The sequence below is a fragment of the Acomys minous genome, assembly GCF_964271855.1.
Source record: "Acomys minous genome assembly, chromosome: 2".
Taxonomy (NCBI): domain Eukaryota; kingdom Metazoa; phylum Chordata; class Mammalia; order Rodentia; family Muridae; genus Acomys; species Acomys minous.
In genome coordinates, this window is record NC_140484.1 from 16534295 (window position 1) to 16597211 (window position 62917).

General features: G+C 47.4%; 2 protein-coding genes across 2 annotated transcripts in view; both read right to left on the reverse strand.

The window, feature by feature from the left end:
• Nucleotides 1-424, reverse strand: part of LOC311587071 (stearoyl-CoA desaturase 2) — a 12555-nt gene extending 12131 nt beyond the window's left edge. The window contains exon 1 of the mRNA XM_084763523.1: nucleotides 65-424. Within this exon, the coding sequence (XP_084619649.1) occupies nucleotides 65-88 (24 nt within the window). The 5' untranslated portion in view covers nucleotides 89-424. The remainder of the gene's footprint in view (nucleotides 1-64) is intronic.
• A 42636-nt stretch (nucleotides 425-43060) lies between these two features.
• Nucleotides 43061-60304, reverse strand: LOC311587076 (stearoyl-CoA desaturase 2-like). Its single transcript, XM_084763535.1, has 6 exons — nucleotides 60149-60304; nucleotides 58104-58392; nucleotides 53985-54115; nucleotides 52399-52604; nucleotides 50977-51209; nucleotides 43061-47413 (listed from the first exon to the last, which is right to left on the reverse strand). The coding sequence occupies exons 2-6, from the start codon at nucleotides 58375-58377 to the stop codon at nucleotides 47214-47216; spliced, it is 1044 nt and encodes a 347-aa protein (XP_084619661.1). The 5' UTR covers nucleotides 58378-58392; nucleotides 60149-60304; the 3' UTR covers nucleotides 43061-47213.
• Nucleotides 60305-62917: the final 2613 nt, after the last annotated feature.

Sequence of the window (62917 nt, forward strand, 5' to 3'; positions counted from 1 at the left end):
CCCATCTACAAGTCCAATCTGCACCCGCCAACCTGAGAGGGAGGGGCCATTTGGGGGAGCTCACCTCTTGCAGTATGTGGGCCGGCATCTTGGCGTCGGATGCTGGGATCACGTTCCCAAGGATGAGAACGTGCAACGAGCTTCAGATCTCAGGGACTGAGGGTGCAGTGACTAAGTTTCTGCAGCCCGCTGGGCTGTACAAGCCCCGGGCCAGTGCTGGCAGTGGGGTAATCGTGTCCTGTACTTCCTTAGGTTCGGTTTATTGATCAGTGACCAGATTAAAAATCAAAAACTGGCTAGCCAAGGCAGCCGCAGGCGGAGACAAGGATAGGAAGTGTGAGAGGACGCCAAAAACGCAGCTTGCAGCCACCAGTGTCCAAGAGTCGGAATACTGCAGACACTAACACCGCATTGTCCCATCCCTAGCCAGGCGGAGGGGGGCGATGCTAATGAGGCTTTCGTAAACTCTGGCTAGTCATTGGCCGATGGGAATTTGGTACCACCTCGTCCTGCTGTTCTCATTGGCTCTGTACAATCTGCTGTTCCCTCTGCCCCCGGCTCCTCCTCCCCCTCCTCCCTTCTTTTTCTGCCTCTTGGCTTCTCACCCATCCCCCGCTGGTCCTCCACCCAGCCCCCACCCTGCCACAGGGGCGCTTCGGCGCTTTCTCTGGAAGAGAAAACCCAATCCAGCAGTGGGGGTTGCCTACCAGGTCAGGAAGACTCGGTGAGGCACGTAGAGGTTGCATGGTTGGGAAAGCCACGACAGCACCGACCACTGGCAACTCCATCCGGTCTTTGCATTTCCAGAGGCGCGCGGGAGGGGAAATGGCTACCACCAACGGAGAGCAAAGCTGAGAGGGGCCTACAGCCCGCCTCCCTCCTCAACAGGCGCCTCTGTAGTCCCTGTTGGAACAATGGCTCAGCGTAGCCCACCAGCTCCAGGATGTTTACCAGATAATACCCGGAGCTCTGGTGCCATAATCAAGTTTTCATAGATCTGTGGCTTGCCCATTCACACTAGGCTCAGTCACAATGGTCACTGTGCACACTCCAAGGGCACAGCTGCCATCAGTCAGCTTTATCCATTCCCACTGCCCATTCACGCCTGCCTTCGGAATGCACGTGGCACCTTTGGGAGACTCTGTTAGGTTGGAAGTTTGCAGTTTTCTACGTGGAAAAAAAAAACCGGGAAGCATCAGGCCGAGGGACGAAATAGAGAGAGAGAGAGAGAGAGAGAGAGAGAGAGAGAGAGAGAGGGTGTTGAATTATTATTATTACTGGAAGCCTCACTGTAGCTGCGCAGTGGGTACTCACTCCATCTTTCCACTTTAAACAGGAGGAACGTGACATAAGCAGGTGAGATAGCTTGCCAGAGGTCTCCTCAGCCCGCAAGTGATGCCGTTATGTCAGCACAGCCAAGGTGAAGCTGGTGGCCAAGCTTTCAGAGCCTGCTGGGAGGACTTTTAGGTGTTCTGACCTCACACGCCTTCCCTCTCACTCCCGTCTTCTCTGGGCCTGTGTTAACTCTCTCATGAGAACTTGTAGCCTAGCAGGCTATGCGTTCACAGTCGGCTTCCGTGTCCAGCTCACCCCATCACTGCATTGCCCACCTCTAGGAAAAGGGTTGATAAGTGAGATTCCAGGAATTTCTTGAGACCAAGACGTGCCTTCTGGTCTCAGGGGCTTGCCGACTCTCTGGCTAGTGACCAGATAACCTCCATTCCAGGCCTGGCTCACTAGCCAGTGCCAGAAATGCTAAATGGGGCCAGGTGCTCTCAGCAAAGGGCAGTTGGGCTAGTGGCTGCTCAGAAGTGCTGGGTGGTTATCTCTAGGGGCTGCTCTCCCCAGTGAGTTGTCTATGTGATGTCTCATCTGCTTGATTCTTTTTTGCCGGCTGTAGGTTTGATTTTCTTTGTCCTTGGCTGCTAAAACAAACTCCTTTAGACTGTGAGGCCTGGACAACAGAAAATGGTTTTCTCACAGTTCTGGAGGCTGGGCATCTATATCAAAGCACCAGCCATTTGATTCTGCCAAGAATGAGCCTCTGATTTCTAGGAGACCATCTCTTCTCTGTCTTCAATGGGGAAGGGGTGAGCTTGGTCTCTAGGATTTCTCTTTGAGAAAAAAAAAAGATTTATTGTTATTTCAAATTATGTGGATATCTGTGTGCATGTGATTACGTACGTGTGAGTGTGGGTGCTTGAGAACACCAGAGGCAGTGGATCCCCTGGAGTTGGAGTTGAGCAGTCTAATGTGGGTGCTGAGAATCAAACTTCGGTCCTCTGGAAGAACAGCAAATGCTCTCAACTGCTGAGCCAAGCCACATCTCCAGCCCCTTGGAGTCTCTTTTATTAGGACACACATATCATCCATGAAGGTGAGGAACCACCTTCCAAGCTACTGATGACGTTTCACCAGATGAGGTCAGATTTCAAAAGCATCGCGCTCTTTTGGGATGAAGATGCAAGGGGTCCTTTGGGATGCTTTAACTGCTGCTGAAGACAGCTCTGCATCTGCTACCTGCCCTTGCATTTACTCAGCCTGCAGTCCACAGCGCTGCTGGCATCAGTGCCCAGGGCTGGTTGGCGATGTTACTTAAGCCAGCTGCCATTGCATTCTATCAGAGAAAGCCAGGGAGGTCTCCCAAGACATCCATGTAGAACAGGAGTTCCACATTATTCTCCAAGACAGGTTACTGCCCTGGGGAGGAAGCTCTGGGAGCCTAGAAAAGGGCTATGTTAGGGAGAATGAGTTCCAGGAAGAAAAAGGTGGGAGACAATGTAACTGTTGCTGAGCAAGCTAGGATGCCGCCTGGCTCCTCCCATGTGCGCCTGGCTCCTCCCATGTGTGCCAACGTAAGAAGATCCTGACAGTGCGCAAAACAAAGCTTTGGAAACTTGGCATGGAGAAGTATTAAGTGACCATCAAGCCAAAAGCTTAGGCAACGTGATAAATGTCTACAGTTGAGTGTGCAGTGAGGCAGCAGAGAGCTATTTTGGCACAGCGATGCACAGTGTCTGCTTTGAGGATGGAGATGGGAACTCTCCTGTATGGAAAAGGACACAAGGTTATATGGCAGCTTTTACTTTTGACCCTTCAACTCAAGAGAGTAAGAATAAAATAGCCCCCACTTAGGCATCTTAAATGAGTTAATTGTCCGGAGTTCCTCTTGGCCACGGCATGAAGCCTGCACGTCTTCCCATGCCTGTGGAGGCCCCAGATCCTGGTCCTTCCCCATTATGTCTCCTTTAAATGTCCTCATTTCTCTTCAGTCCCTTGATATTTCACTATAAAAACCTAAAAATATGCCTTTGCCTTTGCCTTTGCCTAGAGCCTTCTGCCCCTCCAAACTTAACCCACTGGTGACCTCACTGGTTCCTGGTCTGTCTGTCTGTCTGGTTTTAAATCACCCACTGGTTTACCAGGCTGGCTCCCTGTGTCAAATACTCTTTTTAAGCCCTATGTGGTTTCTGCTTTCTGCTTTTCTGGCATTTGTACTGAGATTTACTAAGAAGATAGGACTTGAGTGCCTGACCCAAGAGGAGCTTTAAGTGAGTCTTTGTTCATTGAACTTGTTACATAAATCACAAATAAGAGATTTTTTTTCTTTTCTTTCTTTCTTTCTTTTTTTTTTTCTGTTGTTGTTTTGTTTTGTTTTTTGAGACAAGGTTTCTCCGTGTAACAGCTCTGGCTGTCCTGGAACTCTCTCTGTAGACCAGGCTGGCCTCAAACTCACAGAGATCTACCTGCCTCTGTCTCCTGAGTGCTGGGATTAAAGGCCTGCGCCACCACACCAGGCTTCAGGACATTTTTTTTCCAGACAGGGTTTCTCTGTGTAGCCTTGGTTGTCCTGGACTCGCTTTGTAAAATAGGCTGGCCTACCTCTGCTTCTCAACTCCTGGGGTTAAAAGTGTGTGCCACTAACCCCAGCTAGCACTATTCTCTTTTAAGCAATAGATGAACATATAGTAAAGGTGTTTTTGAAAAGATGCATCTTGGGGTGGGTATTTTTTTTTTTAATTTCTTAGCCAGGGTGGCAAGTCATAGGAATTTCAAGGTATGCAGAAGTGGGGAGTGGAGACGTGGCAGCTGGATGGGGACGCTCTTGTCTTAGCCTCACTTTGGGACCTTACAGTAAGTCCTAAACAGAGGCATGTTTTTCTAGCTCTCATTTCTAAGCCCAAGGCAGGAGCTAGCCAGGCAAAGAGAACAGAGTGGGGAGGGCCACATACCTGACCCTGAGCTTGTGTCAACCTGGCTCAGCAAAGACCTTGCTAGAGAAATGCCCTTCTCGGTTTTTCCGTGTTAAATGACGGTCACAGTGTGAACTCATCTTCCCAGTGAGAGAGAAGACTCAGCATTACTGTGAGCAGTTTTCTTCCCCATCGTGTTCAGATACAAAGTAAGCATTTTCTAATGTGGAATTAGGCCAGGCTATTCCTATAAGCTCCATAAGGAAAGTAAATTAATAATGATCTTTGAATTTACTCTTCTACCCATTTCACTCCCCTCCCCTTTCCTTCTTTCTTCCCATTCCCCTCCCCCTTCTCCCCCCCCCCCCCCTCCATTCCTTTCCCTGCCCTTTCTTTCCTTCACAAATAATTCCAGTCCTTGTTCAGGATACTGTTTGGCACTTGGTGCCAGAGCCTGAGTGGGGGAAGCACACTTCATTCCCGCCCATCCCACCCCCACCCCCACCTTCTGGAGGAGAAGCCTGGTGCTTGGCATTGAACCCCAAGGACTGTGAGGAAGCTGAGTGGCTGCTGAAGGAGGGGATGTTTTCCCGGTCTCTGGGTATCCTCCTTCTGAAAGGGGCTAGAGCGAGGGGCTGAAGGTCAGCTTTCTGCTGTAAAGCTCTGAACCATTTGAGAAACCTTACTCAAGAACACTTAGCCTTCAAGTTTAGGAAGGTGTGCGTGTTAAGGTAAAAGAACATTCTATTCTAATTTCATTGAAAAGTTCGATAGCTTGCTTTAGAAACCCTTCTATGTTAGTTAGGATTCTGCCTCAGTCGGCCTAACCGCCTACCTGTGATGTCATTGCCTACCTCCCACTGGGCATGGCCTTACCCAAGATTATAAAAGGCAAATCCTCTTCATGGCGCTCTCTGTCTCTCACCTCTCTCCCGCCTTCTCTCTCTTCCTCTCTTCCTCTGTCTCTGTCTCTGTCTCTCTCTGGGGTACCCTTCCCCCCCTTTCCTTCTCTCCCCATGCTCATTTAATAAACCTCTATATAATATCTGTTGCCTGGTATCTTATTTTCTTATTTTTTAAAATTGGTGGCCCCCATGCTGGGAAGGCTCTTCCAGAATTGTCTAAGTCTGGAATCCTTTCTACCGACCTCGTTTTATCTAACACACTTCCCACAATTTCCTTCTGTTACAAACTTCACTCTAAATCTCCATTCTGAACCCATCACCTTCAGGCCGCGATTCTAAGCTGCGGTAAATTTCTGCTACTCTGCTCTCCCCTGGGGCCCAGTGCAGCGCGGAGGGGGGCGTTTCTTACCTTGCTATGGCCCTGACATCTTTTGTTTTCTGCTTCATTATTCTAAAAAGAGAAATTAAGAATGTATAACTTAATAAGCTGTCTGTGGGCTGGGGATATAGCTCAGTGTTAGTTTACTTGCCTAGCATGTGCAAGACGCCTTTTCTACCAATAGCGCTGCAAAAAAAAAAAAGAAAAGAAAAGAAAAGGAAAAAGAAAAGAGTTGGTGCTGTTGTTCACCCCTGTAATTTCTGTAGGAGGAAATTGGACTCAAAACAAGCCTAGGCTACATTGTAAAACGTAGTCTAAAATAAGTAAATTGCCCCTGTGCCATTCACATCACCATGAATCGCTATTAAGTATTTCATAAACCAGTCGGCACAGGGATAATTTAGGTAAGGGAAAACATGTGCTCAGCAGTCATTTAGAGCCACATGTCACAAGTGGAGATGGCCAGACCTGGGTAGTGTGACATCCCTTCAGCATATTGGAATAGACATGTCCCTGTATTGGCTCTGTCTAGAATGCCCCTCGCTGCTTTTTGGGGGTATGGTCTTCCATGTGACTCATTTTGCTCTACAAAAGCCAAGATGTCACAGTCAACTTATTCAAAGTTCATATTTTCATAATGGCCAAAATTTGTATTTTTCTGACAAGTGAATTTAAAACCACTCTTGCCTCCTCTCCCCTTTTCTCCTTTTCCTCTCTCTTTTCATTTTATAGGCACGATTCTCAGATAAAGTTAATGAGAATTTTTTGGTTCTGGCAAGAAGCATGTTATAGAGAGAAAGTTGATTAATTTATGCACTTAGGGGTTTTTTTTTCTTGTCAAATCCATCTCTAAGAAGACTTCAAAAGTTCAAATAAAGCCAAGTTCAAAAGAAGAGATGAAAGAATTTTTATTTTACTTGTTGGAATTTATTGAGGGAAAGTTTCCACAGACTTAAGTACAAGTAGAGAGAGAGACGGGCAGGGGAGAGGAAGAATGTGAGAGCAGAAAGAGATAGAGAGAGAAAAAGAGAGAGTAAGAAAATTAAAAGAGCATTAGCACCAGACAGTGTGTGCAAATGGCCATTTAATGCCAACACTGGGAGGAAGAGGTGGGCGGATCTCTGAGTTCGAAGACTGCCTGGTCTACAGAGTGAGTTCCAGGACAGCCAAGACAAATCGTCTCCAAACACAAAACCAAACAAAATGCTCTGAAGAACAAACATCTCTGAGTAGGAAGGACCCAGTGAACGTCCTCGACGATAGAATAGCAAACTTGGAAGAACACAGCGCATCTTGAAAACAGTTTCTCCCATGACTAACAGAGATCGTGCGTCTTCAAAAACAACAAAATAAACGACTAAGAAAGAATCAGGGGCAGAGGATCCTAAGGAGGGAAAATGATCACTGCGCAGGCGCGGGAGGCAAGGTCTGCGCAACGTGCTCAGAGGGACCTGTCTTTGCTGGAGCTTTTTGTGGGGGCTGCAGGCTTTAGGGAACTGAGATCAAAGGATGCTTCACAAGTGAGGAGGCAGAAGGGGTTGAGTGGCATGAGAAGAGTGTGTAGAGAAGCAGGAGAGGAAAAAAAAAAGCAGTGACTGGATCCAGAACAAAGAACGTTGTGCAATAGTGAAGCCACTGTGTGAACGATGTTTACCCAGTCGCTGTAGTACAAACACCAGTTACCGATTCAACTAAAATTATGACACACACTGTATTAAGAGGATGGAGAGCCGGGCGGTGGTGGCGCACGCCTTCAATCCCAGCACTCGGGAGGCAGAGGCAGGAGGATCACTGTGAGTTCAGGGCCAGCCTGGTCTACAAAGTGAGTCCAGGACAGCCAAGGCTACACAGGGAGACCCTGTCTCGAAAAGGCAAAAAACAAAAAAAGGATGGAGAAGATGAAATGCACATGTTCCTATCTGAATGTGAGTATATGGTGCTCATCACGGTGGCTGTTCCAAGGGGAGAGGTCAGAAATGAAATTCTTAAGTAAAGTAAGCATGTATATAGAGATACAAAGAGGAATGTCAGGAGTCAGCTGAAAATAATCCAAAGGTGTTCATCTGAGGAATAAAATGGGGAGGAAGAGGGGCGCTGCTACCATTTCCAAAACAAGCCCTAATGAATTTATTTCATCTTTTAAGTCATGTACAGCTTTAACTGGGCCATAACACAAGACCAAATGTATTTGGGGGGGAGATGTAACATAGTTGGTAGAGGGCTCACCTGGCTGCACAAAATCCGAACTTTGATCCTCAGGGCTGCATAAAACCCAGTGTGGTAGCATGTGTCTGTTACCCCAATACTCAAGAGGTTATGTAAAAACCATATCTCAAGAAAAACAGAACTGGAAGAGACTTTTGGGTTGTTTTTCCCTAACGTGGGCCCTGCTGGCCTGGAAGTTGCTGTGCAGACCCTTCTTGCCTTGAACTTAAAGAAATCCCTCTGCCTCTGCCTTCTGAGAGCTAACATCAAAGGTGCATGCTACCACACTTGGTTTCAAGAGTTTTTTTTTAGTGTGAACAATGTCCACTGGACACCTGTCCCTTAATCTCTCCATGTCGGTCTCTCTGTCAGGTCTGCTAGTCTCTGTATAAACTTATAATGCATTCTGGTCAAATGCAGCCTTTACCTCTTGATCCTTCTGCCTTAGTCTCCCGAGTTTACAGCTGTGTGACACTATGCCTGGTGTCCCCCAAATCGTTTAAGACAATTTAGTTCGTATTTCTTCAACTCTCCACCCACAGTGGCCCATACACCCCAACACCCAAACAAGGATACCATAGGACTGACTGGAAGGCACTGGGTGGTTCTGGGTGTCTTTATTGTCAGCTGTCTCCCACTGTCCCTTCATGATTTCTCCCCGGGGCTATTTAAATGGTTGAGTATCAAAACTAGGCCGACCCTGTCCTCTTCTACTTTATCAGTTCCGGATCCTTGACTTTCTCCTAGCATCCTCTCTTCCTTCCTGTTGGCGCAAGGAGGGTTAAGATTATTTTCACATGGAATATCACCATCTCTCCCAGATTCCAGAATAGTTTCTTTCCTCTTTGCTGTGAGGTTCCAGGCCAGCCTGGTCTACAGAGTGAGTTCCAGGCTTGCCGGGGCTACAGTTTTTTTGTTTCAAAACCAAGTGTGTGTGTTGGGGGGGGCACTCCTGAGAATGGGGGTTGCCTAGTGAGCCAAGGGAGAAGCGAACACTCAAAAAGCTTCATTCAGGCCATGGATGGTGCTCAGGCCCCTTCACAGAACATTCACACAGCACTCCACTTACAGCATGCTGTTTGCTGTACAAATTCCAGGAATGACTCTTTTAGTCAACAGGCTTGTGCCCAGGCTGGGTTCCTCGTGCTCTTTAGCATAAAAATACATTGGTAGGGTACTGGGCAGTGGTGGCGCACACCTTTAATCCCAGCACTTGGGAGGGAGGCAGAGGCAGGCAGATTGCTGTGAGTTCAAGGCCAGCCTGGTCTACAGAGCGAGTCCAGGACACTCAAGGCTACACAGAGAAACCTTGTCTCAAAAAAAAAAAAATTATGACAGTTATCATACGTTGTTTCCTTGAAATGATAACATTACCTTACCAATATCTGAGAAAATATGCCCAATATTAAAGTGATTAACAATTGATTGGTCATCATAGTTTGAAATAAAAATGTTACATTAAAAAAAAAAAAGCCATGTGTGGTGGAGCATACCTTTAATCCCAGTACTTGGGAGGCAGAAGCTATCGGATCTCTGAGTTCAAGGCCAACGTGGTCTGCATTCTGAGACCAAAAAAGCGAAATAAAATTAACCAAAACCATACACCCCAAAACCAGTTAATCCATCTCACAGATAAACAAGTAAAAGTCTGTTCTTGGAGATACTCAGACCTAAAGTCCTCTCCATGTCAGCCACCCAGCACGGATCTCATGAACAGAATGCATTAATTCTCCTCCTAAATGTCTCACATGTCTTTTGCCATCCTCGTCACTGGAGTCCTAACAAAGCCTGGGTCTGCCTTTCCAGCCCTAATCTGGTTCCTCTCTGCTCTGCTGTGGTCACCACAGTTACTTTTCTCAAACAGGGATTTTCCTGTCCTGCTTGAGGACATCTCATGACCCCTTATCACTAAGCAATCTAGACTCTGCGTGCCTGGCTGGCATTCACAGCCCCACCCCACCCCCCACCCCGCGCACATTCTCCTCTCCACACCCTTTCTGGCCCAGTAACCTCTGCCTGAATCAGTTTAAATACTTTGGTCTGTTTTCTGTACCCTCTTCTGCTACCAGGACATACAACGGGTCTTTCTTTGAACTGGCGCCCTGCCTCCCTCCTACGTGACAGATGTTCGCACGAAGCTGTAGGACCGTGCTCTACTTAGCCAGGTTCCCCCACGAAGGAGGCAGTCGGGGGGCTGGAGCCCATACTCAAGGTCACCCGTGGGGCAAAGCTGGCCATGTGGGGCCCACAGCTCTGCGTTTCTCCTCCTTGGCGAAGGAGACCAATAGTGGGTGGGGGTGGGGGGTATCCCTAGGAAGCTCTCTATCAGATCCACCTGGGATGATGACTACGTGGTGCGCTCTCACCCTCCCCCCCACCCCAACATTAGCGGAGCCAAGCAGGGGGGTGCTGAAGAGGAACCACAGCCGCCCCTTCCCCCCACCCCTATCCCCCCGCGCGCAGCAAAGCTGCAGGGGCGGGGCCTCCTGGTTGGAGCCGGCGCCGGCAGAGTCGCAGCGCGGCTGCTGATTGGCTCCGCGGGGTCAGGCGCTATGGGCCGAGTGAACGCGAGTAACCCCGGGGCGGATGCTGACCGAGAGTAACCCCGGGGAAGGGCCGCCTCTCCCTGGATCTCTCGAGGCGTCTGGGCTCCCAGGCCCGCCCCCTACAGAGAGGCTGGGCGGAAGGAGGCTGATGGTTGGGACGTGTGCACCTCAGAACTTAGGTTTCCACACCGATGTCCTTCTGCCCCGAGCTTCCTTATGTGGGAGTTTAATGGGAAGTTTAGAGAGACCACAGAGGTGTTGGGACATAGTAGGAGTCACACAAATGACTGTAGTGTGTAGCTTAATTGATCCAGGGAATTGACGGCCTGTCCTACTGTAGAAAAGACAAGGCTAGATGCTACCAGAGTCCTTCAACTAGAGGCGCGTTTCCCCCACGCAGTTCCCCCAGAGCAAGAGGGCATCGGAGGATCTGCCGGGGCTGGCTTTTGTGGAGGAAGGGAGGAGGAAAGGCACAGCTGTATGGACACATGAATACTCAAGGGGGACAGTCATTGCTGGTGGGAGTATAAAACGGTGCAGCCACTGGGAAAGAGAGTTGGATGTCCCACAAGAATTACCATATGAGCAATGGCATCCCGTCTTGGTTACATACAAAGACTATTGACGGCAGGTTCTCAAATATTTGCCCAGAAATATTCATTGCAACACATTTCACACTTCCTGAAAGACGGAGACAGCTGTACACCAACAAAGAGTACTTCAGCTGGGGTACACAGTACAACCCAAGAGTCGTCGGCAGATGGTAACGAGGTATTGATAGACATCACAGTATGAATGGGTGCCCAAAAAGTCATGCTGAGAGAGGAGAGCCACAGAATACGGCAAGCTGTACAATTCCGTTTCTGTGAAATATCACCAACTAGGTAAATCCTAGAGACAGAGTGTTAGTTGTTACAAGGCACGAGGAGCTGGGTGGAGCTGAAGTTGGGGGAGGGGACCACTGTTCACTGGGTATGGGTTTTCTCTGGGGGGGAGATGAAAATGGTTTAGAACTAAAGGTGGTGTTTGCCCGTTATTATGAATGCACTAAATGTCACAGCAGTGCTTGATTTAATATAGCTAATTTTATGCTGTGAAATCCACTTCACTTTAAGTATGTGTATGGGTCAGAAATCACAGGCTATAGCGGAATCCTGCTGCCCTCCAAATTTTTCTAAGAAAGGAGTAAGTGTCCTGAGTACTTCTGGGCACTTCTCTGCCCTTCCCCTTAGTTTCCTTCCTTTCTTCTTTTTCACGGGTCTTATATCCTGGGCCTGGTTACTCACTGTTTGTTCCCTGTGCAAAGTGGGCCAGAAAAAGATGACCCTATGGTTCTCCCAATATTCTTACTTGGGCCTAAATTGGTGAGCTGACACAGCACAGGATGGCCGTTGCTATTGTGTTGTTTTGTTCTGGTCTTGAGTTGAGCCCAGGGCCTGTGCTTGCTGTGCCCGGATTTTAGCACCGAGCACTGACTCCCCTTTGTGAGGGCTCTGTGACACACATGGCTTTGTGACACACAGCTTTGAAAGGGTGACCCAGGAACAGATCTGAGTTTTGCGAGGAGGAGTGGGGCTTTGTTTGTGTCTTCAAGATAGTCTCAGCTCCTTGGAGCCTCAAACACAGCCTGACGCGTTTGCCCCTGTGAGCATACCGAGCAGATAGTTGCCTGTGTCACAGAGATTAGCTACAGTTACAGCACACTCCCACTTCGGTGACATTTCCCCCAGTTTTAGCATGAAGGGAGCTAAAAACACATGATAGCATCTCATTCCATTGAGCATTGACTGTTTAGGTTCAGGGAAGATATTTCTGTAAGAGAAAATGCAACGGGGTAATGTAGCTCACTGCTGGAGCCCTTCCGTGTGCAACAATTATCCTAGGTTCAACCTCCACCATCTTCCCTGCTCCCCAAAGCAAGAAAGCTAGCCATGAGGAGCAAAGATTTTACATGACAGTGGGCTTCGGTGTCAGAAAGGCAGAGAAGTACCTGGTTTTTCTGATTTCAGAGTCCAGCCTAAGACTTAGGTGCAACTGGATATTAAGATGGTCATGTGGTTAGGGTGAGTTGGGTTCCTGAAGAGCAGAGAGAGCGTGTGCAGAGTGATTGTGTAAATTCGGCCTCCCACCATTCCCCAGTGGAGAGCAAGGCCACTCCACGAGGCTTCCGGCTGGTAATGGGTATAACGAGAGGCTTGCACAAGTCCTCTGTGCTCCGCTCAACACAGGAGGAGGCAAAGCCAGGCTTCTGGAGACACGACCCTTCTGCTGCTTTTCTCCAGGGGGACTCACCTATATCAGTACCTGGTGCTGATGCGGGAAACATGGTGCCTCCTCTAGCCGCGTCTGAGTAAACACATGTCACTGCTGTATCACGGCATCCTCCGGGCTACTAGACTCAGAACATAGACTTTTTTTGAAGTCTAAAGAAAGTTGTATTGAGATCTGTGCTGTGCCCTGCACTTTCTTTGCCAATGACGAACGCGCTATCGGAATTTTCCATGAACTCAACTGCTTTCTTGGGCTCCAGGTTAAAGCAACTGCCGTTGGCATTTCGTTACTCTGCCTCCTTTGACCTTTAACCAAAGCCCTGAGCTTCATCAGTGCTTCTTAATCTGTTTGGTTTTGAATTAAAAACAACCAAAAAAGGTCGAGCGTGGTGAAGCACGCCTTTAATCCCAGCACTTGGGAAGCAGAGGCAGGCAGATCGCCGTAAGTTCGAGGCCAGCTTGGTCTACAAAGTGAGTCCAGGCCAGACAAGGCTACACAGAGAAACCCTGTCTCGAAAAATAAAAACAAAACAAAACAAAAAACAAATAATTTAATTAAAATTTTTTATTTGTGAGTGGAGTGTGCGCGAGTGTAGGCTCAAATTAAGTCTCCATGTGTATAACCTTTGAAGGGGGGTTATTTGGAATGACTGACATCCATCGTCTGAATAGCTGTTAGTCATGATTTTACCCAGAATGAGGCTAACATTAGATTAGAAAGTTAAGTGAATGAGCAGAGATTGTTCTAGCAGCTCTTGGGAGCCAAGATCCTGGTCTGGAAGCTATTGAGGAAATACAGAGCTTCTACCGGCTGCCTCCAGAGATCAAGCAGACAAAACAAAACCCACCTTCTGCCACCCCTAACCCCCACAACCCCCTGCCTCGCTGTGGCCAGGAAGTCCTGCCCATTCTAGGAACCTGAAGCCCCTCTGGTCGGCTTCCTTTTGTCCTACTATATCAGACATCAGCATTCTTAGGGGCCCTTTGTTCTTGGGGGACAAACATTCTGTAGTTAAGAAGTGACTGCCTGGCCAGGCTGCAAGGCAAGACTTGCTCTACCCCGCAGGCCCCCTGCTGCTGCTCTCTCCTCTCCCAGGAAGGAACTCTATAGTTAACATCGCTGTGAGTCTTTGATTCATAGAGTCCTGGCATTTCCCCAGGCAGCGTGTCCGCTTCTGGTGCGTTTGATTTAAAGCCAGCCGACTCTCTGTTTCCTGCTGCCTGAGCTAAGCCTCACACTATTCTTCTGAAGGGCAGGTTACTGGGATATGACTCAGGTCTTACTGCCTTTGGATATTTAAAAGTGGAGGACGCGGATAGAGTGGTGGATAGAGCGGCTGGTCCCAGGAGACTCTGTGGAAGCCCCAAAGCATCCCAAACAGTACATGCAGGTCAGCAGTGGCACAGTCTTTTTAATCCCAGGCAGAGCCTGGTGTTTGAGTCTAGCCTGGTCTATGTAGTGAGTTCCAGGACAAGCAGGGTTACACAGGAAAACCCTTCCTTGAAAAACCAAAAGAAGAAAAAAGAAAAAAAAAAAAAGGAAAGAAAGGAAAGCACAAAGTCACATCAGTACAATTAGCTTTAGAACTGATAGCAAAGAAAATGGTGGCAAAATTGTTCATATGTCACATTGATCCATTTGAGTTATAAACCAGAGACTATAATAAGGACACTAGAAAATTCAAGGAAAAAAAAACCTTTCAATGCCATACCATCTTTTATTACTCCCCCCCCCCCCTTTTTTTCTTTTTGGTTTTTCAAGACAGGGTTTCTCTATGTTATCTTGGCTGTACTGGACTCACTTTGTAGACAGGCTGACCTTGAACTGACAGCAATCCACTGCCTCTGCCTCCTGAGTGCTGGGATTAAAGGTGTGTGCCACCACGCGCTGCTTTTATGACTCTTTTTGTCCAACATGTCATTCTAGGCAGTCAGTTGCTCCATGACACTATTGATCTGGCTGGCTGTGAACACGTTGTCAACTTATCTCAGTCTCTGGAGTGCCAACATTACAGGTGTATCCCACCAAGGCTGGCTAGGACATCTTTTAATGTAAATAGTAATATATTACATCACAGAGAAACTGGGGGTCATGAAAGGACCGGGCTCCAAACTTATTTCATCAGGACACCTAATGTCTCACTCAGCAAATTCTCAATTCCTTAATGTCTTTGCTCTAAAAACAAGGAGCTGCCTGCAGATCTTGTTTTTGTTTGTTTGTTTCCTTTTTTCTTTTCTTTGGTTTCCCAAGACAGGGTTTCTTTGTGTAGCGTCTGCTGTGCTGGAAAGCTCCCGCTTCTCGTCCTAACTGCTTCACAGCCTCCCCAGCAATGTAAAGGATGCAGAACCCAGCTCATTCTACTTCTATCCCTGTCACAGTCAGATGCGTGACCACATTTTCAGGATCCAGTCAACTTTGTCTTTCTGTTTATCTCAAATGGGAGGAGAAAGACCACTGACCCACATTATCATACCAAATTAATTAAAGCAAACAATTAACTAAGGCAACCTTTTAAAATTTGTGTAAACAGGCTGCCTCCCCTCAAGGCAGGGTTGGGACAGCTCAGCCTTGGAAAGTGGGGAACAAGACAAGGTTTTTGTTTTCTGTTTTTGTTTTTGAGGTTTTTTGTTTTTTTGTTTTGTTTTGGTTTTTTTTGTTTGTTTGTTTTTTGTTTGTTTGGGTTTTTTGTTTTGTTTTGTTTTGTTTTGAGACAGGGTTTCTCTGTGTAGCCTTGGCTGTCCTGGACTCACTTTGTAGACCAGGCTGACCTTGAACTCATGGAGATCTGCCTGCCTCTACCTCCCAAGTGCTAAGACAAGGTTTTTATAGCTCAGAGGTAGGGAGTTTCTAAATGGGGAGATCCAGTGGGTAAAACAGTCAGGGTTACAGGGACAGAAAATAAGCATAACAAGTTAGTCCTAACAACCTCCTGAAACAAACACATGGTTGCAGGCATGCATAACAAGGTAGTCATAACGTCAGGCAGTCATGACAACAGGTAGTCATAACAACAGGTAGTCATAACAAGGTAGTCATAGGTGGTCATATAACATTTTTAAATAAAGGGACTTATTATTTTTTTGAAGCAAAGACGAGCATTGCCATTCCTGAAACAGGCAGTACAGAACCATTTGTACTTAAGGTTATAGGTCCAGTATAGTCCAATCTCTGAGAAGCAAAAGTTTAATCATAAACAGGGAAGAACATAGTTTGTTTTTACTATAAGATGGCTTTTAAGCCTAAGATGAAGGCAGGCTGGTTCTCCAATTCACCTTAAATTTGGGGTTGCCTCAACACTACCTTCTAAAATGCTTTTTGGGGGGTATGGGGTTCGAGACAGGGTTTCTCTGTGTAGCCTTGGCTGTCCTGGACTCTCTTTGTAGACCAGCTTGGCCTCAGGTTCACAGTGATCCGCCTGCTTCTGCCTCCCTGAGTGCTGGGATTAAAGGCGTGCGCCACCACGCCCAGCTCTAAAATGCTTTGTTTTATTTTAAGACAGAGCCTTACTATATAGTTCTATCTGGCCTACAACTTGCTATGGAGACCAGGCTCATCTCAAACTTACAGAGATTCCTCTGTCTCTGCCTCCTGAGTGCCATCGTTAGAAGCGTGGGCCACTGAACCTGGCTCGTTTGTTCTTTTTGGGTGCCTGGAAATATTATAGATACATTATTACTGTGAGAGCAGCAATCAGTGACCTGAATACAGCAGAGTGGAGAGCTGAAGACACTGGATGGATCCCTACAACTGGAAGCAGCTATTCTCAATGACTCTGGACACACCAACCTGCAGACTTCTTGTTTCACGGAATAAGAAATTTGCTTGCTGTTAATGGGAAACAGGAGCCTTTCCTCGCTGAGACTGCATTTCCTGCTCCAGAAATGCATCTCCTTCATCTGCAGCCTCAGTTAGATGGAGATGTGAGTGCTTGCCACTGTGCCTCAGTATCCCCTGGTGCCATACACTCAGGGGAGAAAGAAAGCTGAGTGGAAAGGCCATGAAAGATATCACCAGCAGCTTATTTCTAGCTCAAAACTAACACTATTTATGAATTCTACCTCAGGCTAACTCTTGCCCCGTATTATTAACCTGCTTTATAAGTTCTCTGCCTAATAAAGAGCTTTTCTTTTTTTTTTTGCAGAGCAAAATGTAGGCTCTAGAAAATCAAGAGGGCCTCCCTCCTGAAGGGATTGTATCCTGTTTCTAGCTTGAGGGACAGCTGGTGGAGGGCGGAGGGAGGGGGGGACTAGGTGACCAGGAGACCTTTGCTTTCTAGGATTTGGACAGTGATAACAAGCAGCTGCTTAGGAGGTAGTGAGGGAGAGGACAGAGGATGGTGACAAGAACACAGGAACAAGGCCAGTGGGGATGGAAGCAAGAGAAAGCAAGAATATCTGTTTAAATACCAGAAAGGGCAGCATGACCTTCCAGTGTTGAGGGTTGAATCGCTGTGCTATACTGAAGAAGGAGAAGCTAATCATATTTAGCATCCTGGAACATCAAACCTCTGACCAGATCATTTTTAGAATGGGAACCAAGATGACTCCAAACTTGATCCATCTTTTTTTTTTTTTAAGATGTATTTATTAATTTTGTTCTGCTTGCATATACACCTGCACACCAGAAGAGGGCACCAGATCTCATTACATATGGTTGTGAGCCACCATGTGGTTGCTGGGAAGTGAAGTCAGGACCTTTGAAAGAGCAGTCAGTGCTCTTAACCTCTGAGCCATCTCTCCAGTCCACTTGACCAATCTTGTAGCTACCATGTCTGCTTCTTTTTTGTTGTTGTTGTTGTTGTTTGTTGTTGTTTTGTTTTGTTTTGTTTTTTTTGAGACAGGGTTTCTCTGTGCAGCCTTGGCTGTCCTGGATTTACTTTGTAGACCAGGCTGGCCTCGAACTCACAGCGATCCGCCTGCCTCTGCCTCCCGAGTGCTGGGATTGAAGGCGTGCGCCACCACACTCAGCATCTGGTTCTTTTAATACTGGCCAAGATGTTGACCTTGGACACTCTCTTCCGGTCATAAGCCAGGCCGAGGGCAGCCATGCAGTCGATGAAGAGCGTGGTGAGGTTGACGTGCCAGCGGTACTCACTGGCGGAGTAGTCACAGGGGAAGGTGTGATGGTAGTTGTGGAAGCCCTCGCGTGGAACAGAAAGAAGCTGTAGTGGTTTGAATAGGAATGGCCCCCCATAGATGCATGTGTTTGAATGCTTGGGCACTATTAGGTGCCTTGTTGCAGCAGGTGTTGCCCAGTTAGAGGAAGTGCGTCACTGTGGGAGTGGGCTTTGAGATCCTTTATGCTCAAGCTACACTCAGCGTGGCACAAGTTTCCTTCTGCTGCCTGTGGGTCAAGATGTAGAACTCTCAGCTCCTGCACACTACCATGCATCCTGCCGTGCAGACAATGGATAAACCTCTGAACTGTAAGCCAGCCCCAGGTAAATGTTTCCTTTTTTAAGAGTTGCCATGGCACCGGGCATTATTGATGTGAGTTCAAGGCCAGCCTGGTCTACAGAGTAAGTCCAGGACAGCCAAGGCTACACAGAGAAACCCTGTCTCAAACCCCCCATGTTCCCCCCAAAAAAAACAGAGTTGCCGTGGTTGTAGTGTCTCTTCACAGCAGTGAAACCCAAACTAAGACGAAGAAAGCAGTTAAAGGACTCAGATTGCTGCTTCCTGCTTTTCCCACATCTCTAACTTATTGGGGACCTCAAACTTTGGGAAATCCTGATGTTTGTGAGTGATTGGATGGACCTGGCATTTTCTACTCTAAAGTGATGAGTCCCCATTCCAGGCACCATAAAGAAGGGAACCTGGTCACCATGACCTGCCTTGGGAGATGAAAATTTCTGTCAGAGTACAAAGGTATAATAAAAGTCTGGTTCTGCTTAGGAAGTTAGTAAGAGCTACAACACTGGGAGAGCGCCTGGATTAAAGCCACCGACGCCCAGCGTAGGGCGTGGTTCTTACAAAAGTGAGCAAGCAACACATCGTTTTTTCACACAGCACTGGTGTTCCCAGTAAGGGTAGGAAGCTCCCCGTGAGAACGGGCAGCATCTGCAAGAAGTCAGAAGAAAGGCAGTCTGGCCGGTGCCTGGAAGGGTCCCTTCAGCCACTGCTGGCTAGTGAGTCTCTCCGCTGTGACCCTTTGATGAGGGGAAGTGAAGTCCAGCAAAACCGCTCCTGGTCTGGGAATGTAGCACAAGTGGCAGAGTGTACTTGCTGCCTTCATGGCCAGCATGCACAAAAGCCCTGGGCTCCATCCCCCACTACAGTGTGAGCTAGCCACTTGTGCACACCTCTAATCTGAGCACGTGGCAAAAAGGCCAGACTTTTTTGTTTTGTTTTTGTTTTTCAAGACAGGGTTTCTCTTGCAGTCCTGGCTGTCCTGGACTCACTTTGTAGACCAGGCTGGCCTCGAACTCACAGAAATGTGCCTGCCTCTGCTTCCTGCGTGCTGGAATTAGGTGTGCAGCACCACGCCCGGTTAAAGACCAGAGATTCAAGGTAGTCTTCAGTTACATAGCAAAGTTAGAGGCCAGCCTGTGGTACATGAGATTCTGTCACCAAAAACAGAAAAAAAAAAAAAAAAAAACCCTAGTCAAGTCTCCTAAGTCTTAGAGATTCCCTCTGGCATCAGAAATCCTGCAGATTCTCAAAATGAGCTTTTCTCTCTGACTGAGATGCAAATAAAGTTCTTGACTCAAGACAGTTGGCAAGGTGGGTAAGTGTGGAAACTCCACAGTGGTTGGCCAATTCTTGGCAGTATTCCTCTTCCTGAATCGACTCCAACACCAACAACGTTCAGTGCTCATCAGGTTAGGACAATCGACAGGTAATGAGAGTGATAGTCGAAGAAAAAAAAATCCCCTCATCTAGAGCAGCAAATATAATAAATCAATAAGGAAGAAAAAGAAGTCTTAGCAAGGAAATGACTCTGGCCAGAGCTTCTCAAAGCGTACACATCTGGTTTTCCACATTAGGGCTACATAATGTAAGACCATGCAAAATGGGGGGGGGGGGTGCCGGGAACTAGAAAGGAGAGTCATAAAACAATGACAACACGGCGAAAATACTTTCAGAGTGGCATGCCTGAAGTGTCTTGAAGTATGTCATCTTTCCTACACACAATAAAGCATACATCAGTATGCAACACTGCAGCTGACCCTACTGTTCTATTTATCTTTCTATTTTTTCCTCAAAGGAAAACAGCAGGTGACTAGAAAAAGGCAAACTAAAAGGCTAACGTAAATAGCATTTGATGATGGTTTGGGAACCAGACATGCTGCCTGACTCTATGTGTTTCCCAGGGTAGAGGCTTCTAGCTCACCATGGAAAACATGAGCTTCACAGATCCCAACAGATGAAGCTGGTGTTTCTTGCCCTCTCATGCAAATTTTAATCAAGGGGCCACTAGAAGTCATGCAGTGCAGTGCTGACTTAGGTAATGTTTCCAGTGAAGCTAGGCATGGTCAGATATTCTTTTAAAATTCTGCCTTTAATCAGAGGCCAATGTTTCTGTCATAGGGATCATATGCATAGAGATGGACAGCCCAGCTTATCAGCCAACTGGCCCAGCACCATAATGACTCTTATAAAAATGCCAACACCAGGGCAGCAGCGTGGGCATGGCGAATCCGTGGGGCAGGAGTCTGCAGAGAGGAGACTCTCACCCTTGCCTGCTTGTCTGTGTTCTCTGGGCTGGGCTGCGTTTTTCCTTTCTAACCATGAGGCTAGGAGGCAGAAGCCAACAGGAAGGAGCAGTTTGAAACTCTGTTAAATATTAAGTTTTTGATGAGGCAAAGGTTTAAGTGCCTTTTGGAGGATTAAATGCCTGTTAGGCTCTACAGTGCCAAGGATTGGAACACCTACCTCTTCTTTTGGGAGGAAGAGGTTAAGACTGGGTCTCACATAGTCCAGACTGGCCTCAGACTCCCAAAGTAACTAACACTGGTCTCGAACTCCTGCCCCTCTTACCTCTACCCAAAGTGCTGAAATTACCAGCACGGACCACCACATCCAAATAACACCCGCCTTTTGACTAGAAGCTCATTTTTTTTTTATAGAAGTATCACCCGCCTTTTGACTAGAAACTCATTTTTTTTTTTATAGAAGTATCAGGCCATATTGGTTTAACAGGGCAAAATCACAGATTCCTTTGAAGTGCCGTGCCCTAGGCTGATGAGTGTATTGTTTTTGTTTGTTTGTGTGTGGTGTCATTGTTTTGATACAGGGTTTCTCTGTGTAGCCTTGGCTGTCCTAGACTTGCTTTGTAGACCAGGCTGGCCTCGAACTCACAGCCATCCTCCTGCCTCTCCCTCCCACATGCTGGGATTAAAGGTGTGCGCCACCACACCCAGCTCAATGAGTGTGTTGTTAACACCTCCTTTTTCTAGCCTGTTTGGAATTTTGGTGTGTTACTGCCCCCCCTCCCCCACTTTCCTCCTACCCCTCCTACTTACTTGCTCTTATTTAACCCCAAACGGTAGCCTGGGTGCTCTTCATCAATACAAGTGGGTTCCTGTCCCATTCTTGTTTCTCATCACTACACAAGGGGTGTCTTTGGCTTTTTTGTCATTTACAGTCCCTTCATCCATCTCTGACAATGCCATGGGCTGCTGGTGAGTCCCTGAGGTTTCCCTCTTGCTAAGGGAGTTGCCCCTAGGTTGGCCTATAGGCCCTCACAGGAAAGCCTTGCAGCAGAAATACTGGTTCTGGCTTCAGTTCAGTCTCTTCCTGCTCAGTCATACTTAGGAAACCTAACCCTGGGTGAGTTCTCCATTCATAAAACCTTTCCTTCACAGCCCCCACTAAGCAGTCTCTCTATTCTTTGTACCGCTCAGGTAGAGTGCATTGTCCATTGCATTATGGCTGCTTGTGTGCCTGTTTCCTCACCTCTTTCCCACACACGTACACTCCTGAAAGGAGGGACGCAGCAACGTTCATCGTTGTGTCTGTCTGTCCTGGTGAGGGACTAGGAGTTAGGCAGGTTCTCTGGTACACAGGTAGACCAGGAAAGGGGCTGTGGAAAAGTAGTGAACACATCGAAGTTCCAAGACAGGCAGCCTCTTTACCTCCAGGATAGCTGGTTTCCTTCCTGCTCTGCTGACCAGCCAGAGACAAAAAGCCTGGCAGCTCAATGCAAAGGCCCAAAGGGCTTTTCTTCCAGCAGTAGGGAAGTCCTTGCCTTGGGCCAGGCCTGTGAGTTCGAGGCTGGTTCCGGATGTGTTTACACCTCAGCTGTGGGCTCATCAGTCACCTTGTCTTTGTTTAAAGCTGACCAACCCTAAATTAAGGGAGGAAGAAACTTCAAAGACAACTCTAGCTCTCCAGGACAGGCTGGATTTTTTTGGGCTCCCGAGACCCCCCTATCTGTTTTGTCTGGGGTCTTTCTCCCTGTGCCTGCTGTATCCTCACCCCTAGTAAAACCCTTTCTTCACCAATTGACTGTTTCTGGGGCTGGGGAATTTCCCTGCTGCTCCCGTCTCACTTGGGAATGTTTGGGACTTTTAGTTCTTTAACCAGCAGAGAAAACTACCTTGATTAAGACCCCTAGACTAAAGTAGCCGGGCTTGGTGGTGCATGCCTTTAATCCCAGCACTCAGCCAAGGCTACACAGAGAAACTCCAACAACAACAAACTCTAGACTGCTAGGTCAGCACATATTTATTGCATTTAATTGTTCTCTTTAAAATACCTTACAGAGGTAAAAACAGCAATAATGCACAAGCTGTTTATCAAGTTTGGTTTGGTTTGGTTTGGTTTTTTGAGACAGGGTTTCTCTGTGTAGCCTTGGCTGTCCTGGACTCACTTTGTAGACCAGGCTGGCCTTGAACTCACAGTGATCCACCTACCTCTGCTTCCCTAGTGCTGGGATTAAAGGTGTGTGCCACCATGCAAGGCTTGTTTTGTATTTTTTAAGGAGATTTGAAAGGATGAGTTTTGGATGAGTGAGCCAAATAAATCTCTCAGCTGTTGTTTTATGATGGCTGAGAGAAAAAGCAGAGACTGTAAACTGCAGGTTTACAGAAACTGTAAACTGGGGCCACGTCTCTGGTTCCATCTCCCTTCATTCACCTCCATGGAACCTCACCAGCTTTTCAACTGTTTGGTCAGGCAGTGTGAATGAACCCTTCTCTTTTTGATGCTGGGTGTTGGGGCGCAAGGAGCCAATCCATGTGGGGGTGGGGGCGGGGAGGCACACACAAACGTTTCTCCCAGCAGGAGGAAACCTCAGGGTTAGGGTTGGTGAAATGGCTCAGTGGGTAAAGGCACTTGTCACCAAGCTTGATGACCTTGGTTTGATCCCCAGGATTCACGAGGTAGAAGGAGAGATCTCCCACCAACTGTGCCCTCTGAGCTCCACATGCATGCTGTGGCACGCGTGCGCCCCCACAAATAAATACATGGATGTAATTTTTTAAATCAAGAAGAGGGGCCCAGAGCAATAGCTTAGCAGTTAAGAACACTGGCTACTCTTCAGACCCAGGTTTGATTGGCAAGCACTGTAGAGTGGATCCTCACCATCTGTAACTTCAGTCCTTGGGGATCTCTTGCCTTCTTCCGACTCCTAAAGACACCAGGCACACACGGCATACATACATACATACATACATACATACATACATACATACATACAGGCAAAACACTCATACATTTGAAAATCAAAAAAAATCTAAAAAAAAAAAAAATTAAAAAGAAAAATCTCGCCGGGTGGTGGTGGTGGTAGTGGTAGCAGCACATGCCTTTAAGCCCAGCACTTGGGAGGCGGAGGCAGCCAGATGTCTCAGTTCCAGACTGGCCTGGTCAAAACAGCCTGGCCTACACAGAGAAATTTTGCAATTCTACTGCAGGAATTGTATTTCTATGAACCTGTGGTGGACACAATGTTCTCATAAACACTTTTCTAGACAGACTGAAAAGAGTAATCCAAGACTGAGGGGGGATGCTGTCCTGAGAGAATCCAACGCCAAGATGTTTGGAAGGCCTAGGCCTCCCAGCTCAACTGCATAAGGTCCCTGAGACTCTGGCTGCAGCGGCACATGCTGGGGCTGCCCTCCTGTGCACTAATCTTTGAAGTCCATGCAGAAAAGCAACTTCAAGTTCCGGGGCACAGGAACAGCTCTGCTACTTCAGTGAGATGGGGAGGAGGGAGGAGTCACAGCTCGCAGACAGCTCTTCAAGCAAGGTATGTGGAACCGGCTCCTACAGCGTTTACTAAGCCCTGAGCACAGAGGGTGTAAGGCAGATGGCCTTGGGTCTTAGAGTGATTGATGCTCTGTTGATAAAGGCTCTCCAACCTGAGTCCTTCACTGTGGATAAATCACCCAAAGCAATAACAAGGGCAAGATGTAACTCGTGACCATATTTTCAAAGACCCTCGCGGTTGTCTGGGTTCTTTCTGGGACCTCAGATATGAACCCCTGTGTTGACTCCACAAGGGTAGGAAACTGAGCAGTGCCATCTCACTATCCTGGCAGTGGCACGGATGTGGAAGCGCCACAAGGGTGGCTGCATTTTGTAAGGTTGGCGGCTGCGGTGTGGGGGTGTGGGGCGAGGGGGGCGGGGGTCAGCAAGCTGCCTAGGCGCCAAGCATATAGCGCGAATGGCAGGGAAATGCGTGGGACCAAGCACGTGAGGAGTCATTGGCAGGCGGGTTCCATTCTGGGGAGGGTGTCAGGGACACTCTGGTGGTTTCAGGGTGCCTTTAGTTGGGGGATAAAGATCTGCTTTTTCCCTGAACCGGAAGGGCAGGGCGCAGAGTGCACTCATTTCTTCCTAGTTGAAGCCGCGGTAGACCTCATAAAGAGCCCTTGGACTCACCTGTAAGCAATAGATCTTCAGAGGCTGCAGGGGAGACGTCACGCATTATACAAACACTTCCCTCTGCTCTTCACAAGCAGAGGTAAGAGTTTCTCAAACAGCCTTCTCCCCTCCCCATTCCTGCCTCCCAAGTGCTGCTCTGCTCTTTCTGCCAGATCCCCACAAGAGCCACAGAGACAGTGTTTAAACAAGGAAAACTCTGGCCACATTCCCTCTGAGCTGGGACAAAGCCCAAGGGGATTTGCTACCTCTGACCCTATTTAGATGGAGAGCATCTCACAGACAGGCTCTGACCACACCCTACCAAGAAAAACCTCAGCGGGGCTTGAGCCCCTGCAACCATAGGAGGAAAGAAACACTTGGGAACAAAGTGGAAGCCCTCTGTGGAGCTCCAGAACACCAGCAACAGGCGTTCCATACTGTAGAGCGCTCTGAACCAGTGCCCTCACAATACTGTAGCAAGTGGTCCAGATGGAAACCAGAACCAGAATCCGTGCACTCTGGGGCCTGTTCTGATCACAGCTCTTAGGTGATGTCTCAGGTCACTTTGATTTAGATTTGTTCCCTACCCCCAAAGGATGGAATGCTAGTGGCCACACTGAGAGCAAGCAGTATCTCATAGCATGGTTTCCAGAAGGCACTGGAGAGGGCTCTGCCCTCATTATTGGTAGAATTGCTTCAGCTTTTCGTTCTGAGTTCTTCTGTGCCGCTGCAAGATGCAAGAGCCAAACCCTGTTCTGAAACTGGAAATCTGGCAAATGCTAGACTAAAACCATAACCAGTTGCCAATTTTGCAGTTTTCTTTGTGACGTAACAAGAAGAGTCCCTACTCTAAAGGTGGGAGACAAAGATGGCCAAGCTGTACCACGGGCCCTTTGTGTTCCACTACAGAGATTTGGAGCACGACCTCCCTTAAGGTTTTATTTATTTATTTTACGTATATGAGTGCTCTACCTGCATGTATGCCTGCAGGCCGGAAGAGGGCATCAGATCCCATTGTAGATGATTGTGAGCCACCGTGTGGTTGCTGGGAGTTGAACTCAGGACCTCTAGGAAGAGCAGACAGTGGCCCTTCAGCGCCAAGCCACCTCTCCAGCCCGGATCACACAGAGATTGCCATTCTCTCAGCCTAACTGCTCCTCCGACGGTGTGGGCACAGGAGTAAGTAGGTCATCATGCAGGCTCTGTGTGCCAACAATCTCTCCAAAGTTGCAGCACACACCCATCACCAGAACCCCAAAAGGGAGCAACCCCTGAGATTGGGACCGATTTCTGATGCCTGTCTTGGCATCTGAGGTTCACCAGTCACAGGCAGTCTGGTCAGATCTGGGACTGAGACCTACGGGAAGGGGTTATAGGAAGATGAAACCGTGTGTGCAGACTCCCCTCCTGGGATGGAGTAGAAGGTCATCCACAGTCCGCTGCTCTAGGGGCATCATCAGGCCACTGCTTAGCCTCTGAGCTCTCAGAGGAGTTAAGGAATGCAGGTGCTCCCTCCCTCCATCACAGACAGAGAAGTACTCCCCTCCATCCATCACAGACATAGAAGTGCTCCCCTCCATCCATCACAGACATAGAAGTGCTCCCCTCCATCCATCACAAACAGAGAGGTGCTCCCCTCCATCCATCACAGACAGAGAGGTGCTCCCCTCCATCCATCACAGACAGAGAGGTGCTCCCCTCCATCCATCACAGACAGAGAGGTGCTCCCCTCCATCCATCACAGACAGAGAGGTGTTCCCCTCTATCCATCACAGACAGAGAGGAGGAATGGACTGTCTGCCTCTGGCCTGTTCCCACCAGGGTCCTCTGAAAAAATGATTTAACCATAACAAAGTGACTTTTCCCTTCTCAAGCAATGAAGGCCCTGTTGATCATAATGCTTTCCTGAGAAGGGAGGTCTTATCAGGTGGACTTTGCTGGAGTGTCCTAGAGATTTCCCAAGGCCAAGTGTAAATGGACCGAATCACTTCCAAGTCCCAAGATATCTTACCAACTGGCCCGCCAGGTTTCCTGTACCACTACTCCCCAAGACAGAGCAACCAAGGTGGGGAGACCGTTCCTTATCTTTCTGGAGAACCGCTGGCTCCCTGCCATGCAGAGAGCAGCAAGTGGTCCTGGGTCTGTAGAACTTCCCGTTCCCTCTTTGTGATTCAGAATCCATGGGTCAGAAGTAGAAACACTTAAAGGTCAGGAGCAGCTGTGCCAACATCCCACACCACGGACCCTCAAGGAGTTAAATTAGGATAGTGCCAGTGACAACTGGTCTCTCTTAGTCCAGCATCTCCTCTTTCTCCTCTCTCTCTCTCTGTCTCTCTCCCTCCCTCCCTCCTTCCCTCCCTCCCTCCTTCCCTCCCTCCCTCCGTCCCTCCTCTTGGTTTTTTTTTCTCTTTTATTTCTCTCTTTTTCCTTTTTCTGTTTGATTTTTGAGACAAGGCTTCTCTGTCCTAGACTCGCTCTGTAGACAAGGCTGGCCTCAAACACACAGAGATCCACCTGCCTCTGTTTCCCCGAGTGCTGGGATGACAGGCATCTCCCATCACACTCCTCCTCCACCACCACCAGGCTTAGTTCTGCATCTTGACGACAAGGGCTGCTAAAGACTCTCTTCTCTGACCTGTCCTGCCAAGGCAGGATGGAAGCAGCCAGTGAGCACTGATATTACAATGTACTCAATCTTCGGTATCCCTTGGCCTTAGCAAACACGGACAAGACACAGACCAGATGGGAAATAAAATATGAAACCTTTTTTTTTTGTGTAGCCTTATTTCGTTTCAAGAATATTTGTGTTGACTGGCATGTATTGTATCCTATAGCAAAGCTACACATCTCTGCATGTGTATCTTACAGGAACCTGCTTCCTCCAGGGCAAACCAGTTGGGTCTGGCCCATGGGTGAGGTCCAAATAGTTTTGTGGATGACTGCTTCCTGTTCCTTCCTTTTCAATGGTCTTTCCTCTTCAGTAGTCTCCTCTTGCTCTATCTTCTGGCTGAGCTCAAAATGGACTTGGTTCCCATGCCTCTTGGCTAGGAACTCCATTCGCTGTAGCAGGCAGAGCTGGGATAGGCAGCCAAGCAAGTGATTCACACAACAAGGGCCGTTCAGGGACAGCTACACTTCTGTCATAGGTGTACCCACACAAACAAACCCCTGACATTCTTGAATCCCATTCCCACTAATATTTCTAGCCCCGCTAGCCTTATAAACCAAAGAAAAGTAGGTGGGAAAACCTGAAAAGAGAAAGGCCAGTGCCCTGGGTCAGAGGACCCTAAGAAAACTGAGGGACAAGGGAGCTGGGTATAAACTTGCAGGTGGGAGCTAGTGTGGTCCCACACAGGGCTCCTCCATGGGGCGGGGCCATGAGGATGGTGTATCTCCCATCACACTCCACCTTGGGTGTGGCACTCTCCTCACCCCAGTCGCCTTGTAACAGCCCATACATGTCTTTTATTTCAGGGTGTGTCTTCTTCTGAGTTCTGTGGCATCTTCTCTGAAAGTCAGGTGATGGGAGGGATGTGTATGCGGTCATACAAGGCCAGGAAAGGAGTCTACATGTACATGTTACCAATGGCTCAGCATGTGCACGGCTTGTTTCTTCTGGGTTAATTCCCCCACAGGTTAATTCCTCCTCCTCTGGAGCAGTACAGAAGTGATACCCACAGTTTCCTACTAGACTCGCTGTCCTGAGTCCTGAACCCAACTGTCCAGAAACATGCTCTTGAGAGGGAAGTAGAGAAGATGGTAAGCAAAGAATGAGGCTGGACTGCCTCACCAGAGGGGCAAGCAAGGCTGACCTTTGGAATGACTTGGTCCTGCTCCCTATACAGCCTGGTGGCTGGAGATGAATTGTGAGACAGTTTTCTGTGATGTCAACACCCTGCCCCTCTGTAAAACACAGCTTAACGAGTCAGTCCCCATCTCTGCTCATTGGCATTCACGGTGACAGACATCACAAACTGGTTCTCTGGGAGCTTAGACCCTTTCTTCTAGCCTTCAGGCCCCCCCAGAGGGAGGCAGTGTAGGGAAGAGGGGGGCTCCTGTAGGAACTGAGGTCTGCAAGGAACAGCACGAGCGAGCGAGCGTAGACAGGAACGGACAGACACAAGGAAGCTGTAGGGGAGCACTTTGATCTGTAATGCAGCTGGAGGAAGGCAGAAGGAGAAGCACACACCTTGACCTTGTGTCTGAGTAACAGTGACAGTAAAGCTTGTCCCTTGATAGGACAGAACCTGGAAACCAATAGATAAGGTTGGGCGTGAACCCCAATATTACTGGGCAGAGGAGTGAGGTGGAATGTTAGCTCCTCTAGTAAGAAGGGAAACACCATGTGAATGTATAACTATATACACGCGCTTTTTGTTCTTGTCACCACCAGGCTTTATTGTTGTGGGGCTCTGTCCCTCCCCCTCCTCCACCCCCCCCTCCATCCCCTCCCAACCGAGCTTTCCCATTGCTCCTAATGCAGCATCACATTACAAAAACAGCCTCTAAAACCAGACTTCCAGGAAGGCAGAAATTTTTTTTTTTTTAATTATCAACCATTTTTTTTTTTTAGGGTATCTAGAGACATGCTAGTTGAAGGAACTGGGTTTTATTCAAACCTGGCCTGGAAGAGGAACAATTCTTTAAGCCTCACATCTCCGTGTTGCAGGACTCTGGTGCTTTAGCATTTCACAGGGAGAAAAAAGCACGCGCGCGCGCGCGCGCACACACACACACACACACACACACACACACACACACACGGGTGCCGGGGGTGGGGGGTGGGGGGCAGTCCATGTGCTAAAGTCACACCACAAGAAATGTCAAATAAACATGTATTCGTACATGTGAAGAATGTCAAATTGCATTGGCAGTGTGTAACTTCAAAATGCCAGCAGATTCTTACAAGCCTTTATTAAGCCTTTATTTAAGCTTTATTGTACAAGGACTTACAGGGTCAATATAACACCAGTACCCACAAAAATATGCAACAACGATGGTGGATACCTGTATAGGATCATATGTTGACTTAGAAGCAATTAACACATTAGCAGCTCTTATAATTGGGGAGCTCAGCATACAGAAAACACTGTAGGAAATTAACTAGCTATATTCTTTGCATAATATTGCCTCTTCCTGAGGCAAATAGTTTACCAAGTCAATGAGTATATCATGACAAATAGAATACAGAGCGCAAACGTTAAAAAGCCAACTGTACTATATATGTAAAGGCTTATTGTGGCAGTTTGAATGAAAACGGCCCCATAGGCTCATATCAGGAGGTGTGGTCTTGCTGGAGTAGGTGTGGTTTTGTGTCACCCCACTTCTGCTTACCTGCTGGGGTGTCCAGGCTCCTTGCCTTCTTGGGAGACAACTTCAGTTCAGCAAGACATCTCGTTTAACTGGAACAACAACGAAGGCAATTTAACCTTCTGAGGAGTGGGTAGAGGCTTTCAGGCAGGGTGCGTGTGTATATCATTGGCACGGGGCACAAGATGCTGGGAATGCCTCATTTGCATAAAGAGGAGTTCCAGGTGCTTGCTGCACACGACCTTATAGGAAGAGAGGACATTTAACCTGTAACCTGGCCATCAGGCCACTGGACCACCTCAAGGGTAGCAGAGGTAGGGGGTGTGTAAAGGACACATGCACAGGGACACCCAAGCCTAGGGCAGGGAGGGAGCAGTCCTACTTCCTCCACCAAGTCTCAAGAAGAGATTTTCGGGGTTTGGACATGCCTCCATCTCACTCTTGCTCTGAGCAGGCTCCCCTGAGTCGCACAGCTCCCCAGCGCCATACCTCCCCCTTTCTGTTGTATAAAGGGGATGTATCATCATCGTCATCAGCCTCTGGGTTGGGAATGGTCTGGTATCGAACCAGAACCTGGTGGAAGGCGCTGGCCTAGTCAAACTTGTCCCGGAAGTCATCAGCTCCGGAAGTCATCATCAGCCAGGCATTGTGTCCGATCCTTTTGTTCTGAAAACAGTCAAGATTTTCAGAGGTCTTCCCTGGTTGAATCTAATCTTTGTTAAGTTTGAAGGAATCCATAGCTTTTGTTGTTGTTGTTGTTGTTGTTGGGTTTTTTGTTTGTTTGTTTGTTTGTTTCTTCCTGTTGAAAGAAGAGCAAAACCTCTTCCCTAACACAACACATTTCTTGACTTTTATTTTGAGGTTAACACATCCTTAAGGTATATAAGCTGATTTAATTTAGCAGTCCTTTCTAAAATCCAGTGGTTCTTAGCAGCTGTGTTATCTGCCTAATTGGCATCTTGAAGTCAATCCCAAGAATTCGTTTCAAGCTCTTTGCCAACCTATGGGCTGCCCATAATGAGGTTCTCCACCCCTAACCACTGCATTCTTTCTTACATGGAACCCAGGGGTGTTCCATGGAATTCGGGAGGGTAGATAAGTTGACGTTGGAGTTGGGTTTTTTTGTTTGTTTTTCACTTAACTGTCTGTTTCAAGTTTTTCCCTATTAGGGAAAAAAAAAAGTTCCCATGAAGGGATCTTTAATAATGAGTTATTCCTGCTATAGGAAAAACAGAAAACATTTAAACAAAAATCAAGCAAAGAAGCAGGAAAATTCTAAGTTCTGGGCCAGCTGCGGTATTTCATGCTGCGGCAGCAAAACCCCGTCTGTCATTCTTGGAGCTCGGGTGTTACTGCTCAGTGCTGACAGGCCCTCAGCTGAAAAACTGACTCGCACCTGTGGCTAGGGAGCTCTTGAGTTTCAGCGGACCTCGCTGACAACTTCCGGCCAGAGAGCTTTGAGTTCCAGATGCCGTCAATTTCTTTTTCCTAGTCGAAATCTTTCCGGCAGTGAGAGCAGACTGTTTTGGGGACATTGGGGTCCCCTGTAGGGAGGATTTTTCTTGTTGTTCTTTGTTTGTTTGTTTGTTTTCTGCCTCACGCTATCCCCCTCTGCGTCCCACTGCCTCCCCTCCGGTGGCGATGGCGGGCATGCGCAGGTGGTGCACTCCTGCAGGGTACTGCCCCTTGGCCACCCGCAGCTGCCCTTCACGTTTCCAACTTGGAGGTGCGCCATGATTGGCTCCAGGAGGTTCCAGGGGTGGATTGGGTAGGGTCAAAGTGTTTGTGGGGAGGAGGGTCTTCTATTTCCTTTTAAGAGTGCTTGAGGGAAGGGAGAGCCAGGCTCGAAGCTCTGGAAGGAGAGTGTGCTTGTGTGTCGCCCTAACAATAATGGATTAAACCTTTGAACTGTAAGCCAGCTCCAATGAAAGGTTTTCTTTTGTAAGAGTTGCTGTGGGGGCTGGAGAGATGGCTCAGCGGTTAAGAGCACTAAGTGCTCTTCCGAAGGACCCGAGTTCAATTCCCAGCACTCATGTAGCACCTCTCAACTGTCTGTAACTCCAAGATCTGACACTATCACACAGACATACATGCAAGCAAAACACCAATGTACACAAAATAAAAATAAATATTAACACGGAGAGACCTTGTCTTGAAAAACCAAAGAATAAAAATAAATAAATAAATTTTTAAAAAGTTGCTGTGATCATGGTGTCTTTTCACAGCAATAGAAACCTTAAGACACTTATATATTATACCAGGATAGCTCATAAAAATGGAAATGGCATACACACACACACACATATGGTTATTATCAGTTTATTATATACTTAAGGATTATCCCCCATAGGTTCAATATATATGATGACTATACCCACATATGCTAGGAATGTGGGAGTCCTTATATAGGTAATATGTCATAAGTCAATCACTGAGACACAGAATTGCTTGAATTATTACAGATTCAGAAGGTGTAAAAGTTGATGAATGCTATTAAATGTCTTCCATAAACAACTGGCAGATGTAAAGAATTCAGTTGAGCCCAACAAGAGTACAGAGTAATTGTATGACTAAACAAAAGGTATTAAAGATACCCTTACAAAATACACATTCTTCTAAATGAATTCCTCAAAGCACACACATCAAGCACAGGCTCACATTCTGGCTCAAACCCCTAATCTGGATTATGACTGGCTGCTATAACTTGTCCAGTGCATTTGGCTCTTTCTAAACATTGCCTTTATTGTTAGTAATTTTGTTTGATTTTTTTCCTACTAAAGATGTGTAATCAGCCTCTTTAATATACTTTATAAAAGGAACAATGTGCCTGTCCGAGATGTGGCGTACACCAGAAATCCCAGCACTCAGGAGGCAGAGGCAGACGGATCTCTGTGAGTTCAAGGCCAGCCTGGTCTACAAAGAGAGTCCAGAACAGCCAAGGATACACAGAGAAATCTGCCTTGAAACAAACAAAGAAAGAAAGAAAACAAAACAGGAGCAATGTGTGGCTCTTTTAAAAAATTTCCCAGACAGGGTTTCTCTTTGTAGCCTTGGCTTTCCGGGACCCACTTTGTAATCCAAGCTGGTCTCTAACTCACAGAGATCCACCTGTCTCTGCCTTCCTGAGTACTGGGATTAAAGGCGTGCGCCACTACACGTGGCTATGTATCTTATATTCTATTATATAGAATAACCCGAGTTATTCTATAACTTATAATGCAATGTAGGATCTGAGACTTAATGTCAGTAATTAAGATGGGAATAAAAGAATCTATGATTATCAGTGGCTATACTATCAAGTGAAATCAGGATTCTCTGGTGAGTTACAGCCAACGGGAATCGGCTTGCCTTGCATATTTTTCACTGTTCAATAAATTCTGACATTGTGACAAGACACAGACACATCTGTTTACATTTCTGGCATAGTCTGCTCATAGATGAGCAGAAATGTCTCCAGAATTGTCAGCAGTGGTTAACAGGAGTACAACTTTAAATATTAGCATGGGTTTACCAGGTAAATGAGGTTGTTACATCCTAGCTGTTTGGGGTCATATCACTATAATGCCAATCCAACTTCTCTGAGCAGAATCACAGTGAAAATTATTTTTTTGTGTGTGCATTTCACTTAAGGACATAGAAAGGAGATGGGGAAAACACCTTCAGCTTCTTACTCTCTTTGTTTCTGAAGTACTGATGCCAGTTGATATTTTTTTTAAAAAAAATTAAGCACAGGGCCGGGCGTGGTGGCGCAGGCCTTTAATCCCAGCACTCGGGAGGCTGAGGCAGGCAGATCGCTGTGAGTTCGAGGCCAGCCTGGTCTACAAAGTGAGTCCAGGACAGCCAAGGCTACACAGAGAAACCCTGTCTCGAAAAACCAAAAAAAAAAAAAAAAAAAAAAAAAAAGCGCAAATGATGATGAACCTTGTTTTCAAGGAGAAATTAAATCACTTTCTTTTAAAAATTATTTCTTTTGGGCTGGGCATGGTGATGCACGCCTTTGATCCCAGCACTTGGGAAGTAGAGACAGGAGGATTGCTGTGAGTTCGAGGCCAGCCTGGTCTACAAAGTGAGTCTAGGATAGCCGAGGCTACACAGAGAAACCCTGTCTTGAAAAACCAAAAACAAACAAACACACACACACACACACACAAAAGGATTTCTTTCAATTTGAGGGATTATACTGTAAATACGTCATTTTACCCTAAGTACATAAATGCAACCTGCTCATTCTGGATAATGCTCCTTGTGTGTATATTTTCAGGGCTGCCTGTTTGGCATCCCATAACCAACTGGAATACTATTCCCTGGGGGTGACTACTGCTGCTGCTGTCAGCACTTCTTTGCTGCCTCTAGTTTTTGTGTCGGGTTGAGGCCATGGGCTTTCCCTCTGTCCACGTTAGCACGTTCATTGTTGCTGCTCAGCTCATGTCCTGCCTGTCACGTTGGTGAGGTATGGGTGTAGCTTCTGACATTACTGCAAGACACAATGTCACAGCCAACTCCCTGACCCGTTGTTGCCTCTTACAGTCTTTGCCCCCTTATTCCACTGGGTGCCTGTTGGGACAAATCATTTCTCAATGATGAGCAGTTAGGTGAAGAGCTGTAGAGACGCCTCAGAGGTGAAGAACATTTGCTGCTCTTGTAGAGGACTCAGGTTCGATTCCCAGCAGCCACATGGTTGGAATCACATCTGTCAGTAGCTCTAGCTCCAGGGCCTCTTTTGAGTTCAGCAGACATTTGCATACATGTGGTACACACACACACACACACACACACACACACACACACACACACACACTAGGATTAAAGGGATGCACCACCATCACCTGGCAGATAAATAAATACATTTTAAAAAAGACAAAAACAAGCCAGGTGGAAGCAGGCAGATCGCTGTGAATTCAAGGCCAGCCTGGTCTACAGCTTGAGTAAAAACTCCGTCTCAAATAAACAAACAAGAAGGAGTTAGGTAAATGCAAAACAACAACAAAAATGATTGAACTGTTCATATTTTCACATTCTATTTTGTTCGAGTGTAATTTGAAAGTTGTATTAAAAAGATGAGTTCAGGAGAAACTAGTAGAGTTTTGTATATTTTTACATCCTTAACCCATCCATGTTTCTCTAGCCCAATAATGTCCCAGGAAATAACCAAGAACATGAGTTATTCAGGTCCTGAAGCCCCCAGAGATGGAGCTGGGAACCACATATAAATTTAGGGAACCACTCTCCTGCCTGATGTGTGGACGACACATAGGCTTCACCAAAATGTTCCATCCATCAGCGGAGACATTCAAATTACAAACCAGTATGAAAGGGAACAACGTCTTCCTGTGACATCCCAAAACACCAGAATAAAAGACCCAGTCATGGGACACTAGCTCACAGGATTGCCACCAAACCTCAGTGTCATCACCCATGCTCAGGGCCACACTGTCTAACTGAAACTTTATAAAAAAGCAGACAGATTCCCCCAGCAAACCACCTTTTTCTTAGAAACAGGAGATTGTGGTTGACTGCCTCGTCCTAATAAGAAAATCTTTTATTATTAAACCCTGACAATTATGTAGCTTGAAGTCATGTAATATTTTTTGTTTCATGTTAGACGAACAAACAAATCCAAACCCCTAAAACCTAAGGTTCTGCTACTGACCAAGTAGCGCTTTCACCATATTTTGAAGAATAAAATGTAAATTAAGGTCAACTAAAACTAAATGTGCTATAATTTTGATTCTTAACAAGCTTAAGAAACTTGCCATGAAAACACAAAGCCCACACTTAGAACACACCTTATAAAGTCTGTCACATGTTTGTGTTCCCAATGGTATGGAGCTGGGCGACAGGCAGATCCCTGGGCCCAGTGGCCAGCCAGCCTGCTAAGCTAATAAGAGTGACTGGGACATTCCCACTGCAAACCAAACGGTAGAGAAACCACGGCAGTGTCCACCACGCATAATTCCACCGTTCTTCCAGGAACATAGGAGGAGAGACTTGGCTAAGGTCTTGGGCCAAGGACATAGGTGTTCTTTATAACAGACACTCAGGGCAAGGAACAGAAACAGAATGGCATTGCCCAACCCACAAAAATCCAGGGCGCCGGACCAGCACCTTGAGGATCTGTGCTTACGCATTCTGTTCTATGTGCTAACGTGGAACCACCGCGCCCGTGTACTGGGCACGCTCTGAAGGCATGGACTTTGTCAGAAACCAACGGGTGCTGGTCCCCATTGGTTCTCATTGTCTTGCCTTTACATCCGGAGTACCAGAGGGACCGCAGGGAGACAGATTCTTCTGTTTACCCATTGGAATTTTGCTGAACCTTCACTGTGATCCTAAGAGGTGGGTACTACAGGGAGGAAAGCGACACAGATTAAGGACCTCACACGTGAGGCTGGCAAGACAGCTCGGTAGGTCGAGGTCCGTGATGCAGTCTAATGGTGATCTGAGGTACATCCCTGGGCCCTCCTTGGTGGAAGGAGAGAACTGACTCTAGCAAGTTATCCTCTGGTCTCTACACATGTGCTAAGGCAAGCATCCCTCATCCCCCCACAATTTTTTTTATGTTTATTTTTATTTTTTTATTTCTCGAGAGTTTCTCTGTGTAGCCTTGGCTGTCCTGGACTAACTCTGTAGACCAGACTGGCCTCGAACTCATAGCGATCCGCCTGGCTCTGCCTCCCAAGTGCTGGGATTAAACGCGTGCATGCGCCACCACACTCAGCTCCTCCCCAACAATTTTTTTTAAAAGTTTATTTTATTTTATGTTGCCCTCGTTGTTTGTTGTTGTTTTTCAACCTGGGACAAGCTGGACTTACCAGGCGAGAGAGAACTAAAACTGAGAAAAATCCTCCCATAACACCGGCCTGTAGGCAAGACTGTGGAGCAGTTTCCTCATTAACTCATGATTGATGTGGGACGGCCCATCCTCCTTGGGTGGTGTTCCTGGGGTACACAGCAGAGCTGGCTGAGCAAGTCATAATCAGGAGCAGTAAGTAGCATTTCCCCATGGCCCCGTGCTTCAGTTCCTGCCCTAACTTGCTTTGATGATGGACTGTGATGTGGACACCAAGCAAAATAAGCCCTTCCCTTCCCCCCAAGTTGCTCTTGGTAAATTATCACAGCAATGGAAACCCTAACTAAGACACATTCTTGGGAACAAGCAGAAGAAACTTACTCTAAGTACTGCCATTTTGTTTGCACGCTCCATTTAATCATAGGTCCCAGGCCAAAGGGTAATGGGGGGCAGGGGCAGGGGATTTCTCAAAAGCTGAACAGCTTCTGTTGTCTGAGTCCAGACCTCTCAGGGACAGCTTTTCCATCTTGCTGATAGGGCAAAAAAAAGTTCATGTTCCCAGGCCCAGGGACGGACTCCTATCCTCATTGGTGGAAATGCCTTTGCTCAACCCCTTATGTCAAAATAGGATCAGGCAATGCCCCAGCCCACCCTGATCCGCTTGCTCACTGGTTTATCCTTTAAATATGCTGTGGTCTGGGTCGCAGTTCGGCTCCCTCGTCTGTTCTTCTGCCCTGATCAGTAACGTCTTGGTTACATTTTTGTCATCTGCATTCACCTGGTGTTTGAGTTATGTTGGATTTATGTTGGATTTAAGTGTATCGTGGCACAATATTAATATGGGTGTGTTGATTGCATGTATGTTCACTGAACACCCTGCCCACAGAGGCCACAAGACATCGGCTCCTTTGGGACAGGAGTTACAGACAGTTGTGAGCCACCATGTGTGTTCTGGGAATCAAACTCTGATCCCCTTAGGGAGAGACCAGTGCTCTTAACCACTGAGTCACCTCTCCAGCCTTAAGTAAATGTAATTTAAAAAGAAAAAGAGCTCATTCATCGTTACACCATCACACTTGTAGTGGAGCTGGAAAATAAGCAGCCAGACTAAGGTAGAAAGATTGCAAATTCAGGGAGCTGGAGAGATGGCTCAGCGGTTAAGAGCACTGTCTGTTCTTCAAGAGGTCCTGAGTTCAATTCCCAGCAACCACATGGCAGCTCACAACTGTCTGTCACTCTAGTTCCAGAGGATCTGACACCCTCTCACAGACATACATGCAAGCAAAACACTAATGCAAATAAAATAAACAATTAAAAAAAAAGGATTGCAAATTCAAGACTAGCCTGGGGAATTTAGATCGTGTCTTACAATTAAAAATTGTTTAATTTTAATTTTTAAAGTTGGAGGTATCAGAGAGGAGGGAGCCTCAGTTGAGACAATCTCTCCATGAGATCCGGGCTGTAGGCAAGCCTGTAGGGCATTTTCTTAATTAGTGATTGATGGGGCAGGGCAGTTCTCCTCCAAGGCCTCTGCCTTCAGCCTCCTGCCCTGCTTGAGTTCCTGTCCTGACTCCCTCAGCGGTGGACTCTGATGTAGAAATGTAAGTCAAATAAACCCTTTCCTCCCCAACTTGCTTTTGGTCACTGTGTTTCATGACAGCAATAGACACCCTGACGCTGCCATGCTGTTTCACTTCTTGCTCCCTTTTCTTCCTTTCCTCCCCTTTCTTCTTTTCCATCCGCTCTTCCCCTCCTGTGTAACGATCAACTCAAATGAAACTGAGTAAGCGAGGCATATGGTCTTCATGTTGGTGGACAGAGGTGCCTAGAAGTGGCTTCCACAGTGTATGTGGGTGGGGACCTCTGCAAGGGACTGCCTGGCACTGGGTGCTGAGCTGCAATGTAGTAAAGCAAAAACACCCACGTGGAGAGAGGCTGGTGTGTGGTGCTGAACACCCAGACAGTGGAGAAGATGAACATTTAGTGAAAGGGGTTGCTAATCATCTCCAGGGAAACTTCCTTCTGGAAAGGGCTGACGTGTGGTGGTGTGGGGGAGGGCAGCTCCGCCCACGTCACTACTTATGGCTCTAGGACTCTGACCAGTGTGAGAAATCTAAATTACGATGTAATCTTCAAGGCATATATGTCAAGGCAAAAAGAAAAGCCACACCTTCACCTCATATTTAAGAGTGTTATGAGCTTGCTTTATAAACCCAGGTAAAGCCAGGCAGTGGTGACACACGCCTTTAATCCCAGCACTTGGGAGGCAGAAGGAGGCGGATCGTTGTGAGTTCGAAGCCATCCTGGTCTACAAAGTGAGTCCAGGACAGCCAAGGCTACACAGAGAAGCCCTGTCTCGAAAAACCAAATAAAATAAAATAAACCCAGGTAAGCAGCTGAGGAGATGGCTCAGTGATTGCCAGGCAATGAATTGAGCTCCCTAGCACTCACATAAAAGCATCTGTAGTCCCAGCATTCAGGAGGCTGGCTTGGGATTCCTGGGCAAGCTTGCTAGAACAGTCTGGAGTCAGCGAGACTGAAGAAAATGAAGAGCAATGGAAAACACCCTGTCAAACCTGTGGTCTCTACACAGACGGGCTCCTTGCCACATAGATCAGGCTAGCTGTAGCTAGCCGACACTTTGATCTCTGGTGACATCAGCCTGGACTGCTCCTGAACTCTTGGCTGACGTGCTTTCTCGCATGATTTTATGACCCAGTCTTCCCTGTGCTTTGCTTAGGTGGCACTCTGCCTCCTACGTGACCGCCTTTGGTCCCGTGACCTCCAAAGGCAGCGGTGGGCCAGAGCCCACACCCGAGGTTTCTGCGTTCCTCCTTGGCTGAGAAGGAAGCCTCTGTGTGTGGGGGGCAATTACAGCATCCCTCAAGAAGCTCTCCCTCGGCTGTAAAAGGGAGGGCGACCGCAAGATGCCGAGCCTCTCCCGGGCCGGGGGCGGCGCCTCCTGATTGGAGCGGGCGCGGCTGCTGATTGGCTGCACGAGGTCAGGCGCTGTGGGCCGAGTGCTCGCGAATAACCCCCGGGGCTGTGAGTGACGGGCGGTGACTCGGGCGGCTCCCTGGGTCGCCCTGGGTGGGGGCTGGCTGAGGGCCAGGGTAGGCGAGTGAGCACCACCTGCGGTGGAGCAGGGCGGAGGTCTTTTGCGCAGTCACCGCCTCCCTCCCTCAGAAAGCTCTGAGGGCTTTAATGGGGCACTTGGCCCTTACCGAGAGAGATGAAGGTCCATAGGACAGTGGTGTTGGTGGGGCGTCAGGAATGCCTTTTAGGGACTCTTAGCAGTTTGAAGCCTGCCTTCCCTGCTCCTGACTACACTTCCTCTTCTGGAAAAGGCAGGAGGTTGACTGTTGACAGTCCTGTTAATTTGAGGTGCAGCTTCTCCCATCCTCTTTCCCAGGTTAGGGGGTGTGTGTGTGTGTGTGTGTGTGTGTGTGTGTGTGTGTGTGTGTGTGTGTGTGTGTGTGTGTGTGTGTGTGTGTGTGTGTGTGTGTGTGTGTGTGTGTGTGTGTGTGTGTGTGTGTGTGTGTGTGTGTGTGTGTGTGTGTGTGTGTGTGTGTGTGTGTGTGTGTGTGTGTGTGTGTGTGTGTGTGTGTGTGTGTGTGTGTGTGTGTGTGTGTGTGTGTGTGTGTGTGTGTGTGTGTGTGTGTGTGTGTGTGTGTGTGTGTGTGTGTGTGTGTGTGTGTGTGTGTGTGTGTGTGTGTGTGTGTGTGTGTGTGTGTGTGTGTGTGTGTGTGTGTGTGTGTGTGTGTGTGTGTGTGTGTGTGTGTGTGTGTGTGTGTGTGTGTGTGTGTGTGTGTGTGTGTGTGTGTGTGTGTGTGTGTGTGTGTGTGTGTGTGTGTGTGTGTGTGTGTGTGTGTGTGTGTGTGTGTGTGTGTGTGTGTGTGTGTGTGTGTGTGTGTGTGTGTGTGTGTGTGTGTGTGTGTGTGTGTGTGTCTATGTGTTCCCTGGGAAAAGGAAAGGGATTTGTTCATTTGAAGAATCAAATGCAGTTCTTAGGACAATCCTGGTGGGAAAGTAAAGTGTATGAGACACCGTGGAAGACAGCTTTGTGACACCCCACAGAAAGTTAAATAGAATTGCATACAAGCAAATTACTCCTGGGTATGTACACAAATCGAACGAAAGCAGATACCCAAATATTTGTGCGCAAATATTTTCAGCACTTTTCACACTTGCCAAAAGGTGGAGCCAACTCAGTTCTCCATCAGCGGATGAACTGAAACACCGGCCGGGCCGCGCTGCACACGTGAAGTACGTAATTGGCAGCCATAAGGAGGGAAGTATTATTTGAATGAAATGGGGACGTGATCACTCCAAGGCATGGCTGAGGAGAAGGTGTTCATTGTAGATATGAGGGAGTACAGCCAGAGGCATCTAGAAGAGTCCAGAGCCTGGAGAGAAAGTAGTAGACAAAAGGAGACAGAGGGAGGAGGCTGCAGGCCAAAATGGTAGAGTTACGTTGTTAGGAGAAGTTCCGGGAGGGGGGTGGGTACAGGTGGGGGTGGGGAGGGGTGGGTACAGGTGGGGGTCGGGAGGGGAGTCCAGGAACTGGGGAAGTTTAGGGTAGGGGGCCAGGAGAGAGCTTAGAGGAGCCACAGACACTTTGATATGCTAAGAGGCTCTACAGCCTTTTGTCCTGAGATTTCTTTTGAACCCAGATACTACTGATATATGCTACCCAGTGGGTGATTTGCCCAAAACATAGTGCTGAGCCAGCGCACATGGCTCATAAATTGCCTAATTCTCTATCTATGAAGTATAAGACAAGTCCATTTTTACAGACAGCACATTGATTGGGAACACTGGGAAAGGTTGGCTTGTGGTGAAAAGATTAGATGCCAGTGGTGAATGGTTATGAGTTTAGGGTGATGAATAGTGGGTCATGGTGGCGCAGGTTTTTAATCCCAGCACTAGGGAGGCAGAGGCAGGCGGATCTCTGTGAGTTCGAGGCCAGCCTGGTCTACAGAGTGAGTTCCAGGACAGCCAAGGCTACCCAGAGAAATCCTGACCTGAAAAACCGAGGAAGAAAAGAGAAAATGTTGTAGAGAACATGGTGGTTACACAATACTGTTAATGTACCAAATGCATTGAATTGCTCAGTTTGGGCTGCATTTGTATTTTATATTGTGAAATTCCACTTTAGTTAGGCACGGGAATATATGAAATAAAGTTACCTTTCACAGTTGCTTTCCTCCGTGGCTTATAGTGTTTGTTTGTTATAGACTGGCCTGGCCTGGGCTACGCATTGCTCCTGTATGAGAAATGGCCTGACTGTCCTTTCTGACCAGGCCTTTGCCTGGGCCCACAGACAACCTGAGGCACCACAGTACATATCAGTCCTTTAGGAGATCTCTGTATCTTGAGGAAGCTCTGAGTATACACAGTAGAAGGGCTGGGGACAACTGCCTGTAGCAATCCCAGAACAGATACTCAGTTCCGATTTGGGAACCTGTGGCATTTGTCCCAAGGTCAGTGTTCAAGAATCAGCACTTTAGCTAAGCAGTGGTGCCAGCACTTGGGAGGCAGAGGCAGGCAGATCTCTGTGAGTTCGAGGCCAGCCTGGTCTACAAAGTGAGTCCAGGACAGCCAAGGCTAACACAGAGAGACCCTGTCTTGAAAAAAAAATCAGCATTTAGAAACAGAAGAGAATAGGACCCTGGCACTTCCTGGTTTGTCATGGAAACATAATGTAAAGAAGACATGAGATTGCTGCCTCACGTCACTGAGTACTGGCCATAGGCACAAAGAGGCGTTTCCAGTAGATTAAGATGCATTTGAGGAGTTCAGAACTGTACAGGAGGTTAAAATATGGTAGGAAAAATTAGAGAGCGATGGCGGGCTAGCTTCTGTGGTTTTAGGGAAGTCTTTAAAATCAGGTGTGGTTGGATGTTAAGATGGGCTGTTACTGAATCTTGTGTACTGAACACACGTTCAGCCCTTGCTAGCCTAGGAGGAGGGCCGTGCCGCCCAGCCGTGCCTTCAGATAGAACTGGGTGTGCTGGCTAGGTTTATGTCAACTTGCCACAAGCTAAAGTCATCTGAGAGAAGGGAACGTCAGCTGAGAAAATGCATTCCTAAACTCAAGCTGTAGGCAGATAAACGTAAGGCATTTCCTCAGTTAGTGAGTGATCGGGTCAGGCAGGCAGAGCACTTGCTACTGGTTCAGTCAGATGACACTCCCTCCGGCCTGCCGCATCCAGCCAAAGAAATGCCATGGTGCGTGACATGATGGCATCTTTCATGTAGTGGACTTGGAGTGTGAATCCCTTGCTCCTGAGGGAGTTGGCTTTGTGTGTTTGCAGTGGCATAGGCCTTTTAGCCTCGGTTGAAGGTGGAATCTGGGTCTCTTTCCAGTGCTGTAATTGGGTGCAGCAAGGCTTGCTTTTCTCGTGTGATTTTGCTGTAAAGCCTGAGACTGAAGAACTTCATCTTTGGAATGATGAAAATATAGCATGCTTCTCTTGATAAAAAAAAAAAAAACTTGAATTTGCCAGGCGGTGGTGGTGCATGCCTTTAATACCAGCACTCGGGAAGCAGAGGCAGGCAGATCTCTGAGTTTGAGGCCAGCTTGATTGATCTACAATGAGTTTTAGGACAGCCAGAAAAACCCTGTCTCAAAAAACAAACAAACAAAAAAACTTGAACTTAACCAACACCTTATTACTTTATTTGGGTTTGGGTTTCAAGTATAAACTTTGGTAACAATAAAAAATACAAGACATTTTTTTCTCACAGGCTTTGTCATTAAGCTGCACAACTAACACAGTGATTTAACTTTTGAACAGTTTCATCAGTCCCCATAAAACAATGCCTACTAGCCCGGTGGTGATGGCGCACACCTTTAATCCCAACACTCGGGAGGCAGAGGCAGCCGGATTGCTGTGAGTCCGAGGCCAGCCTGGTCTACAAAGTGAGTCCAGGACAGCCAAGCGTACCCAAAGAAACCCTGTCTTGAAAAACAAACAAACAAGAAAACCCCCAAAAAACAAAAAACAAAAACCAATGCCTATTAACAGTCACTAGCTTTTGTTCTCCTGTTGCCCATGGCAACTCTCAGCTGTGTACTCAGGACATCTCACATGAAAGGGATTATACAACATCCTGGCTTTTATGTCTTACTTTGTGGCCTCAGAACATTTATGTGTAAGGGTTTTTGTAGACATATGTTTGCATTCCCTTGGGGATACCAAAGAGTATGTGTGTTTCTCAAAGTACATATGCCATCTTAGATTTCCCTTATCAATGGTTTCCAATTTTTCCATCTCCTCAGCAACATTTTTTAATGCTTTTTATTTGTTTGATTATTACAATTACAGCCATCTAGTGGGCATGGAATGCTAACTCACTGTGTTTCCTTGGTGGCTACTGATGTAGAACATCTTTTCGTGTAATTATTGGCTATTCCTGCTTCTGCTTTGCAGAAATGGGAGGTCCAACACGCTTGCTAGTTTAGAATGAGACTGTCTGTCTTTTTATTTCTGAGGTGTGCGAGTTCCTTTTAGATTCTGAGGCCTCATCCCCTATGAGATACATAGTTTGTGTATGTTTTCTTTCATTCTGTGGCTTGCCTTTCCTTCCCCTCCCCCCTCATTTCTGAGACAGGCGGTCTCAACCCTGTGGTCTTCCTCAGAAAGAACAACTATCCTGTGGAGAGACGTGTGCAGAGAACAGAGCGCCACCCAAAGCCACAGTGGGTCTTCTTACCCTTCAGGTGCCTGCTCCAGGGCTGGCTCAGAGCTACACCATCAGCATTTGGTGGTCAAGGCTTATGACAGAGAAATTGTCTGGGCTAGCAATAGCTCTAGAACACCTTGGCAGACACGAGTTTGTCTGGGGTTGTCAAGGTGCTAGAAGCCGCAGAGATGGGTCTGGAGAGGATCTGGGACCCAGCTCTGTCTGCTAAAGACAAGGGACAGCACCATGGCGTTGTGTCTACAGGAGCAGGGCTGCCAGAATGCGGACCCTCGATGCCCTAAGTACACACTTCCTGTTCAGGGAAAGGAGCAGAGTCCAGGAACAGAACTCACACACAGAACAGAGAAAGATGGAGCAGAGCCAGAAGGCAGATAAAGGAGAGTTCAAGCTTCCTACTCTGCCCCCAAGACAGCTCTACAGGAAGGGATGGTTCAGAGCAAGGGATACAGGAGAACAGGCATGATAGGGCAGACAGAAGCCTGGATTTTTATCAATCCAAGAAGCAGTTTGAATTAATAAAGGGACCTGGCTTTGACACTATCAATAGCACATGGAGTCCCTACTCAGCATTTTCCTCTCCCGTCTAGCAAACCAGAAGTCATGACAATTAAGATGCATTACCCAAGCCAGACATGGTGGTGCATGCCTTTAATTCCCAGCACTTGGGAGGCAGAGGCAAGCAGATCTCTGTGAGTTCGAGGCCAGCCTGGTCTACAGAGTGAATCCAGGACAGCGAAGGCTACACAGATTAACCCTGTCTTGAAAAACGAAAACAAACAAACAAAACAAAACAAAACAAAAAAGCATTACTCAGACTTTGTTGTGTCTCTAGGTTAAGCTGCCTACCTTGAAGTGCAGGGAACTTCAGCGAGAGTTTTATGACTCAAAGACTTTAGGTGGCACCTAACGTTGCTTGGGCATAATGGGTACCTTAACATCTAGAGAGGAGAATCCAGGTTGTGGAGGTGAAAGGACACTGTTTCAAGGTGTCAGCAAAATAGCAACTTCTGCTGCAGGGTCCTTTCCTGCCTTGCACACAGAAGGGATTTTCTGTTTTTGCTTTGTCTTCCTGTATTCCATCTTTAAAAAGATGAGAAGAAAGACCGATGAGATATGAAAGCCGCAAGTGTCACTAAATAAATTCTGTAGTTCTGGAAAAGATTTCAGAGTTGGCAGTGCAACCAGACGGTTTTATGGGTGGAGAAGGGAGCACTTGGGAAGCAAATAGCACCACTGATAAAGAGAGAAAAATAAGTGTTCAGATTTGGTAACTAAAAATGGGAGTTCTCCGCTTTTGCCGCCCCACCTTGTTCCATGTGCCAGGCGTTCAGAGCCCTGGCATGTGGAGGGGGCTGGGGAAGAAAGGGAAGCCGAGAGGCCATTGAAGAAGAGTGCTACAAATGAGTGGGGTTGAAGTGGAAGGGTTGATGTCATGATCCTTTCTGAAAAGTCTTGGAATCCAGAGATTGGCCACTTCAGATGGTTTATACACAGTTTATAGGAATTGGTAAATTATCTCAAATAAGACAAAGTTACGATGGAGTAAATGTGTGGAACCAGCAGGGCAAACAGGGAAGTGAGACCTTATGTGGCTGATATGCCCATACATTTATGGGGGAAGGGACCTTTTACAACAATGGCGTACTCAAGTTAATATTCCTGCAATCACAGAGAGAGACAATGATGGACTTAGGGGTAAATAGTAGATGCTCCTGGGGAAGGTATTGACGTGTGTAATCAAGAACAACCACAAACTGTGTCCATTGTCCAAACACCGAACTTCACGGGTAGTGAGTTTCCAAATGTATAAAGGGGGCCACTGCTGACATACCAACAGCCTTGCCCTAAAATGGTTATCAAACAGATCTGGGTGGCAAGAGCAGTGGCCCATAACAAAAGAAAAACTGCAGGCACTTGAACAACTGGTACAAGAGCAGCTGGAGGCTCACCATATAGAAGAGTCTACCAGCCCGTGGAATTCCCCCCTGTTTGTTGTTAAAAAAAAAGAAATTAAGAAAATGGAGGATGATAATGAGATTTAAGAGCAGTTGGTAGAGTAATTCAACCAATGGGTCCCTTACAGCCTGGAATTCCTTTACCTTCTTTGTTACCTAGGTCATGGCCTATAATAATAATCGACTTAAAAGACTGTTTTTTTTACAATACTCTTGCATGAGCAGGGGAGAGAATAAGGCTGGACTTCCTGCCAGCCAGGCGGGGAAGGAGTTAGGAGAGGAACCAGGGCATTGAGTCATGGGTAAGGTCCAAGGAAGATCAAAAGGAAGGAGCCGGAGCCCAGGAAAGCTACAAAGTGCAAGTATAGAGAGTTAAGAACAGACTTGAACTGCTCAGATTGTGTTGTGAAGCCTTGTATTATAAAGGGTCTCAATTATTTGTCTGATAGCCAGGATAAGAAAGAAGCTAAGAGAAACACTGTTTTACAAAAATAACTTCAACAAGAGGTCATGATAATCAAGATGCATTACCCAGACTTTGTTGTATCTCTAGATTAAGCTGCCTACCCTGAAGTACAGGGAACTTCAGTAAGAGTTTTCTCAGTCAAAGACTTCACCACTGGACTAGCCAAAGGATGCTAAACTTTCAAAGGCAGACAAAAAAAGAACTTATGCATGACACCATTAACCTGAGAGCTACAGAGAAGGAACGGGATAAAAAGGTAGCTGTATCAGTTTAGTATCATAAAGGAAACATATTGCCTTTTGATACTTGAACATTTTATAAGAGTGCTGTACATAATTGGGCTGTGGCGATGCATGCAAAGGTCCCAGAATTCAGGAGGCAGAAGCAGGCAGATCTCTGAATTCAAGGCCAACCTGGTCTACAGAATAAGTTCCTTGACAGCCAGGGAGGTTATGCAGAGAAACCCTGTCTTAAAATTAAAAAGAAGAAGAAGAAGAAGAAGAAGAAGAAGAAGAAGAAGAAGAAGAAGAAGAAGAAGAAGAAGAAAAAGAAGAAAAAGAAGAAAACAAAGAAAAGAGTACTGTACAGGACATGAGTAGTTTAAGATCATCTTTAGCATCCTGGTTGTGTTGCTCTATAGTTGTTAAACTTCTCAGGTGACATTTGGAACAGGAACTCATCCACTCTTGTGGCTCCCATCTCCAGTTCTTTTAATCCTGGCTAAGACGGCGGCCTTGGACACTCTCTTCCGGTCGTAAGCCAGGCCGAGGGCAGCCATGCAGTCGATGAAGAACGTTGTGAGGTTGATGTGCCAGCGGTACTCACTGGTGGAGTAGTCATAGGGGAAGACGTGATGGTAGTTGTGGAAGCCCTCGCCTGGAACAGAAGCAAGGAGAGTGTTAGGACATTCAGTGGCTGGCTGGCTGCTTCAGCTTGGCACAGCTCTGTTGGGGTGCATTGTGTGAAGGTGTGTCTCTGTATATTTGATTGTTGGTTGCTAAGCCAGCAGAGAGCTAAGTGCTAGCCTACCAGCCGGGTCTTGGTATTGTTAATTCTATGGCCCAACACCGGTCTCCTATTTTTTGAACATTAGTCTTTCCTCACTTGCCTATAGAATGTAATAAGGAGCTGATGGCCAATAGCTGGGCAGAAGTGGAGGGCAGAACTTCTGGGAATGAGAGGTCTCTGGGAGAAGAAAGCGAAGGGAGGCCAGCGGGACACAGGAATGAACAAAGGGACAATACCAGGAGCAGCGATGTAGAGCTGGCCACATGGAGTGACATAATGCCAGGTTTAGTTATCTTGAGCTAGGAAGCTGTCTGGGAATCTGCGCAGCTAAAATGCTTTAAATATTTAAAATATTTAAAAGCCCCTGTGTTCCACTGGCAGGTCGGAAAGTCCCACCAGACACCCCTTACCTAGATGGTACCTTGAACCTTGGTATAGATAACTCCAGTGTCTTCTGTCCAGAGAAAACACGTATCCTCAGAGTATCCTAAATGTACTGAGTGATCTCAGTTACTGATAGGGTATGGGAGGTTTTAGGGAAAGATGTTTCTCATGTGATAACTGAACAGAAGAGTATTCTGCTGGGAAAATACTTCACCTTGGAAAAAGCCAGAGCAAACATAAGTACTGACCCCAGCAAGCTCTGTGTCTGTATGCATGTGTTCTGGTGGGGACGGGAGGGTACGTATGCTTGTTACAAAGTTGAACAAGCTCACTCTCGTGGTATCAGTGTTCCCTGTGAATGTGGGCGGGAAAAGGCACCATCAGCCAAAAGTCAAAGGAAAGCAGGTCAAGGACCAGGGTTCCCTCAGCTGCTGGCAGTTCACAGGGCACTGTTTTCATTTTGATCTTGGGTGAAGGGGGCTACTGATAAATCAGAACCACTCTGAAAATTCTTGCAGATATCTTCTTTTCTTTTGGTTTTTCCAGACAGGGTTTCTCTGTAGAACAGAGCCCTGGCTGTTCTGGATTCACTTTGTAGACCAGGCTGGCTTCAAACTCAGAGCTCTACCCGCCTCCGCCTCTGCCTCTGGCAATTCCTTCCCACTGCTGATATTCTGAGACCTCTTAGGATGAGTATTCACTTTGACCGAACGGAAAATACATACATTTTAAATTCAGGATAATTATTGTGGCAGAGAAATAAAAACCCTGCAGATCATTGGCAGAACTTTTCCTGTCTGATTGATTCCTGTAATGGAAGTTTTGGTTTCTTTGTAAACTCAGTTATGTTATGTAAATATGTTTTTGTTTCAATCCCAAGTGCGGGATTTTAGTTTGAGCTTTCGTTTTTCCACAACTGATAAATGTCTCATTCAGGGTGTGGTCTTTGCCACTGGTAACAGCCTGCCTCCTGTGGCACAGAGAGGCGTGGCCTAGGACTCCAAGGAAGATAAATGGGGGTGGGGTATGGGGAAGCATGGTGTGTGGTGTGTGGTGTGTAGTGTGTTGTGTGTGGTGTGTGGTGTGTAGTGTGTGGTGTGTGGTGTGTGGTGTGTAGTGTGTGGTGTGCGGTGTGCGGTGTGTGGTGTGTAGTGTGTGGTGTGTGGTGTGTGGTGTGTAGTGTGTGGTGTGTAGTGTGTGGTGTGTGGTGTGTGGTGTGTAGTGTGTTGTGTGTGGTGTGTGGTGTGTAGTGTGTGGTGTGTGGTGTGTAGTAGTTTGGAGAGACCAGAGATGGATGGTGTGGCAGACACAATGCTGTGCCTCAGAAGAGACGGCTGCTGCATTTGTTGCTGATGGACATTGGTATTGCCCCTAAAGAACTCTATGGACCCTAAACAGACAGGAGAAGAAAAGGGGTCTGTCACCCTTTCCCCACTATTTTTCTTTCTCTTACTCAGGGTTAAATGGTTGCTGGAAAGGAGATAGAGCTTTTAATACCCCAAATTAAATAAAGTTCAAAACCAAGCATCATAAGAGTCCTACAAACACAACAGTGACCTCAGCAAGTTGGCATGAAGAACAACTAATAAGAGATTTGGACCTTGAATATCCTCAGCTAGATTAAGAGTGATCCGAGAACCAAGAAAGTAAAGGAATCTCTGACCCAGGTATGCTCCTACCCAGGGCTCCTCGTGGGTGTGCATCCTATCTGCACGCCAGGCTGTCCACAATGTGGACTTTGAAATGAGTAGGAGACCACCTGGCTAAGCCAGAGGATTGTAACGTCTATACTCAGGGCTCTGGGTGTTAGATTTAAAACAGAATGAAGCAAAGGTTATATGTAGCAACTGGGGAATGAAAGAAAGAAAAGAAAGAAAGAAAGAAAGAAAGAAAGAAAGAAAGAAGTCTTCAGAGATGAACTTTCTCAGGTAACATGAGCATATGACAGTGAAGGAGGTAACTCAAGAAGCCAAAAAAAAAAAAAAAAAACAAAAAACAAAACAAAACAAAACAAAACACACCAACACCCAACACCCTCCCAAGCCAGAACACATAAGAAGGTGGAGCAAAGCAACAGGCCACCAGCCACTCTGGACAGCCAATCATGGGGGTGGGAGGGCGTGAGCTGCAGCTCAGCACATTTCCGGTTACAAAACAAAATGCATCTCAGGCCACATGTTCAGAGGTAGAAGGTACTAGACTTAGAAAAGTAGGACAGGAAGGTTTCAAAATGGTGTGCTTGAAACTGAGGGAACTAAGCCAGAATTGCTGTTGTAAGCGCAAATCACTGGGCTAACTGTCAAACCTATTGATCCTGCTGGCCCATTCACTCATTTCCTAACCGACATGAGATGACGTCAACCCAGAGGTAACAGGAGAATGAAAAACTTCAAAGGGCTTAATATAGGCTGGGTGCAGTGCCCACACCTTTAATCCCAGCTCTTGGGAGGTTGCATCTCTGTGAGTTCGAAGCCAGTTTGGTCTATCTGGCAAGTCAAGGCAGCCATGGCTGTATAGTGGACCCTGTCGAAAAAGGGCCCTAACGCAAATGTCATTTGCAGACTGTTTCGATATCTGATGTTTTTCACTTTTTCTTTTTTTTTTTTGTAGCAGGCTTGTTGCCTGACTTTTGTATAGGTGTCTTTTCTTAATATCTAATTGGTTTAGCTTTTTGTTGTTCACTTTTGAGACAGGGTCTCTCTATGTAGCCCTGGCTGGCCTGGAACTTGCTATGTACATCAGACTGGCTTCGTACTCAGCTAATAAACCCTAGTTTTAAGATAGAAAAACTGAGACACTAATGATCATTAAAAACAAATTTAGGAGCCGCATATGAATCACAATTGCAGGCTCAGACCTGCAGTTCTAGCTTTTTGGAGGCTGAGGCAGCTATGCTGTTGCAACTTGGAGGCCAGCCTGGGTTACAGAGTGAGTGAGTCCTGACTTAAAACGGGCAAATCTTATCTGCTAGTTTAGGTTTGTAGAAAAAAAAAAAATCCTAACTAGTATACCAGTGGATGTGGTCACGCTATGGAGAGCTGGCTTACCCAGTGATCCCACTGAAGTTAGTATACTCTCTCGCGCGCCAATGTTCTTGTCGTAGGGGCGATATCCGTAGAGGTGGGCGGCACTGTTCACCAGCCAGGTGGCGTTGAGAGTCAAGGTGTATCGCAGGAAGGTGCTCACGCACAAGCTGTTCACAAACGTTTCCCTCCAGCAATACCAGGGCACCAGCGTGGGCAGGATGAAACACATGAGCAGGAGGCCGGGTATGTAGTACCTACGGAGAGACCACACATTGAATACGGAGCAAGGACTCTCACGTCTACCTGGAGTGGCCACTCCCATGGGGTACCTGTGCTTTTCCTCCTACCTGCCAGAGTGAGTATAGGTAAAGGGCAAGGGCAGAAACTGTCAGGAGAGATTGGGGAGGATGCTCTTTTGAATACATGGCCTTATATACGTTTTAAAATGAGGCTTTCCTTGGAGCACGCCACTGGAAGCCAGCGTGTATCAGGCATAGGGCTGCCTCTCTCCTGACAAGAAATCCATTGTTCTCTTAGACGGCACACAAAACTATGTTCCTTAAACTGGGCTCCTGTCCATCCACCTTTGAGTCCCTCTTTTTTTTTTTTTTTTTCTTCCCCTGACAAGGTCATTGGCACAGATGGTAGGGTAGCATGCCCTGGTTCCGTTTCCTCCCACCACCTCTTTTTCTCTGCTTTCCTTTCAGAAAGTCCACTGAGTGCCCTTCGCCCTCCGGGAGGTCTCTGTGCCCCTGTTCCACTCTGTTCTCATACAGATCATGATACCCTCCCTCGGCAAGGGAATCGATTGTGTCTGATGAGTGTGTGTGTGTGTGTGTGTGTAAGTATGTGAGTGTGTGTGTGTATGAGTATGTGTATGTGCCTGTGTGTGTGTATGAGTGTATGTGTAAGTATGTGAGTGTGTGTGTGTGCCTGTGTGTATAAGTGTGTGTGTGTGTAAGTATGTGAGTGAGTGTGTGTGTGTGTGTGTGTGTGTGTGTGTGTGTGTGTGTGTGTATGATATCCTGCCCTTGTATTTCCAATGAGGCAACTTCCTTCTCTCTGTACCTTTTAGGGACAGACGATATTCTGCTTATTCTGCCCTGTAATCATGATTAGTTCACCCTTCCCTTAATTCTCAGGCTAGAAACTCCTTGAGGAAAACACTCAGCTATATTCACTTTTATGTCGTTGCCTATCCTAGCTAGACCAGTGATCGTTAGATGAAATTGCACTTAATTGCATTCATGAAAATTTCCGAAAGGGCGTAGAACTGAACAAAACAGTCAAGTATCCTGGGGCCTATGAGTCCTTAAAATGAGTTTGAAATGATGGTCTTAAACATACAAACCCAGGAAGCTCTCAGCTTTAATTTATAAGTTAAAAGAGAAAAGGTGCCCTGGGCTACATTTCCCTTTCATCCTCTACCCCCATCCCACGCACCTCCGCTGGAGCATCACCAGCTTCTCGGCTTTGAGGTCAGACATGTCCAGTTGTCCACCCTTCTCTTTGACAGCCGGGTGTTTGCGCACAAGCAGCCAACCCACGTGAGAGAAGAAGAAGCCACGCCGGGAGTTGTGAGGGTCGGCGTGTGTCTCTGAGAACTTGTGGTGGGCGCGGTGATCTCGGGCCCATTCGTACACATCATTCTGGAAGGACGGGAAGGAGGAGGCCAGGACTGAGAAGAGATGCCCTCTCAGGGGGATTGCAAGGACCTAGATGTCTGCCAGGGCCTGGGACTGTCACTCTAAACTCCGAGTCCTGGGACTCTGTCTATGAAGGGGGCCTGGGGGAGCTCCTTCTCCGGCACAGTTGCCCCCAAAGCTTTTGTGGAAAAGCAACTTATGGTCTCAGACTCAGCAACAGCACTGTCGCTTCCTGAGACTGTGTGGTGGAGAGAAGGGGGGTGAGTCACAGCTCTCACTTTCATTAGCAAAGAACAGTAGCTTTTCACACAAGGAGTGTTGGGCAGGATCCTGACGGAAGCCTGGCCCTGGAACACGGGGAATATGAGGCAGGAGGGCACGCCCGTGAATACACGTGTGGGAGGCTGTGTGTTGACACCTTCACAACGACGAGTTGCTCAACCAGACCAGTAAGTATGCAACTTATGAGCTTGGGTCTATTTCCTAAGGGCTTCTTATTTGAGACTCATTCTAACCCTTTAATTATACACCAATAACATCACCTTCTTCCCTACAAAGAGATCAGGAGAACTCAGGGTATAAACTGCTGGGGCAGAGATGATTATATAAAGATGTCGAGAGCCTCTTACATACAAGAAAATTAATTTTGCTTCCCATTTTCTTCTTATTGCACAATGAACTCCACATGACAAGCTATCTGCTGCCTACAACCTGATCCCCACGGAAACTCCCTTCCCTAATTCCCTTTCTTCTGTGTTATTAACTTATGTCTCAAACAGCCTCAGTAGAGATTTAGCGGGCATGGAAACCCCAGGCAGTATTCCAGCACTGGTCTCTGAAACTACTTGCTAACGCAATTTCATCGTCTAAAATGAGGGATAATACCAGCACCCATCTCTTAAGGCATCGTGGAGAACTTAATGAGTTCATCTCTGTCAAATGCTAGCACAGTGCCCGCTCAGAGTCACCTATCATCTGAAACAAGAGTCCTTGGTCTGCAGCACTTTGTTTTCATTCCCATTGGGGTGAGATCCTATGAGAGGCATCACAGAGTGTAAGTTTAATGTTTATTGATGGTCTAGGAAACCAGGGTCAGTATCTGACTAATGTGTGATGGCTTTTTATGCTAAAAGACCATCTCAAGCACCCTGTGTGCAAGCATAGGACCCAGTAGTAACCAGAGAGCTGTTGCCTACCCAGGGATTCTGAGTTATCTCCTGGTCTGTCAACCTCAGAACTAAGCATGCACTTGAGATGAACACAAAAGACTGGGAGAGGTGATGGCTGCCCTGCCGGCTCCTCTGAGGCCTTCCAGTCCCTCTACTCTGCCCTGGAGTATCAGCAGAAGTGATACACAAGAGCTGAGCAGAGCCGGACTCTTACCTGGAAGGCCATGGTGTTGGCGAGGATGAGGAAGATCTTCAGTGGCAGCCGAGCTTTATAGTTTCGGTGGCTCCACAGGCGATGAGCCCCAGCTGTGATGCCCAGGCCAGAAAATATATATGACACATACACTGCAGGAAAAGACAGTGGAGGTCACCAGCAGGCACACAGGCGATGAGCCCCAGCTGTGATGCCCAGGCCAGAAAATACATATGACACATACACTGCAGGAAAAGACAGTGGAGGTCACCAGCAGCCACACAGGCGATGAGCCCCAGCTGTGATGCCCAGGCCAGAAAATACATATGACACATATACTGCAGGAAAAGACAGTGGAGGTCACCAGCAGCCAAGTTCATCTGGTAAGAATGCTAGGACACCCTTTCTGATGCTCTCTTGTGTCTTTGTAAGGCTTGGAAAGGGGATCTGTGTTCTCATGAATCCTAGGGTTATGAATAGAAGAAGCAGGATCCTTAGGCACCAAAGCAGTAGAAATGGGGCCTATTCAAATATATGGGCATACAGGCAGGACATTCACATGTCTTGACATATGGGTAAGAGAACCAGCCAGAGAGGAGACCAGGCTGCCCTCTCAACAGAGAGAGAGAGTCATGCCTTCACTGATTGGCTGAAGTGGTAATCAGTGGGCAGGGAGGCCCATCCTCTTTCTGAAGAACTTTACGAGCATCTGCTGATACAACTGCTTACAGAAGACATGAGAGGAATGGAAGCAAGCCCGTGCCTTGGCTCACCCGGTAACCAGCTCAAGACCTGGGAGCTTATTTGCCTCTGTCCTGTTGAAGGGTTTCTAACTGTCCCAGGGAAGCCTTGTCCTCTATGGCCAAAAAAACTTTCATCACTTGAGTAGAACACCATCCCCTCACAGACTCTGCACTTAGAAGTGGAGATGGGCTAAGGAGGGCCAGGCACTGAGGACATAGGTCAGGGAACAGGACAAGCCAAGGTTAGGGTTAGGAAGCATTATGTCAGGTTCTGTGTCCTTTGAGCTAACTTTCTCCAGAATGTTGAAGGCTGTCACGACCCCTCCAGTGGAGTCTGTGTGACAAACGTTACTACAGAACTCGAGGCGAGGACGCCTACCCAAGGGAGAGCCTCCTGCAAATGGGTCTGATGTCCCTGGTAGAAGTAACTGATTACAGCTCTTCTTTTTTCTCATTGTTTTGGAACATCCTGACTGGTTTCTTTTTCTGCATCTGTTTTTACTTTCTTATCAAGATGTAACTGTGTTGCTAGGAGACCCTTAACTTGAAAATGTAGCCAAGGGTCATTCAGGCAAGTTTACCACTAAGTTCCATTCCACTTGTTAATAAAACATGGCTAAGAATTAATCATAGTTCATATTATGACTTACAAATAAAGTGTTTAAGTAAGCTCCAGATAGTGGCGGAAGAGCTAAGGGGAAAAAAAACTGTCTTGACTCACAGATGTTTGGCATAATGAGAGAACACTGACTTTTGATAAAGAGGGCACATGCACTGATACCAATCTAATGACTTATGAATGATTGCTCAAGGTTGATGACAACATTATTACTCTGCATCCTGTATTTTGAATTGTATGAAAAAAACATGTAACCATGAAAAAAAACACCCCCGTTTCAAAATGTGTATAAAAACCTAGCTCGCTTGTCTGAAAAATACACTCAGATTCAAACAGCACCTCTGGGTTTGTCTCTGTCACTCGCCTATCTTCTGCCTGCTGACGCTTCGAGAACTCAGTCCGCCATCAACGGGTCCTATAGGACTAAGGACCCATAAACATGGGTGTTCTCAGAACAGTAGCCAGATCAACCTGAGCACCGCCAAATCAGAAGAGACACATGTAGTGGAGAGCAGGGACTAGTTAGCAGCCAGCACAATAGCACATCATTACTGTAGCTACAGAAGGCCGGCTATATCAGGGACAGCCAGCCCTGTATAAAAGGCATACGTGCAGAGGCCCGAGCTTCGGCAAGTGTATTGATATTCTTATTTTCACTGTATACCTTAAATGGCTTGGGCTCTATTAACATGACTTCACAGCTGAGGAGATGCGTGACGTACGTGCTATGTTCTTCTAGGAGCATGAGCCTGATCAAAGCGGAACCGTGGGCTGCAGCTAGGGTTTCTGTAGCCCACGGCTCTAGCAATACTTCTTGACATCAGCATTGTCCCACTTCACTGACCTCAAAGAGGTCAGGAGGTTGCGTAGTCCGTGATGGGAACTGAGTGTAGCCATCTGTTCCTCTGATTGGTAGCACTAGCATAAGAGCTGGGACCTTGCTTAAAACAACAGCAACTTTGGCAATGGCCATATACTCTAAGGGACACCTGGAAACAGCGGGTCCTCAAAGGCTATGGAACTTTAAGGCTGGAAGATCCCACATGTTGTGCAAATGGCCCTATGTCCTCCTGAAGGCAAAAATGACAGATTGCTAGTGGAAAGATACCAAAAAGAGGTCAAGTACAACCTCGGCTTTAGGATGTCATTGCACTTCCTGAATGACAACTGAGCCCCCCCCCCCCAACACAGGTAGTTTTGTCCAGCTCAGAATTGAACTGAATGACGCCTACAAGGAGGGCCCAAGCTGGACAGGAACTAGTAGGGGCAGAAACTATTTGAAGTCACGTGCTCCCCTGCCCCCCAGCTTCTAGGGAGGAGGAGGAGGAAGAGGAAGAGAGGGGGGGTCCACAGTTTATAGGGGAATGCTACCCATGCTCTGGGTCTCTTATGCTGCAGCTCAAGTTTGGGGTTCTCAGAGGGAGAAGAGAGCCACGCAGCTACCTCAACAGGACGGAGATCTGGAGATCCGTGACCTACAGATAAGCTGTGTGTGGGAGTGTCGTACCATGTGATGAGAAGAGCAAGATCTTCCCAAACCTGAAAGTGTGCTTTAGGCCACACTGGTACATGGTCATGAGGCAAGAAACGTTCCTAGTTGCATTCCCTGAGGCAATGCTTCCTAGATGATGCAGTAGAGTCCAGATCTCACCACTCATGAGACCTAAGATCAGCTAGGTGGATGGAGCTAACATCTGTCCTACTAGACTTTTTATTTTTTATTTTTTTGACCCTCCAAGAGAGAGTGCCCGGAAAGAACTCATAGCTGACACTAACGTTAGACAACCTCCCAGCGTCTTCCTGAGGAGAGCTGGCCAGAGCAGCGAGTGCTCAGGCATCTGCACAGGCCCTGCTTGCTCTTCCAGGTTCAGGTTTCAGGAAGTGACAGCCAGGGGCAGCAATGCCATCAGCCCAGGCCCTGAATCCCTGAGGGCCAGAGCTAAGGCAGGCCAGGGACGCACTGTCTCCCTCAGTACAGCTTATGATGGCCGCCAAAGAACCGTGTGCTGGGGACAGGGAAGACTAATGCATTGTCCCTAACACTGGAAGGGATGAGATGAGCAGTGGCAGGCTGGATGGGAGAAGGGGCATGGGACACTTCTGCTACCTTGTGCATTCTAAGAGCATCTTTTTTTTTTTTTTTTACTAGAGCTTCTAAACACGGTCCCTACTGCTCGCTGCCATCTTGGATTCTCTGTAAGAGCATCTTGACCAGTGTATGCTGCACCCTGATGCCCTGCACTGTGTAGAGCAGCCACACACACACACACCTGTGCCCTTGAGCTGGGAGACTGTGTCACTTTCCTCCAGGGCAAACCAGCCTTGTCTAGGCAGGAGGTGACGTTCTAAGAGTTGCGTGGCTAACTGGATAACCGTCTTCTGTTTTCTCCTGTACAGTCTTCCTTTGCATTGTTCCCTGACTGGCTCCAAGTGAAGTTCAGAAAGCCCCTGGTCCAGTACCTAGGGAGGGCCTGCTTCTCTTGTGGCAGGCAGGGATAGGGCAGACAGGCAAGCAAGGAACACACACAGAAAAGTCTATTCCTCCAACCCACCATGCACATGGGCTTAGCATCCATGCTAAGGCCCTCCCAAAACTGACATTCTCTCATCCAACTAGGCTCTTGTCTCAAGTCCAGCCAACCCCTTAGGAGCCAAAGGGAAAAAGAACAGAGAATCCTATTCAAAACATGGCCACTGACCTGGGTCAGAGTGGACTTCATTAAGGAAAAGGGAAAAACCAAGAGCCCTGGCTCAAGGCAAGGAAGGGGAGCTGCTCACCGAAGAGCCAGGTGTAGACCTTGCAGGAGGGAACCAGTGTGATCCCATACAGGGCTCCCAGGTGCAGCAGGGCCATAAGGATGATGTTCCTCCAGACGTACTCCAGCTTGGGCGGGGGCCCCTCCTCATCCTGGTAGCTGGGGTCATGTATATCTTCCTTCATTTCGGGGCGGATGGTTTCTCCCAATTGTTGGAGAATCTTTTCTAATGTCTCTCCTTCATTCTTTAGCCCCACAGAGGGAGGCTTTGTGATGGTGGTGGTTGTGGTGGTCATTGAGGAGGTGGAAATCTGTCAGAAGAGGGAGTGGAAAGTCAGGAGAGAGTAATGGAAGCTATGCTCTCCTTGCAGGTCAGGGAAGAATGGGGTACAAGCACAGGTCTTGCCTCAGTGCCCAGGTTAAGTAGGCTCAGCTGAAGGCAAAGCCCCCTTGACCTATGAATCCAACTAAGAACAGATTGCTCAGCGAGAATAATTTGCTCGCTACGCCTTGGTTACGGGAGTAGAAAGCAGAAGAAGTGGCTGTATTTGCCTTATGTTTTATATGGTTCAAGGAACTATTATTGTTTTATTGGGGTGTATATGTGTGTGTGTGTGTGTGTGTGTGTGTGTGTGTGTGTGTATGTGTGTTAGATGAGGCCTTGTGTTACTTGACCTGCATGTCAGAATCTCAATGTCCCAGGCTCCTGAGTATTGGGATTTCACATAAGTGCCACTGGGTCCTGCACCAATATTTTTGGACAATTTCCAGATCTGTCGTAAAATAATGTAAGCCTAGAGTTGTTGAGTGCACCTGTATTCTCCGCACTATGGAGCCAGAGGCTGGAAGAGGTGAGCTCACAGCCAGCATGGCGTATGCAGCGAGCTCTGACCAGCCTGAACTACAGAGTCAGACACTGTCGCAGGGCTACCTCCTCCTCAAAACAAGACAAAACAACAGCCACAACACCAAACTTAGAAGATGGGTAACCGTCCTTTCCAGGAACAACTTTAAAAAGATGTTAGCATTTACCTAATTAGGTAAATGCAAGTAAGGAAAAAAAATGCTTTTCATGGATGGAGAGGCAGGGGTGGGTTCTAGAAGCCCAACTCTGACACTTTTGGTTGTGAGCCTATCCTGTAATGGCTGTGCATCTCTCTGGTCCAAGAAACAATTAAAAAAAAAAAAAAGATTTATTTATTTACTATGTAGCCAGGCTGCCAGAAGAGGGCACCAGATCTCATTACAGATGGTTGTGAGCCACCATGTGGTTGCTGGGAATTGAACTCAGGACCTTTGGAAGAGCAGCCAGTGTTCTTAGCCTCTGAGCCACCTCTCCATCCCCCCAAAAACAATTTTATAAATAATGTTTTATCCTTTCTAGTAACTTTTCTTTAACTCAAAATCTCAACATTGTGCTACGTTGAACATTTTGGTAGAAATGTGGCTACGGAGAGTAGAATTATGCTCCAGAACCTTCCTGATACGAGCCTGTATCCCTCATCTTAGTTTTCTTCATGTGGCTCCCAAACATGTCCAGGGGTGTCCACTCCAATGCTGTCCCACTCATTCCCTAAGAATAAGAACTCCTGGGGTCCTGAAGCCCCTCTAAGCTGGAGCTGGGACACACACACACACACACACACACACACACACACACACACACTTTGTTAAAGTATTTCAGGCATAAGCAGAGACAGTCTAATTATACAGCAAAACAAACACTGGAAAGTTAGTGTTGTGGACAGCTGGTCTCAAAATGACCAGAACACACAACGAAATGCTTTACCTCTGATTCTATTTTCTTGATATGCTACCTCTTGTACTTTACAAGTCAACTGTAGAATCAAATATTGATCTGTCCTGTCAAACTCAAACATCCCCCTGACCATTTCAGGTGATTTGGTTCATACGGAAGGTCCTTCTGGGAGCCTGAGTTCACTTGGCCCCTAGTTTACTAGGGACCTCATGTTTCCTAAGCCGCCCCCCCCCACACACACACTGACACTTAGGAACGCCCCCTTCTCTTTCTGCAAGTATACTGGCTCTCAGATGCCCAGAACTTACCAGAGCGGAGACCACACAGTAGAATTCGGGACTTCCAACACTGAAGCTGGGTTCTGCTTCAGAGCGTGAAGGAGTAGTGAAAGAAGTCAGCTGCTGAATTTGAAGCCTGTCCTCTGTCTTGTGTATATATATAGTGGCTGTCCAGGAGCAGGCTCAACTGTGTAGGCTGTTGCCCAGAGCTGTAGATTTAAAGGCATTTGGATGGCTGATCTCTTTGTTTCCTCATCCGCTTTTATCCCTTGCCAAAAGGGGCAAGGTGTGCAGAGGTGGCTGGCCTGGGGAGCCTGAGGCAGAGATAAGGTTAGAAGAAGGGAGAGGGGACAAAAAAGCAGACACTGGCCAAGTCAGAACAGTATGGCGCTGCATACGTTACATGTGACCCTAATATAATATAGGCCCAAATCCGGTCCCTATCTTTTCCCATGAGAAAATGTTAAGCGGGGCTGAAGAGATGGTTTAATGACTAAGGCCATTGGCTGCTCTTCCAGAGGTCCCACCTACGGGTGACTCCAGTTCAGGGGACTCTATGCCCTTTTCTGACCTCTGAGTGCACCGGGCACTCAAGTGGTGCATATATATGTGTATATATGTATGTGTGTATATGTGTATATATATATATACACATATATGTATCTGTGTATATATATATATTCTGTGTATATGTATATATATATTCTGTGTATATATATATATATACAGAAATATATATATTTCTGGAAAATAGTATCTAGTTCAGCAATAAAGGGTGACTCTAGCTCATGATGAATGGCAGAGCAATGGAAAAATTATCCAGGAGAGAATGGGAAAGCCACTCTCCCCTCCATCCTGCCTACCTGTTCTCCCAGGATCATGAGAGAGGGAAAATGGCACTGATTTTTTGAGCCAAGGCCTCAGTCGTAGCCCTCATCTGTAGAGGAGCATTCCTAGCTCAGGAAAATTTATGGCATTGACCTTCCCACAAACTCTGAACAATATCCTAACCCTGCAGCGCTACATCTGCGCATCACACATTCTGAACCTCTAAACATGCACACCCCAGAGCTAGCAAACAGGTTGCCCCGCAGGGTAAGGACTCTGCCAGCAAGCAGTGGCCACCGGTCCGTTTGCTCCACCCCCACCCCCACCTCATCCACTACCCGTGTCTATGTCTTCGGAACACACTGGAGCTTTTGAAAGATTTTTTTAAAAATATTTATTTATTACATACATAGTGTTCTGCCTCCATATACACCTGAACATCAGAAGAGGATACCAGATCTCATTATAGATGATTGTGAGCCACCATGTGGTTGCTGGGAATTGAACTCAGCACCCCTGGAAGAGCAGACAATGCCCTTAACAGCTGAGCCATCTCTCCTGCCCTTGAAAGACTCTTGATGCCCTGTGTAGAATTTTTGTTTTGTTTGAGTCAAGTGGAGTTATCAAATAGCTTGGTAAAGGTCACACCAGCCAATTTGTGGTAAAAGTAGGAGTTCAGAACAGAAATGTGTGGCTGATGCCCACGCTCTTGAGGCCTAACCCTACTGTCCTATGTCTCATGACAGGGTTCCCGTAAGGAGGCCACCGCTCTGCATTTCTGTCTCACCGACTGGGACGAACAGCATCCCAAGGTAGCTAGCACTCCCAGGCTGAGGTTCAGGCTGCAGGGGCGGCGCGTCTTGATTGGAGCGGGCGCAGGGCGGCTGCTGATTGGCTGCGCGGGGTCAGGCGCTGTGGGCCGAGTGAACGCAAGTGACCCTGGGGGCGGGTGCTGACCGAGAGTAACCCGGGAGGGGCCGCGCGCTTTCCCTTTGTCTCCTCCTCCCGCTTTAGGCTCCAGGCCTGCGAGGGCAGAGACTTGGGCGTGAGAGCGGAAGCGGGGCTGCGCACGATTGTGTAAGCAGACCTGACTTCGGGTGAAACGTTTGAGCACTGCTGCTTCCTTCTGCCTCGGGCATCATCTTTGTGGTAGTTAGGTGGGGTTCCAGGTGAGGCCGAGTGGAGGTCTCTAGGAAAAATGCTTAAGGAGACCCACGATCGGATGTGGCGAATGTGCCTTAGTGGCTCGGGAGTAACCTCATGTAAACAGCCTTAAACTGGAAAAGGCTTCTCCCACAGCCTGTACCCCATGAGTAAGGAGTCTGCAGACCCATCCTGGGGCAGTTTTGATAAAGCAAAGAGGGTGCGCTAAAACGTTGCGGGCAGGGGTGGAAAATGGTTCAGCCGTTGTGTGTGTGTGTGTGTGTGTGTGTGTGTGTGTGTGTGTGTGTGTGTGTGTGTGTGTGTGTAGGGAACCGGGTGTGTGTGTGTGTGTGTGTGTGTGTGTGTGTGTGTGTGTGTGTGTGTGTGTGTGTGTAGGGAACCGGGTTGGTGATCCCAGGAAAGGTTGGGAGAATTACCTCAAGATCACACAGCTCCGCTCCTGTTACACACCCAAGTAAGTCAGTTGGAAGTAAGCACTCCGGTAATGGTGCACAATGCTCACAGGAGTGTCGTCAGGCACACGGGGCCATAAACTTGCCACCTCAGTTTGCTCATTGTGATGAATTTTAATTATCAGCTTAACTGCACTGAGAATCATCAGAGAGCTACACTTCTTGAGTGTCGGAATGGGCCGAGAGTGGAGAGAGCCCTCCTTGAATGTGGGTGGCATCTTGAGTCTGGACTGAATTTTTTAAAAAGGCAAGAGGAGGTCGTAGGCAGCTGGACAGGAGCCTGTCCTGATTTCAGACACAGTGTCACCTCATGTTCCTGCAAGCAGAGCTGGAGCCCTTCCCGGCCATGTCTCCC

Excerpts from the sequence above, each read along its gene's own strand:
- LOC311587076 (XM_084763535.1), bottom strand. The coding sequence starts at position 58,377 with ATGACCACCACAACCACCACCATCACAAAGCCTCCCTCTGTGGGGCTA. Across the intron at positions 54,116-58,103 it reads GGTCTACACCTGGCTCTTCG|TGTATGTGTCATATATATTT; the intron begins GTGAGCAGCTCC and ends CTTTTCCTGCAG. Across the intron at positions 47,414-50,976 it reads AACTTCAGTGGGATCACTGG|GCGAGGGCTTCCACAACTAC; the intron begins GTAAGCCAGCTC and ends CTTCTGTTCCAG.